Source organism: Xiphophorus couchianus, chromosome 5 (genome assembly GCF_001444195.1).
Source record: "Xiphophorus couchianus chromosome 5, X_couchianus-1.0, whole genome shotgun sequence".
In the NCBI taxonomy this organism is placed as follows: Eukaryota; Metazoa; Chordata; class Actinopteri; order Cyprinodontiformes; family Poeciliidae; genus Xiphophorus; species Xiphophorus couchianus.
The window spans coordinates 11,769,068-11,830,015 of NC_040232.1; the positions used below are offsets into that span (position 1 = coordinate 11,769,068).

Consider the following 60,948-nt stretch of genomic DNA (forward strand, 5'->3'; position numbering starts at 1 on the left):
TTTTAATATATCACTCATAGCTCATATATTCTGGAACATATATAAACACTGTGTTGTAAGACAGTATAATCTCTTATTATCACATAATAAAAAGAAAGCCAGGTAATCATATTATGTTGTAATAGGATGATACTTACAGGATTGTTTGGCTTCATGCATGTCATGGTCACAATGTTCCACCGGATCTGTTATTCACTATCAAGGACACCAGCTTGATAAATGAAAGTAATTAAGTTGTTCTGCAAGGTCTTTGTAACATCAAAACTGTAAAGAAACAGTGCCCTCTGCAGGATATTCATCAGAAACCCAGCATCTCAATAATGCATCATTTTACTCTGGGATGTGTAATGCATCTTAATTTCCTAGCCTTAACTGTGATTTTGAATAGTGCTCTCTTTAGAGTAGTTTGTCTTCTGAAACTTCTCCTATTAAACAGAATCATTTTTATAACAGCTTAATTCAATAACTGAAACACCAAAAATACCTTAAAATACAGTACTATATGTAGAAACCATCTTGCCTAACTGAAAAGTAACCACAATCTTCCTTATCTGCACTTTTGGGCCAATCGTCACCAAGGAAAAGGAATCCTTGTTTGGCTACGTCAAGTAGCCAGGTATTTTAGCTCCCCAAACTGCATTTTGCAATTATTTTAGATATGCACTACGAAAAAGTAACAATAATTGAATAGGTGAATTTTCCATGAATAGTTTGGAGGTACGTTCCACAGAAAAATCCACAAATACTGAACCGTGTGTAGGCAAGTATAGGACTAAGTTCTCAGTAAGTGTGGCACATTTACTGCAAAACCACAAAGAGGTTTATTTTTGTTTTAAAGATACAGCAAGAAATCGACTGATGACCAGAAACAACTTATGCTAACAATGACAATATTCTGTGTGGAAGTTGTTTGTATTAAAGAAAAGTAACTCAACGTTATGGAGAACAAAGGTGTGGAAGGCAGGTTGGTTAATGAATTGACACTGGCAGATAACAGGATTTATCATTTTGAGTTGTCTGTGATGAAAAAAAAATAGGATTTGCAAATATTGCCACTTTTGGAAATTAACATAAGGAGATTCTCTACGAAATGCACACATTTCGCATTTCTTTTAGCATTTAGCATTACTTTTAACCAGTGTTAAAAGTAAGGCTAACCATGCTAGTTGTACATAATATATGTGCTAAAGACTGCTGAAAATGTATTTTTTCTCTAATAATAGTAAACACTGTTTTAAACTAATGGCTATCACACACACATTGGTTAACATAAATAATTGATACTGACTCCTGGCCAGAAGACTAGAAAAATTGTTGAAAGAGAAAGAGTTACATATAGAAACTTTACAGAAACTGGTGATCGGAAGTTGGCTACAAAACTCTCATCAGTCCATTTCTAAATTCACTTATACTTCCTAGCAAATGCAACATATAGACTAATTTGTTAATGAATGTATCTTTAGAGTCATAGAGAAAAATACACAATTTACAGTAAACATTATGAAAAAGATAATAAAATCTCCATTTAATTTTATAGTCTTAGTAACAACAAACAAGAAGAAATAATCTCCTACACATAAATGAAAAAGGAAGAAATGTCCCCTTCATGTCATGCTGTGTAATGCCAACTACTGCTACATTGATAAACCATGATTAAACACACCCCCACGCACACACCCCTGCACACAGGTAGATATGAAATAAACATTTCTACTGCATTGGAGTTGTGAAAGTAGAGAGGGGGTTCCAGAGAGAAGATCTAGAGGGCGTCTCTGTTTCCCCACAGGCCCATTCCTGTAAAGAAACAAACATGTTAAGACAGCCTATCAAGGTGTGTATGTCACTTCCTGTGGCAGCGTTCATATCTCACCACTACTTTCGTAGCTAAATATGTTCGCTCATTTTCTGCAGCTAAGTTTGTGATGCTTTCAGAGTAACGAAGAACAACAGAAGTAAAACACTAAGATTCAACATATTTAAGTGTTAAAATATCAATGTCTGTTCAAAATGACTGTTTTATTCTCAGGCTGGAATGCTACATTTTAGTCCAACATCAAATCTAGTTTTGGTCTGGAAGGAAATTATCACTAAGATTTCCAGAAGTCAATAAGTAAGTACTAAAGAAAGCTTCATCCAATGCCGCCTTCTTTATTTTCATACTTCTAAAGGAAATCCACTGCTTCCAATCACCACTTAATCAGTAAACAGCCTGTCTGTTTGTAAAGTAATCTCAGTATCAGCATCAGCATCATGCAGACCAAGAAATATAGCAAACAGATAAGAGATAAAGTTGTGGAGAAGGTTAATGTAGGTTTAGGCTTTAAGTGTTTTAGAAGTGTTTTCAGCATCTCATGAGTTTGACACAACTACAAACCTACCAAGACATAGTCACCCTCCTAAACTCTCAGGCCAGGCATTGATTTCATGCAAAGATCCTCACCTGCACAACTATTCGCTTGAATGCCACACAATGGCCTTTATGGAGGAGTGGCAAGAAGACATGATTAAAAGGAAGTCTTATTTTAAGGTTTGTCGTGAGGCATGTAGGAAACCTAGCAGAATGTGTTGACTAATTCTGTACTGTGAACACAATATCCCCTCAGTGAAACATGAGAGTGGCTGCATCATGATGTGGGGAATTTTTTTTTGTCTTTGTTTTTTTTTTAAAGAATGGGCTTAGAATACAAAACCGGTAAATTTACTCTAAAAATATTGTATCTGTAATGGCAACCAAAGGAGATTCTATACAAAGTATTGACTCAGGGCAAGGCAAAGGCAATCAATTTCAGATTTTTAATTTAATAAAAAAATGAATTTGTAGTATAGTTTTTAGTTTTACTTCAACATGTAAATATTTAGTTTTCTTATCATTATTATTTATATTTATAGATGCTCACAGATGCTTTTTATCCAATCTGGCTGGGCTTAAACTACTTGTCAAAGCTGCTAAAGATGTAGTTCTTTGTTTTGTTTTGTTTTGTTTTATATATATTTTTCAAGCATGTGTAGTTTTGGTTTATTTTACAATTTTGTTCTGCTTTCTGTTGGTCTATAATAGAAAATGCCAGTAACATGAAAATTGAAGGAAATGTGAGGGACTTTGAAAGCCAGGACATGTCATCAAACATTTTAAAGTAATCAAATCATTTAATGTTCTTAAGGGAGCCTGTGTTCACGTAAATCACTCCAAATTATATTCCACAGTAAAAAACAGACAGTTTTACGGTCTGTGGGGCTTTTAAGGGAAAAATATTTAACTGTGTTTTGTTTACATTGAAAGAAACTTCTTTGTCATCCTGTCTCTGCTTTCATAGCAACAGCCCTGAGAATGACTATTCCTAATTAGTTTAATTAACATCATGGAAATCCAAACACATTTTTGGTTTATTCAACAACCCCACATTAATGCAAGACATAAAGTATACACCTACAGATAATTTTTGTTCGGCTGAAAACATTCCTGTTCTCTAGCATGAGGGAAACCCAGCTGGCGACTGCACTCAGTTGTTTATGATGCCTGATGAGGAGCTCTGTAAAGGGAGGCAGAGCCTTTAGTCTGATGAGAGCCTTTCATCAAGCTAATTACTGAAAATAATTGCACCTAATGAGAATAATGTGCTAACCGTGCACAACAGCACGAATGAAAAATGATGTGTGCCCAAGTTTGAGTTAAAATATGTTTTGGGAGGGCGATTGGTTGATTTGTAATGATTAATGTGTGTTTACAGCAAAGAGATTGGGAAAGTTTACTCTTGTTTGTATGGAAAATCTACAAATGGAGTCCACCAAAAATACCACAAATTCCAACTGAAGAAGTGGAGAAACTTCCTCTTTTCTGTTACAGTGAAAATGTGCTGAAATATTCTATTCCAAAGAAAATTCTCACAAATCACAAGATTCACCAGGTTTCCTGTAAATGAATTCTATTGAACATCAAAATCAGACACATTAATCTATTAAGTATTGCAATCATAAATGTTTTATTGTTTGTTTTTCTTCATATAGACCAAAATATATTATGATGTCAAAGGCTAAATACTATGGTTTTCAAAACTACAAAACAAAAAAATCTTAAATATCTGGTATGTATTTGTATTTAGTCTTCTGAGTCTCTATTTTACTGAATTTCCCTTTAAATCAATTTAAGCCTATTGAAGTACATCTCTACCAGCTTTGAAAAATAGTTTATGATCAGCCATGTTGGATGGAAAGCATCTGTGAGCATCTTTTCTCTTTGTGTCACTGTCTATAAAAACCTGATTTGTGTAGAACATGTAGTTGTCCTGTCATTTGATTCTCCAATCAAAGATGTGGATCGCTACAGTTAGAACCAACATGAGACTCCTCTTTGCTGCTGCTGCTGTGTTCATAAGCGTTCTATAGTAAACTATTTATTCTGAGAATAAATTAAAGTAGGTGGACTCTATTTAATAAATATGTAATGCCTGGAAGTAAATTGTTGCACTGAATTTTATTTAGGGGTGTAATGGTAATAAAGCTGAAAAACAAATCTGTGTTACACTATTCAGATTTTTATCTACTTCCTGTTTTAATTTAAAAGAAAGAAAAAATACCTGGGTATCAAAACTTGTACGCCTGAGAGTAAGATCTGAAAAACAACAACAGCAAAAAATAATCACATACATTTAAAAGAAATCCTTTTAGCATGTGTTGTTCACATGCAGTTGGGACTTTACGTTTTTATTCTTATACAAGCAAATGGACAGAAAAATGAGCAGAAACGCTCTGAGTCATGCATCGTAAAGGGGTATATGACATTCTGAAGAAGAGAACTTACCAACAACGTGGTCTCGAGCGTGCACTTTAGTCCAGAACTGTGCTTGTTGTCTGAAACAGAGCAATAAGGGCACTACTTAATATAAATACACCTATGAGCAATGAAAATATGAATTTATGTAACACATTTGCATTTGGTTTTCATTTTAAGATATACATAATAATGTACGTGTGAGGAACACAATTGTTCCTGTGGTGCAAAATGTACAATCATTTTGTGAAGAAACTACGTGCTCTTTGCAGCATCCATCAGAGCTGTGAATGCATTACCTTCTCTTCTTTTCCTTGGCAGCTGCTTTTACTTAGGAGAAGTGAAAATGAGAGAAAAAGAGACATTACGACTTCCGCAAATGAAGAAAAGCAAGTTTAAGTAAGGAAGAGGAGTTTCTTGTGGAATCTACCTTTCCTCTTAACCAGCACACCCACAAAAACCGCAGAGCAGAGGAATAATATGGCTGCAGAGAAGGAGCCCAGTACAAGAGGCCAGTCCACACCTGGAACACAAGCATTGTCCATTGTCCAAAAATTAAGGAGAAAAATAAAATGTTAAAGACAAGCACAATTATATATTCATATCTGGCTGCAATGATTCCCCCATCCTTTCCCATTTAATGATTTAACAAATGAGAAATTACCTTTTAATGTTGGAGGGGAATTTCCTGAAAAATGCAAGAAAAGAAACTGTCAAAAATTAAAGCATCTAAAACACTGCATATACAGTAGTAGCACAGAAGGTCTCTACCTGTAGCTAAAGCCAGAGGGAAGCTTCTCTCCGAGAGGCTCCATGTGCTTCCTAACGGAGTCCTGTACTGGCACTGATAAAAGGTCACTGGTGAATCCTGGACAGGCACAGCGAATGTGACTTGATGTTGTAAAGCTTTTGCACGGTAAGTTGCGACAAGACGTTCGCTGTCAGCAACGTAAAGTAAGAACACAGAGCCAGGATATGCAGGGGATCCTGTACAGAGCAAATGCCACACGTCTGTCTGCTGCTGGAGAACCAGGGAGGGCACAGGAAGCACACCTAGGAGCAACAAACAGCCAACCAACAATAAACCTGTAAAACTACATACCAGATAGACTTGAGGTTATTCATAAATTATGTTAACCTCATCCAGGTTTTTATAATTTTCTGTCATAGTTAGGAGTGAAAAGTAAGGTTTTTAAAAGTTTGAAATTCTACATTATAACTAAAACATGAAATGGCATAAAGAGACAATGCATTTTAGCATTTTCTAAATCTGTGTAAATAAAAATTTATTATCTTGTCCCTGAATTTTTAGCTTCAACTCTGTCAATATTTCTGTCTCTCTGTTATTCAAACCTTATATCTCGTCTCTTGAGACCATGATTTTGGCCCTCAGGGAAAACGTTTTGAGACCTCTTGTGAATTGGCTAGACATAGGTTACTGAAGTAATAAAATAAATTCTCACCTCTAATCGTGACCTGCACCACATTGCTGACAGATGAATTAACCAATCCCTTTTTACTGTTGATCTGGTAGAGGCAGGTATACTGTCCCTCCTCGCCTCCTCTTACTGGTCCCACATTGAAGACCCCTGGCTGTGGATCAGGGTTTGACACCTGACTGGCCTGATGCAGCGGGATGGCAGATGTTATCCCTGTTTGCTCCCTCAGCAAAAGAAACATTGCAGGTTTGCTAGACTGGGACTGTAACTGGTTTGAATGAATGGGGACGCTACATCGGAAGTGGAGCGTGTCTCCCAGTGTCACCACACCATCGGAGGGCTGTACGGATAAGACCGGAGAGGGACACGAAGAAATGGGAGGAGTTGGGGCATCAGCTGTTTGGACAAAAAAAAAAAAAAACAGAAACACTGAAATGTTATCTTGACCAGTCAAAGTGTATTTCTGAAGCACAGTGAAAACAACACCACTGTTGCACAATGTATAAATTAGCAAAACATGAGTCCTAAAATCTGAACTGCCATACTGTTGAAATGTGCTACACAAACAAAAAATGCATAAAACACAATATAAAATCTATCTATGCCTTTTGAAAGTAAAGGTTACCTTTTGAAAGTAGCATCTTTTGAGCAGGTGTAAGTTTATTATTAAGCCCACATTTCTGTATGAACAGAACCACTGAGCCTGTTTTTGGGATGCAGGAGCAGGGGAGGAGGGCACTATTAGCTTTTTCAAAAGAGGACCAGCATACAGAACATTGCTGTAATCCAAGTGAGACATAACAAAGCATATCCAAAGTTCATTGACGGAATATAGGACTTTGAAATGGAGCTTTAAGAATAAAAAGTTTGTTTTAATCATCGAGCAGAACTTTTAAAGTTTATGACAGAGTGTGTTGCCAATTGATGTCAAAATGAATTTAGTAGACTGATGGTACTATCTTTACCATATAGATTATCATTCTAATTATAATATCTCTTTGGCTTCTTAAGGGTAAGGAAGCTCTGTGCTGTGGCAAGACTTGATCAAAATTGTGACCCATTAAATTCTTATGAAATCACTGTAACTGCTTATTATAAAACTCTGTTCCCTACACTCTTAATAGAAATGGAGCTTAGAGACTGTCCGTTAAAAAAATCAAAATAATAGCAGAGTGATCAAGGTAGTGTTTAATTTTAAAAAAAAGTTGTACTACAGCATGTTGTAAGGTATCTGGGACACAATCAGACATCAGAGAATTGATTAGACCGTCAATACAATGGCAAGTTATTTGTGACATACTTGATTTTACATATCAGTATTTGGAACCAGCAGTCCAGGATGAGCACCACCTCTCATCCAGTCACTGCTGGAGATATAGGCACCAGCCCCCTCTGCAACTGAGACAATACATGGATGAAGTGTGTTATATCTACAATACTGCCATATTCCTAGTTCCTAACCAAACTTCCCTTTGTGAGTGGGAGTAGTTTAAACCAGTACCATTGTTTGATCTTTTTGTTTGTGTGTGTGCATGTATCTGTGGGTGTGTGTAGTTTCTATATGAAGCGCAGGATGTTACCACTGCTATCCACACCCACAGAGCTGAGGACAATAAGAGACCACAAACAGCAGCTGCATACAGAAGTGTGTTTTTGGGGTTACTGTAGAGCGGATGGGAGTGTTTATTTTATACCCTGTGTGAAATCTCAACCGGCTGCAGATTTAACCTGCAAACCATGTGACTCATTTGGATTTCTACTTAACAGTCAGTTTCATTCTCCATATAATTCATAGCTGACCAGGTAACAGTGATATTTTTAACGGCGCAGAAATAAACCATGTAGGTTGAAATAAAGAAGAGAAACATGTATTCTTTCTTAACTTGACACCAAAACATTTTCTCAAAAATGACAAAAGCTGAGTTAGAGCTTAATTCATTTTTAGGGCTGCTAGCATTTGATCAAATGGGGAAGTTGTAAAAACGTACCTATTTTTTCCTTTAGTTGCAAGTAGGGGCTGAACAGACTGTATTGTCTCTCTTGGTTCTTGTATAAGCAGCAGTAAAGATGCTGCTGGCCTGAATCTGGTTCATCCATCCTGACGGTGAAGTGAACCTGCTGAACTGGGTAGAGCAGTTCACGCGAGTCCATCTCAATAAAATGAGAAAATAGTACACTGAATATAATCACAGAATATGTCAAACGCGCTTTACATAATGAAACTGTTTAACTGTTTAATTTAATTTTTTTTAAAAACTCAATTTACTTTTTTGGTGTCACTGTACAACATGAACACAACGCCACTGTGGCCCCTAGGAGCTCGGCAGACCAGGACCACTGAGTCTCCTGACCTTGAGTAGATGTCCAAGGTAGGAGTCGGAAGAGTGGGAGAGGAAGTGGAGGCTGACACTCTTTCTGCATGAAGGAAAGATAAAATACAAGTTACCCAACTTCCCTAAGAAATAACATCATCTTCAAACATGGAAATAAAAGATTGCTTCATCAGATGTTCAAGTTGACTAAACAGACGATTTCAGTTGAAAATTAGAACACTAAAACATAGAATTGTTTTTTAACATAATATATTTTATTGTTAGTCGATAATGGATAAGTACTGACATAAGTTTTCTCCCACAAACAGAATTTTTCAATGAAAAATTGAAAGATAAAATTTCAAACAGATTTCTGTTCAAATGCTTACCCAAAAGTTGTAAGAAAGCGAGTATAGGGGGATAAAGCCAGAGTGAGCGACCACTGACACACGGCATCCTTGACCCAAAAAGAAGACTGACTGAAGTAAATAAGGCACCTCCAAACATATGCTTCATTCTTTCTCTCCCCTGTTTTCCTCTCTCTGTGTTTTCTTAATGCATCTGACATCCTCTTGAAGACAGAGCAACGGGGGAAGTCAAACCTGTAAGCACACTTCCTTTTTTGGAGATCACTGGGCGGATATGTGGTATGATGAGAATTAATAGCAGTCTTTACTTCAATCAGAACCAAACCAAATGTGAAAAGCTCTGTGTCAACATAAAGAAGTAGAGCACTGAGATTTACAATCCAGTCATCGAATGTCACAACTACTGTAAAAGTTGTGCTTATATCGCTCAAAAGACATAAATAACTGAAAAGTATTTTTTCCTCCTGCTGTAAATTTGCCCTTAGTGTAAAGTCTGTCATTCTTCCTTTCTGTTTTTATTTTTATCTGTTAACCTACGTACATACTTCAACTTGATGACCGGAATTTTCCCTGTGTATGACAATATAGGATATTTCTATTAAATTTTAAAATGTGTTGAGTACTCTACTATTTCAGGCATAAAGGCTTGTCTTACCACTAAGCTGCAGTAATGTAGTAAGACAAGGCCTTGTTTATACAAAAACGATTTTATCAGTGAAACAGTAACATCTTGTGGGATGTTTGAATGTCATCTATAAGAACAAGAGTGAGGAGAAAGAGTCAGGGAGCCCTTATGCCTTTTTAAAAAGTTTGAATATGCCAGAAAAACATATATTTATATCTTATTAAAATGAGAAATAGACTTTTTTAATGAGATACATTTGTCACTGAAACTTGTAATGAGAAATTGCACTTAGATTCGTTTCTTAGCTTAGTTTCAGGCCACTATTATCTTTTCTTTTAACATTTTGTGTACTTTTGACCAAAAGATATGCACTAGCTAATCAGTTCACTGGTTTTAGGAAAAAAATACAAATCTATTTCATCTGAAGAGATTTAAGGGATGTTAGTATTGTTGTCTGGACACATGAAGGGGTGTTATCACACACACACAAAACTGAGCTGACTGATCAGCTGACAGATCAGCTGTTTCCTGATGACCCAGATTGTTGTATTGTAATATGTAGTAATTTTTAAGATGATATTAGCATTTTGGAAGTGTTTTGCAGAGAAATTAAATTTTGGTGGTATTTTTAGACTATTATTAAAAGAATTATTTTCCTTTTGACTGTTTATCATAGCAGGAATCAACTATGAATATTGTCCTTCGTTGTTCCTTAGAACACAACAGCGTGAAACAATTGTAAACATATTTACTTGTAAATATTGTTGTTAGCCAGCCAGTAGAGAGAACAGCACTGCAGTATGTTACTCACCCCTCCTTGCAAATATTCATTTGCAGGGCAACATGAAGGTTTATTTACGTCTTTTAGCAGAGTTGTGGCATGTTTGTCTGCTTAACATAGATTTGATCGAATTAAAAGTAAATAAAAACTCAAAATAAAAATGTGTTTTTTGGCAATAATGTCCAAAGTTATAGAAATATTATGTGTTTATTTGGCTTGTTCCTGTTAATTTACATTTGTTCTGTTGTGGTAAAGACAATTATGACAATACCAAAGCTTTTGTGAAGGCACTAAGGGCCAAACTACATCTAAATAGTTTGGTTTGGTTCTTTAGTTTTTGTCATTAGTAATTGTTATTTTGTGTATCAACTTCAATTATTCAGAATAATGTTTCCTCCTAAAGTCTTGTGAATTCTATCACTGTTTTTCTTTCAGTGACGGCCATCTGACTCTTTATTTGCTCTGAAAACCCCACAATTTCACAAGTTCCCTGTTTCGCCATCAGTGTGTAGCATTTTTTTTTTTACATCAGAGTTTCTACAAATTTTAGTTCAAGAATTCAGTGTTCTAGAATCGAAGCTTGTACAGAATTATTAGATGCAGTTTTCTATAAAGTGAGGGCTCTGCTTGTCTTATTCCTACAATATCTACAATGTGATTCCTACGGTTTTTATCAGTGCATACGGACCTGATCTGTTACTGTGTGTTGCCATGGTTCTCAGCATGTCAGCATAATTGAACGGTTTCCCTGATTGGCTCCCTAGTGAGGTGGTGCTTTTCAGCAGGAACATTGTGGAGGCGCTGATTAGCTCCTCTGGGAAGTGTCTCACTGACCTCGGAAACGGAAAGTGAATGCAGATGATAACTCAAAGACATGTATCCTGGCAGATCCTGTAAAGTATAATGACACATTCTACATTTACACTGGACTGTGCAGGTTTTTTTGTATATCTTTCATCAGTTTTGACATAGACTGTTTAAAAGATTTATCTTGGCTTGGTAAGTTATGGTTTTTTGCATCTAGTGTAACGAGGTCACCTCTTTTATTGGCATTTCTGTGTTGGTTTTGTTAACTATTTTTCAAACATATTTGAAAAATATGGGTTTTTGTTTTTGGGGTAAATAAAAACCCTCCATGCTATACTACTTGCTCCCTGATACACACGCCTACACACCCCCGCCCACGCCTACACACACGCCTGTGTTTCTATTCCTACTTGGACATTGCACAGACTTCCAGTCAGCTGTGTAAAACTATTTACAGTGACTGCCCTATGACACACATGCTCCTACTATTAATAATTGTTGTCCTCTAAGAGAAGGACGGGTAGAAAAATGTATTTTAAAATTTGTTGCTTTTTTTAATCATATGGCTTTTAAGAAAAACAAATAGTAATATTTGCTGCTTAAACCATAAACGTGTTTTCATGAGCTTGTTTGGAGAATAAATAATAACTTTTGATAAATAAATTAAAGAACAGAAATTAGATTTTCCTTTTAAAAAATTAGACACTACTTCTAAGTAGTTTCTTTCTTTGTAATTATGGTGATATTAAAATACAAATAAGAAGAAGCAGACAGCCTATTGGATGGATGAGTAAATTTATTGTTCAGTCCCAATGTTAAGTAGGTTTTAGACAGAAATAACAAAATTAGAGTAATAGTTTAAGAAGTTTGAAAAAATAATAATCAAAAAGGAAAATTGAGGAATTAATAGAAAGTTATTACTTATTTTATTTGCAACTTACTGTCCAAATTCACTATTTTATAGCAGAAAATAATTATTTGCAAAGAAACCACTTCATTTAAACCAAAGTGTTGTCATTACTGGCTGCTCTCACATTAGTTAATTTTTTAAGTAACTTACTAACTACCATGGGATAGCATTTGTCATTATCTACTCCAGTTTGTTTGTGAATGAGTAAAGTTCTCCTGAATGAGTATAAGTTTATCCTTTTTTAAGTTTGTGCTTCATTGAGTTCTCCTCTTGGTGGCAGTGTTCAGCTGCAGACGCCAAACAGGCACACCAAGACATATTCACTTTGGCATCAGAGATCCACTGAAATATTTGCTGATGATTGAATGACAGATGAGTTTAACTCACGTTTACAGTAATTAAACACGAGTTTATCTGCAGGACTACATGTTTATCTGCAGGACTACATGCAGATGTTAATGTTTTCTACTGTTTTGCTAAACACAATTTCAAACTTTAGCATGGGTTGACAGAAATACTTATCACTGAGATAGAAAAATAGAAGGAAATGGGTTATACTTGATAGGTACTTTATATCAAGTCTATTCAGCACTGACAAAAAAAATAAGCTTATTAGACTTTAGCTAATTTAATTCACTTCTTGGTGTTTCTGTAAATTAACCTTGCTGTGAAATGACTTCTTATTCATGTGTTTGAAATGTATTTTGCACATTTTGATTTTCACTGCAAAAGAGGCAGTTAAAAGTTTCAATAGGTCAGCTGAGAAGCGCTCGTAAAATATTCACACTGTGAAATGCAATACTGTTGTTATCAAGTTGAAAATGCAGCACTTCCTTTTCTTAACCCTCCGTACTTCCCTGTCAGACCTGCTTAATCACATGATATTCTGTCGCAAACATCTAGTCCTGGACAGCAGGGGGAATTTCATTGACGATTGCTTTGCATTTCAGTTTGTCTGCTCAGTAAACGGTAGGTAAGACTTTCTGTTACAGGTTCAGTTCCTGCTTGCTCTTAAAGGTTTCAAACATCATCATACTAAGTAAGTAAATTCCATGGGATAACTATTATTAGTGGCACTTATTGATATTATTAAGTGCCAAAGTCAAATATTAACAAAATTTGTAATTTAGATCAATTTACCAACTAAAGCACCCCCTAATTATCAGGAAATCATACTCAAATAGCTTTCAGGCTCAATAATTGTTTCATGAATACCTGCTAGATGAGGTGTGGTAGTAAATAATGATAGGTTCAAGTTTATACACTCATTTTCTTAAATGGCAAGCCTGGAGTACAAACGGAATAAACACAAAGTTTCCAGAATTATTAAAGTAAGTACTTCAACCTGACCTTAATTAATAAACCTCTACATAGCTGGTAATGCTCAAGTAAACTGCTAAATAAAAGGAAAAACTGATGAACTTTGGAAATAAAATAGTAAAAAAGAAACATTTAAGAATAAAACCAATAAATAAAGTTATGCAGTAATATCAGTTTATACATTTATGCCAAAAACTAGGTTTATTTTCAGAAATTTGGATTGAGGCAAAATTAGCTTTAAACTGATTAAGAGTAGTGTAGGATTAAATTAATGAAAGATTAATTTCAATCATTAATCTTTAATTGATGGTTAAAGGCAACAATTGGTTACCGAGGCCATTTTCGGAAAGTTGTTCGGACAGTTCATTTTCGGAAACAGATTTCTCCTCCTGAGCTCTGCTGCTCCTCCAGAGTAACCATGGGACTCCTGGCTGCATAACGATTAAAAAAAATATATAATAACTTCACTTTACAACCATGTGCAACTTCTTCTTGGTCTATCTCCTTAAATTCCCTTGTAATACTTGCAGTTTGTGGTTCTGAAGTGATAAAATGTAAAACACGTTAATGTAGTATGAATACTTGTACAAGCTTTATGTAAATGTTTTGTCAGATTTTTACATTTGCATGGTTCCTTTGTTGAATCTTTGCAAAGTTGCATTCAAGTTTGTATGAGAGCAAGTGGTTTCATTTGTGAAAAGCAATTGTCTAAAGTGCCAAAGTGTTGCTGTAGCAAACAGACTGAGGTATGCCAGAGATCCCCTGGAGAGTTTAAAGAGGTGTGTTTGTGCATGTCAGGGTTAGGAAAAGAGGAGGAGGAAACATGAGAAGAGTCTCATTATTGTAAGAGGAGTTGTAGAAGAGGATTTATTACTCTGCTCTTCCATGCTATTTGTCTTCTTAAAACCATGAACTCCTACATGCACTGTTGTAGACAATGTAAAATATCACCCGTGGTGCTTATCCTCACTAGTATCGTCTATTTTTTATAGCAAACCTGAATTCACTCCATAACCTGCTGCTGAATCTTTCACCTGCACATTTTTGTACATCCCAGCTTAGATTAAAAAGCAGCACTATCAGGTCCAGATCAAAAAGGTGAACAAAATTTTAAAATAACATCCTAAAATCACATATAAAGCTCTGCCATGACAACCACAAGGGATCCTAAGTAGTCAAGTGATGTTGTCTAAACGTGTTACCTTTCCCCAACCAACATACATAACTTTACAAAAAACATGAATTTTTATTCATGTTTTTTGGCCATTTTCAGAACACACGGATGACAACACAAAAATGTTTTTTTTAACTCTTAGTGGTTGGGTGAAGCCGCATATTGTCAAACTACATTTAGTCTTTTTAAATTATAATGACAATGGAAACTACCCAAATGATCCTGGTTAAATGTTCATATACCCTGGTGACTTTGGTCACACAAGTTGACCCAAACATGTGTCAACTTGTGTGCATGCTAAAGGTAGCCACCCTCCCACGTGATCTGTTTGCCTATAATCACTTCTTATATGCTGTAATAAAACTGCAGTATAGAAACTTTTAAATCAGGTCATTTGTATAGATTCTTTTCCCCCAACAACTGACCATGAGTGGAAAAAGTTTTTTGTTGTTGTTCATATTCTCTGAAAAATGGTCAAAACAATAAAAATTTCCGCCATACTATGTACACTTATGAGCGCTTCTGTAGTTTTTAGTATATATGTTATTGACCAGCTGTATCAGACAAAGGTAAAATCCTCCAAACATAAGGCCATACCTTGGTGAGTTGCAGAATTTCCCAATCAGCAAGGGACCACAGAGAGATTAGACAGATAACAGATGTTTGTGGCCTGGATTTGCCAAGCAAATGCAGAAATATTATTAATAATTTATGCCTCTTTTTTCACATACTGTGTGGAGATTTGACATTATTCTCTCTTAGTTTCCAAGTTTGTCAGAAAACTGATTTCTCCAAGAATTTTTCATCTGTTCGACACTGAATCTTAAAGACTAAATCAGTTTCGGAAGTGTTGGATCAGCTGAGTTTAATCTGAATGTTATGTAACAGCCAGAGTGTTATTTATAATAAACTACACTGAAAAATATGCCTTTAAGACACCATGGAAATCTATTTTTCTGCTACTGTATGTTTCAAACACAACACAAACATGTTTAGAGCACATCTCATTCTTTAGCTTCTCTCATCCATTTCAGTTTGTTTTTTTTTTTTTTTCACTTTTGATTTTCTCACTGCATTTCTTTTATTCCCCTTGGCTCCCTTTGTAGATCTTTCTCTCCCTTTAATTGGTCCATATTATCCTTCTGTCTCCCTGCACATAAACTCCTCTGATATTTAATGAGGAAGAGATGGAGTTGTCTGCTCTACAGTCTTTTCAAGTTTAATGAAAAAAGTGAGTGAAGACAGGAAGCAAGACAGAGAAAAGAGAGCAAATATAAGCCTATAACATCAGACAAAACTGGAACAACAGTACAACAACAACAGAGTGGAAAAGGGAACCAGACAGAAAGAGAGAAGGAGTACAAAGGCCACATTTGTTGTTAATCATTGTGCTGCTGCCAATGTTGCAGAAGCAACACAAGGACTTCCTCTTTGACCTTCCTCAAAGTGTTTGCTCCTGTGTGACATTTGTCTAAAGTTCAACATCCCCTTAATTTCAACGTATTCATGTTTGCATTTGCCGATATCTAAAATAATTCTCACCCTTTGAAATTTGGAAAAATTGTTCACGTTACAACCACAAGCTTCAATCTATTTTATTGCAAATTGTATGTGACAGACCAAACACAAAGAAGTGTAATCTTATTGTGGAGTATGAGACGCTATGGTGAGGTTCCAATCCTGTTTTAAAATAAAAAGTGTGATGAATATTTTGTTTTTTGCCCACTGTACATTGAAATCTACAGCAGCTAACTGTGGAGGAACAGGAAATCCTCCACAGCAAACCATTTACGTCAGATATAATGCCTCATGGGGCAAAAGCTGCCTTCATAATCTAAAGTGAAAAAGGTTTTGTGTAATTCTTTGTAAGTTGGGCCATGGTGCCTTAGTGCAGCTCATATGCATCTGTGGGCATCAGATGTCTGAACAACCTGCGGTTGACTTGAAAAACCCTCTGACTGCTCAAAATAAAATCACACGGTTGACTGAGAGCATCACTGACAGTCATGGAAATCTTACATAATGTGATGCCACACTGGGAAGCATCTAATATGATATGATTTGATGGAACAAAACGGCAAGCTGTCCTTTACAGTTACCATCAATTTTGAGATCAAAGAAAAATTCTGGCAGTGCCATTTTGTGGCGTCAAGTAATGTCCAAGTTCTTTTTCAGATGTTTATTTATTTAATTTCAACCTTTTATTTAACTTAGCTCTTCTTTATAGAGAGCAAGCTATATTGTAAGAATCAATGCATCTTGTCATCAACCAGCTAACTGAAAAAGAAGGTAGGTGTGTTTTATATGTTTTTTTTAATGCAGCTGATAGGCTGTATCTTGTTGGATTCCATTGGTCTGTTTTTCCACTTCTTTAGCATTTATTAGGAATTTTTCATGTTAGTCTTTGTAATATTGCCAAAACTAAAAAATAATGCAATTATTTAAAAAAGCAAAGGGAAAAATAAGATATAAACTTATGTCAATGTCACTGCTGGAAACTTTAATTTATACTCGCCTTTTTAAGTGTCTCCCTTTTCATCTTTTCTCTGGATTTTTAATGTATTAAATAATTCGTAAGGAGATTTATTGCACCAGCATGTGGAGCTGATTTGGTAAACAGAAGCAAGCCTCTCATATACAGAACATAACACACACACACACACACCTACACACACACACTCAAAGTGAAATCAAAGCAAAGCTGTGCAGTCTCGTCAATGACAGTCAAGGACACAGTGGCATCCAGCTGACATGATTATTCTGGAGCTGCCCAACAGTAAAGGATGACTACTAATGAACTGAAAGATCTCTTACTCTCAGATCATCTCTCCCTGGGTTTTTATTTCCATTTTTGTCTGATGTGCATAAGTATTGCTTGTATATGGCTTGCACACAAATTCTACAGAGCATTTTCACAAATGTACCTGACATATATCATATATTTCATCATGTTTTTTTCCCCTTCCACCTTTTCTTTGCTGCTTCAACTGCCTCATATGCATGCATCTATGTTTTATCCCCTTAAACTGTAAGGGCCAATGTCTTGGCATCATGATATAGAATAACATAATTCACAATTCACTATCTACTACATCTGTTTTCCATTGCTTTTTGATTAATTTGCCCAGTTCCACATTGTGTTCTGGTTTATGTGGATCAGAACGTCACAAGGTTGTTTTTTTAACTGTTTTAGGGAAACATCTGATTGCTGATGTGAGATTATTGCATGTCACTACATCTGTAGCTTGAGGGAGTGTTTGGTTTGAGGACTGTTCTCAACAGGAGAACACAAATGGAGCCTGAGAGGAAGCTAAACATTATGGTCGCATGGCATTTATTACAGCTGTTCCTCTTCACCTAGTTTTTTTTTCTTTCTGGAAGTTACTATAACCTAATTCTGACTTTGAGCAGACTTTGAGTTTGTCTTTCTGTTCCCATGTTTATGTGGCCGCTGAAGCAGGCGGTCTGCCACTGGACAGAGGTCACCTCCTGCCAGGAACATCTGGACATGAAGCACGAGCCTTTAGACATTTATTTACAGAGCTGTAAAAGTCCACATTATTATTTATATATGTGCTAATTTACAAGCCCTGCTTTTAACTTTGTCCTTAGTGCACACAGTTATAGAGCCATGATTAATTCCTCTTTGTGAGAACATAGAGTACCGGCTGGAGATACACTGATCAGAGATTTTGTGGCCAATTTCAGATCTCAGATTTAGCATGATTAGAGCAGTTTGAGATTATAGAAAAGGCTGCCAACATTTCCAAATCCAGATGTCTGTACTTAACCTTGGTGTTATCAACTGATTTCATGGCAGGGTCAACCTTTCCATTTGTTAAATCAAAAAGATTTCCCCAAGGCAGGCACAAGTTGATGTCTTGTGACAGACAGGCTTTTTTTTGTACCCATAAGGTCAGCTGTAAATAAACCAATTGTTTGGAGGAAGATGAGTTAATAACACACTTAGTTAGCAGCACTTAATTTCACAGATTACCTAAACCTAATTCCTCTTCGAGGAGGAAGTTAAAGATTGTGTAAACAGTTTCAACAGGTGTTTCACCAAAACAGGATGAGACACAATAACATCCCAAACCCTCACAGATGGCACCAATTCTTTTTTTCACCATAAATGAGAAGTGTGAGTTTAAGAAAGAAAGAGTGTAAACTGTTGGTTGCAAACTTCCTGTGAAACCTCAGAGATGGTCTTTGAATTCGAATACTGCTGCAGTGCCTTTGGGGAGCTTAAATATTTGTGCTTTGCTTATCGTTTGTTGTTGTTTTGGTCTATGTTGGAACTCAATCCAGCTTTAAAATTTGATACAGGATATTTTATTGTGTCTTTGTGAAACTACACTGTGTTGAACTACATGCTTTGCTTAGCTGCAAGTTCTACAAATGTCTAAAAAAAGCAGGGTTTTTTTTAGATGTGCAGTTTTCTAATTGATGCAAGGGGCTATAATGTCTTTGAAAATATTTGAGGGATTAAAAACAGTCCACGTTACAATGTTCATAATCTTGTTGCTGACTGATGGTTGTCTCTGTTACTTGAATAAATGCTTGAAAAATTGTTACCTTTATTTTATATCATCCAAATTTTTATAAAAGTATTTATTCTGGGCCATTCATGCCTCATCAGCATGTTCTGAAAAGTGAATTATCCCCATGTGAGCAGAAATCGATACATCCATCATTGTGAGACTTTTCCCTACAGGCAGCACTGACCCAGTAGTTTGGTTTAACTCATATTACAGTCAAACAGATGCCAATAAATTGATATGCCATGCTGCAGGAAATGACCCATTATTTAACAAATGAGCTGTAGGACTTGGTCTGAATATATTCTGTGTAACTGGGTTCATTGCTACTTGTTTTTCAACACCAGAAAAAATTTGCAAGCTGACATATTTCATCAACTAGCAAGAGATTAAACTGCGCAGACCAATGCAACACTCTGTTCTGTTTTCCCACATTTGCCTTTGTTGCATTACAACTGCGGAAACAAGTTTGAGGAAGTTTGTACTACCCCCATTTTCAATTACAAGTTTGTTGTTATAGTCATTAAAAGCCCTATAAATAAGTATGCGCTGTCTGCTTTATCATGCTTTCTCTGTCTTATTATGAGTGATCTGCCCTTTTTCCTATAAGTGATCTGCCCTTATAGGAGTTCAGTAGCACCGTTTACCAGAAGTACCAATAATATAACAGTCATATTGTGAGGAAATACTGACTCGTGTAAAGTTTGATGTTTTCTCATTTCTTCCATTTCTCTAAATGTTTTACTAAAGTTGCTGGTCCTACTTCATCATGTATACCTGTTCTGATCTCAGATTTTCTATGAAGCTCAAAATTTACCCAAAGACATGCTCTTCCAGTTTCATCCTTTGCGTTTCACTTTCTATAACTTGTTGTGTGACTTGATCACTTTGCACTCTGACTTCCTTTTTAATGGCAGCTACATCATTTCATGTAGAGCTTCAGTGTTAAATCCAGCAGAATGAGCAGAGAAGGTGGGTTTTTGCTAGATTTCCTCGTGAATGTGTTTTTACATATAATTTTGACACTGCTTCAGAAGTGTGACAGATCAGGAACTTTAGAGTTTTTCATTATAAAACATGATGAATCTGAAAACTTAGTATGTCATGTTATACACTATAAAGTTTCACCAGTAGTCTCGCCCAGTGAAACGTTCTGATGATCTACAGGGTTTAAACTTAGCAACAAACTTTCCAAAAGGAGAGTGGAGTTGTTGCTTCATGCTCTATGCTATACTGATGACCTACAATATATGTGACTTTCAGCTCAATGGAGTTCCTAATACCTCAACGATGCTGCAAATAGTTCAATAACTTTGAGCCTTGTCCCACACCGAAGAGTGTTTTGGTTAACATGACCTAGTAGCTTTAAGGTTAGCTGTTTACTATGTTTATATGTTTACAAAAAGACTGTGGTAGGTGTCGCCTCAAAGAGGGCAAAGATATTCATCTCCTCTGCCAGTGAAGTGGTTCCCTCCGTGCATGGCTGGTTGCTGGGTCTGTAGCTTGTAATATGCTGAACACCCTGCCACACCTGCCTGGTGTTGTTGCTCCTGAGCTGCTTCTCTATTCTCCCTCTGTATGATGCCTTAGCTTGGCAGATGCCTCTTCTCAGGTTGGCTCTGGCAGAACTGTAGAGTGCTTTGTCCCCAGACCTGAAAGCAGCGTTCCTGGCTTTCAAGAGGCCCCGGACCTCCTTAGTCATCCAGGGTTTCCTATTCGGATAGATCCTCATGAGTCTGTTCCTGGTGACATTGTCCGTGCAGAACCTGATGTAGTCCAAGACTGCTGAGGTGTAGTTCTCCAGGTCCTGATGTGCAAAAACCTCCCAGTCAGTTCTCTGGAAGCAGCCCTGTAGTTGGTGAGAGGCATCCTCAGGCCAGATGGTGACAGTCCGGGTTGTACTGGGGACACGTTTCCGCAGGGGGGTGTAAGCAGGGATCAGTAGCAGGGACACGTGATCAGACTGGCCAAGGTGTGCTAATGGTTTAGCCCCGTATGCCTGTCTGATGTTTGTGTACAGCTTGTCCAGAGTTTTATCACCCCTGGTTGTGCACTTTACGTGTTGATGGAATTTGGGGAGAACTGATTTCAGATCAGCGTGATTAAAGTCCCCAGAGACGATGTGAACAGCCTCAGGGTACTTGTTCTGGTTGTTGCTGATAGTATCATGCAGGAGTCCCACGGCCGAGCTAGCGTTAGCATCCGGTGCTATGTAAACCGCAGTAACCCGGATGAGGTTGTCAGTTGCAATCAATCCACACGTTGGAGAGAAAGATGCTTGGTAGCGGCGTGTTAGCGTGGCTGTTTCCTGAGCCTCTCTAACACTGCGACACCCCCCTCTATGAAGTAATCAGTGTTACCAAAAACATAGAATTAAGTTTCTCACCAAACATCTTATTTGAAGGGATTTGCAAAACGAATGGAGAACTGCAGCAGCAGGACTGTCTCCTCTTATTGTACTTTCTGTCCACAGTGTTGACACTTTCTGAAAGCATGCGTCAAAACAAGCCGCCTCATCCAAAATTATGTATTCTCATCTGAATGAGACAGGTAGGCATGAACAGAATAGTAAACGGGTTCTTTGGGAAGGAGGAAAGGGGCCAACCCTCTTACAAATTGCAAGTAAACAAACAGAGACGACCAGTGACTGAGCCACAGCCAACATCTTTGAGACATGAGGACGAAAGAGCCCAACAGAGGAAGAAATGGGCAGTAGGAGGGGTGCATTCCTTTCCACATAATTAGGTTTCATTGCCTTTGCTAGTATCATATCGCTTTCCTATATCTTTCTTCTCAGCATGTTTTCCTCACCATTCTATTACCAAGAGATTTCTGGCATCAAGCTTCAGGGTTCTCTATCAAAGACAGGAGAAAAGTACGAGTCATGAAATTCACAGTTAAAACATCTCAGGGTGGAGATGGTGAGATAATAAGATCCCTGACATTTCCTTTTAACTTTTGCTGCTTTTAGCTCCTGCCACTGGTTGCTAAACCAGTGGCAGTAACTAAAATAATAATAATAATTTTTTTAAAAAACAAGCAGTAAAACTTTATCTAACCTTACATATAAACATTAACCCAAATGGATTCCAGATTTCCTTTTAAATAAATGAATAACTACAAAGCGCAAGTCAATCCTCTCACCTTTTCTACAACGCTCTCACTCTTGGGAAAGTTACAAGATTTTACACACAAAGGTCTAAAGTGTATTTTGCATTGTTGTTCTATACATTGTTAAACACAATCCCCTTTATTAATACTCTTAGATAAAATATCATCAGGGGTCACCTAATGTGTAAACATGGGGGCTTAAATATATGCACTCCACAATTATCAGATTTGTAACAAAATATGTATAATATATTTATCATTTGACCAACTGCACACAACTTTGTGTTTTCTTCCTGTAAAAAGAAAAAAAAAAACATGACAAAAGGGATATGACAACCTTTACAAGGCGCTCCACAAAATCAGTAATTATAAATAATTTTATTTAAGAGCTGGAATCCGGTATGACACAAATACTGTACACACCCATTTGTGTAAAATCCCAACAAAATACATTAAGGTTGCGTTGTTCTAACATGCCAAAACATTACAAAGTTCAGTTGATGCTACTTTTAAAAAGGCTGAGTTTTTTTGTTTTTTTTTCCTATTCCCTGTCTCCTTTTCTATCTTCTTCCCATTTTGTGTGATCGATGCTGAGGAACCTGCTGCATCACTTTAGACTCTGTGTTTCTTGCTCCCATCACCTCCAGCCCCCGCCAGCCGGCCCACACAGGCTCTGGCCTCTTCTCGGTCGGAGCCAGACAGAAAGCGGGGCAGGCAGTGCTTGCTATGCAAATATAGCCTGAGTAGGCGGCAGCCGCTGTGCAGAGTGTGCAGCAATGTGAGAACTCTCGCAAACCCCGCCTACATCGGTCAGTTGCTAAGCAACCACCTGCAAAGAGGGAGGGAGCGCAGGGGAGGGGCCATCAATTCAACAACTGTTGCCTGATCTGAGCTCTCTCACTGTGTGAATGCAAGTAAGCCGGCGAGCCAGTCAGCGACCGAGAGGAAGTGTGTGAGGGTGATAGGTGCAGAGTTTGTGTTTAATGTGTGTGTGTGTGTGTGTGTGTGAGAGAGAGAGAGAAAGAGAGGGAGAGATAGAGAAAGGCAGTTGCACTTTGTGTCGGTGCAGGAAAGAAAGCCAGGCAGCCGGTGCAGTGCTTTACATCCTGCACCCTCCTCTGCCTCTCCCAGGACTGAACCACTACCGGGGACTCACTCTGTGGACTATTCCGACGGCTTTCCTCTTCACTTGCTTTTGAAGGGAACACCTGTGTGTGTCGAGAGAGAGAGAGAGTGCGAGGAGACTCCGCGGACTTGGCCCCTGAGAGCAGGGCGGGTGGATGACTTCAGTGGATGAGGGTTTGGTCGGTGGAAAGAGGGAGACTGCTGAACATGGGCTCCCCTTCGTAGTTGACGGGGTAAGAGACCTGAATGCACCCAGCCTGCTGAAATGTGGGGGTGATGAAATATTACTTGACAGAATGAGAACAAAACATAGAATCAGGTCATTAGAGGGAGTTTTAGAGGAAACACGACCAAAGCAGTGACTGCTTGTGTTGGTGGGGGAGTTAAAGGGGAGCAGTGGGTCCATTGTGGCCCCGGTTTGTGTCTGAATGTGGTTGTTAAACATTGTTGACCCTGCCCCACAGCCTGCCACTCCTTCTTTCTCAGCTGTTGGGGTTTCATCCCTCTGACAACATGTCTCTTTAGTCCACTCACTTTTCATCAGTGTCTTCTTTCTCTAGTCTTGTGGTTTTCTCTTTTCCTTCCCAGTTCTGTTTCATTTGGTGGTCCAACATCTTTGCTGATGGTAATGGGATTAATTGGAAATCAGGGTTGCTGGGAAGAACAGGAAATAATGAGAAGTGAGTGAAAGAAATGTTGAAAGAAATGTGACAGGTCTGGGACTTCATATCCAGGTAGATTATTTGTGGAGGAAAGATTAGAGAGGAAATGGGATAACAGGTTTGTTGACTTTATAAACATCATGCTGCACATAAATGAGCATTTTGTAGTGAGTTTGGATTCCATGCATTTCGTTTTAATATGACACACTGGTTTAAAACCTTTGGCATTTATTTTCAAATGTATTTTAGCGTTTTTAGATGCATCCACTTGTCCATCCGTAAGAGTATCCCAATGATGCATTAATGCTGTTACTAAGCTCATACTGAAAGGATAGCATATCAGACCTCAAATATAATTTTGCATTTATATTTTCATGTGTTAAATGACCTGATTGTATATTTATTTGTGGCTGGACGGTCAGAGGTATTGAAAGTCTAATTGCAAAGAAGTAGCTCTGACCATATCATGTCTTGTTAAAGATATTGCTCTGTCGTGTATTTTGTCACCCACAATTGTCCACTAATGATGAAAACTCTGATTGGTCAGGACGTTCGAGATTTGTTCTGTGGGGTTTTGCCAAAGCACAGAGATTTTAACAAGTGCACTGAACGGTAAAACCCTGGCATTTCTGCTTTGTTTTATGTATTTAGCTTAAATTAGATCACAGAGTGCCCAAAAGCCATTATGTCAGAGCAGTAACAATTGATAGGCTTTAATATGGACAGTGCGGTATTTAAGATGAATTTTAGTATTTCAACTTTGTGTCTTCGTCAATTTGACTCTCATGAACTCCATCCATGGTGGATGGTGAAGCACACGGTGACAGTGAAAACAATTGTTGAACCTATTAATGTTCCCGTTTGAATTTTACCTCATTTGTTTCTTTGCATATTTGGCATTTGAGTAAATGTTTTTGTGCGACTTGGCTAATTATAAGACTCTGTCTGGGGATCATCAGAATATCACGTGGTGCTGAAGTTGTGCAGAAAACATTGTTAGTATCTGAAAATAATCTAAGGAATGACCTGATTGTATAGTTTTTATATTTACTTGATTTGAAATCATTCCAAAGATCTTAAGTTAGTCATTCAAGTGTTCTTAATCCTGAAATCCCTTTTAAATGGTTTGTTGTTGCCACATTTCCGGTGTTCTGGCTATTGCAAGCTTACATTTTGAAGTAGAACATTGATTAAAAATATGAGAATATGAACAAATAACAAGAAAAGTACAATTTGACATCTTTAACAGAACTCTCAAAAGTTTCCCCATGCCTTATGTGATGTTATCAGTGGCCCTGTGTGTGTGTTTTGTGTGGAAGCGTGTGTTTTGGAGGGTATGTTTTATAATAACTAACAACAAAACCGCAAAACAAATAAGCTGAAAATGTGTATCTGATTAAATTTGGTTGTTTGTACAGAAAATTCAGACTACTCGCTGTAAAAAAACAAAAAATGAAGTAAATCATATGAATAAGTAACAGTAAAAGCAACATATTATTCTCTCTTCAACAGCATTTAAACATTTTCCTTTCATATGTGAAGCCGAGCTTTATTTGTATTGTTAATAGCAACCTGTGACGTCAGACAGCGCCATCATTTTGAATACAGCAGGTCTGTGACTGGACATTACATAATGGGATTGGACTCCCTCACCAGAGCAGATTTGCTGGTGATTGTTTCAGGCTTGAAACTGTCCCGGACATCTTTCCTTCAAAATATATTTCCTATGCTTCCTTACTGTGATTGATTTGAAAATAATTTGATTTTGTCTTCCTAAACGGGACTGCTGCAGAGTCTGTTTTCTTTGTTAGTGTACAGTAGTTCCACAAGGACCAGAATAACTAGATTAAGTCGGTGCTAAGATGTACCGAGTGGAGGGAGGTTAATCTGCAGTAAGCAAAGCAAAACAAAGACTCAAATACAAAGTGTGCATTAGTTTCTAACACGTTGGAATTGAGGAAAAAGAAACTACAATCTGTAGACTAAACTAACACAGCTATGGGTTTTAACTTTGAGTTTATGGGGAACAACGGCAGACGTTCTTGCAGTTCTCTTAGTTCACAGGTAACAGCTGAAAAATGACAAGTGCTTCACTGTCTGCTGAGTCTGCCAAACCTACATAGTCCAGCCCTCCTAAATTCCTCCAATCAATGAAGACCGGAGGTGTGAGGGTGTGGGGTGCTGCTTGACACCCCCCCAAGAGAGTGTCAACGCGGTTTGTTAAAAGCTGTGATGACACAAAAAGAGACAACACCTTTCAGCTGTCTTGACAGATGGAATACAAATTCAGTCGGTACTGAGACAAGCAGTACAGAGCTGAATGTTGTTCACATGTCCAGTCATGCATTCAGGAATCAAGCCTCGGCATTGGATTTCACTCATTAACAAACACACAGCAAACAATACATCCGTGACACTTAAATCACTCATCAGGAGGATGTATTTCAAGTTCTCCTTGTTTAAAGCAACTACACTATAAGCAGATCAGAACGTGCATGTACGTACACTCTGGTACATCAGCTAACGTTGGGATTCAAACACGTTTGTTGACTTTAACTGTTGTAGTTTTGTCATCAACCTGATGGTGAAGTCATTTCCTTCTCATTAAGTCAAGTCAAAAGTGAAACATTAAATGTGGTCCATAGTCTTCCCCATGCTGGGGGTTTCACACTTGTAACTGAACTGGGTTTCGTTGACAATACCGCCACTCAGCCTTCATTGGGCCTCAGCAGTCCCTCCCTGCATTGTCCCTTTGTCCATTGCAGCATTCCTGGTAATCCAAGCAGCTACCTGGCTGCTCTTCCTGAAACAGATGTACACATGGTCTCTTACTGTAATGTACCATTCAGTCAGAATGTAAAAAAAAAAAAAGTTCTCTCAATTTTCCTAGTCGTGCATTTCTGTTCGGTTGTCATGTCGGACGTTTGCTGGAATTGAAGTTTCTTAGTATTTGGCATGATGGTAGTGAAATATGAGTCATTATTTCCCGTTTGTGTAATGTGTTGGTGTGCTCGTGCGTAGGAAGAGCGTTGCCTTGCAGAGGAGCATTATAATATGGATCCAAAGGGAGATAGATGCACAAAAACACAAGCTGTCCTGTATCAGCCTGTCTAGGAAAACTAGAGTGGAGATAATTGTCGAGGTACAATGACGGTTGTAGATGTGGAAAAAAAGGCTTCAAAGAAATTCATCTTTAAATGCTGTTGTGTAATCTTATATTTAAAATACCAGAAAATTCCAATCTTTAAATTAAAAAGTGGGGTATATACCTGTGGTTAAAAGGTAGAAGCTTTAATCAAAATCACCAGCGTCATAGCTATATTCCCTTATGTTAGTGTTTTGCTTAATTGCCTTTTACCAAACATGGCAGCCGTTTGCATTTCAATGCTGACCCATTTTCGGTTTTGTGGTACGGTTCCTCATGCTTTTATATTGGCATGTCCTGTTATTTCAAAAGGCCATGGAAGATTCAAAGGGCTCTTGGATGACAAACATGCCCACAGCATCACAGATCCTCCACCATACCCAGTACTGGGCATGAATTGCTTTTCCACATATTGATTTTTTGTTTCATGCCAAACCAACCTGGAGTGTTAGTTCAAGTCTCATCCAACTAAAGCATGTGAATACAGTTAGTCTTAGTATATCAACTTAAAAAAGTATACATTTATAAAATGTTTGAGTTGCTTTAATTTCAAAGGAATTGCTAAGGGGAACCAATAATTGTGATTATACAATACACCAAAAACTGGGATTTTTTTATCTACTGGATAATTGTAAAAACTGCATTTTTCAAACATTTTTCAGGGTAAGACTATGCAATGAATCTTATGTAATTAACTCGATATTAATATGATAGAAATATTAATGTGATTATTCTATATACCAATTGAAGGCCCACAAAACACTATTTGTTCATTTGATTTGAACTTGAGTGTTTAATTTTTTTACTGTAGCTTATTCAGTTTCTCTTATAGGCTTGCTTGTCATTTAAACATGTGACTAAATACTTAGAAACACAGTGGAATGTGTAAATGGCTTGCATATTTACTTGAAAAAAAAATCACTTGTGTAGATTTTGGATTTAAAGTGGGTTTAAATGTTCAGAAAAGCCTAACAGGCTTCTCTGTCCCGGCGCGTCTTATTATCATCTGACAGGATCCAGGACTTTGAGGCAGTCAGATTTAACACTGAGTATCAAAGCAGAAGTTAAACGCTGCACCTTTTAAGTTAGTTTTGTTGTGGCAGCAATTCAGGAGCTTAGAAGAATGGCAAAGAAGAGGGGATAAACGAACAAAGAGGGAGAGATGCAGGAAACGCCTCTGCAGAGAAATACCTCGTCTCTCTACTCTGCCTGACAAACACAAGCAGGGAGATACTGCTGCTATCAATCCGTCGTTTCCTCAATCCCTCCATCTTTTCTCTCTTTTATCCTACCCTTTTCAGTCTCTTTTTCCTGCTCAATCCTTTTCCTGCTGACTCAGACTAATTCGAAGCACCAGCACAGTGAGTATAAACCTATGCAAGTTTATTTGCCCATTCATTGATGTTTCACTGAGATGTTGCTCTCATCCTTTAAGTCCTTTCTGTTTTTCTTGCTAACCACTCTGTTCATTTGACCGGATGACAAAATGACTAGTTACCATCCCAACTACTTGCGCAACTGGTAGGCAACAGGAAAAACGCCTTTAAAAGCTCTGCAAGCTAAATAATTCCTTTTAATCTAGACATGCTCAGAAAACATGCCACAAAGATGTTCCAGAAATCTTCTCTGAGGGCAGCTTTCAGAACAGATCTCAGCTCTTTGAACATCTTCAGAGACTTCAGTATCTCCGGTGAAAAGCAAAACCTCTTATTTATGAGAGATCTGGTGTAAATCAACCTAAAACAAAATGGTTGAATCTTGTACTTTGCTGTTTTGTCCCCCTGCTTTTAAGTTATTTATGAGTAACAGAAAAACTGCAAATGTTCAATATGCATAACATTCTTAATAAACATATAAGTGAAATCTCAAAGTTGCAGTTATGGTCTGGAAAGTTTTGTGTTATTGTTTTCTAGAAAAGAAAACAGAGATTCTATTGATATAGACTCAATATGGATGCTACATATACATATACTGTGATATACAGTATATTAAAGTTATTGAGTTGTTCAGCTCTAAAATGATATTGATCCTCAGCACTCAGCATAGACTGAACTGGTGTGAGCAGAAGCAGAAGCAACTTTTGTGTCTGTATATTTAACAACAGATGCCATATGCGTTAAATTTGTTGTTTGGCTTGAAAAATACTTTTCTTTGCTGATTGAATAGTAAAATTAACTTGGGTAGCCTTCAGTAATTAACCTGTGTCACTCCAAGCAGACGTGCGTATGTGAGCTTTTATCAAAGCATATCAACAGATCAAAACGGGTAGTTTGAGTGAAGTAGACAGAAACATTTCTTTTAATATCTAACTTGAAATATTAGTTAAATATTACAAATAATGATTAGGTTTCCTGTTTGACTTTGTCTTGAGTCCCTCATATTGTTTTATGCTTTGATTGCTGTGCTGGAAAAATGCCTTTGCTGATTTTGTGTCCAGTTTCTAGCTACTTATGTTTAAAATATTAGCCCAAGTTGGAATCATAGACTTACTTTCACATCCTTTTATTTGCTGTAACAAACTTTACAATTCCAGTCACAGTTTGTCTAGTCTTGCTTTATACCTTAGCATATTTAGCATTAGTTTCAAGTGGGCCTATCATCTACGCGTATTGGCCATCTGGAACATGTTGGGATGAAACTTCAATCAGAGCCAAAGAAAATAAGTCAGTCTGCTGTCGGTGCTATTTGTTCCATTTGGTCAGCATGATGACTTTACAGAATCTTCATCAGTGCAGACAGGACATCTGCATAGCTCAACATTTAATTAAGTAAAGTTGCAGTGTGGTCATTGCTGCAACATTTGACGAGCACTTGTATAACATTTGTTGCATGAGCGTTATGTGGAGTCTCAGAAGTGTGATGCTCATTACCACAGAGCTTTTTCATATCGCTAAAATAAAATCACTCCGGCTTAGCTGGGGAATAAATTGTGTGTTTACAGTATGAGATGCATAAAAAGGCAATACTGGAGGGTTCTTTACTTTAAACTACATCTAATCTCATCTGAAACTCAAGGCAAATATCCTTTCTGAGAACTAAAAGGCCATAATTATACCTTTGACCCCTTGGGAGATTGGCTAAATATTTGGGTGTGAAACCACCACAGTACAGTGATGGCTGCACTGACTTCACATGAAGCAAATACCTCCATTCAAATAGCAGCTAAAGCTTTTCCTGGTAGCGTATGATTTTTACGGCTGCTGCAGCTTTCCCTGGAAATCTCTGCTTCCTGTAGACTTACAGTGAGCAATGTGTCTCAAAGTCATGTGACTTTGACATGCAGGGAAATTCTGCATGTCATTGATGGCTGGAAGGTTTTTCATTGCCCTCACTTCCTACACCTGATGTGTATTTTTAGTTTTTGAGATGCTGAACCTCACAAAGTGAAGTTGGAACATTCTGATGGAGGAAGGGAGAGAAAAAAGCCAAGGTTCATGTGGGTTAATCGCAAAAAAGATCACAGTTTTGAAGAAAAAATGTCAAAATCACACTTTTAGTTGCTATTGAACCATTCTAATTAGGCCGATAGAAGATTGTACTGTTGACCTTGTTACCACAAGATGATCTAGGATCTAATAGCTGTAGTATTTTATAGCATATCAGACTTTTGGGGGTTATCCTTTAAAGGCACATGGAATGCAGTGAAAAAAAAGATGAGTCCAGCCTGTTCAAAAATGTGCATGGTATTTTATCTGTTAATTACAAAGGGATGGTTCCTGGAAGCATGTGTTCCTGTACCAGAACATAAGCAGCATTGGTTGAGGAACAGATAAGAAAGAACAAAAGTTTACTAAAATTTAACTTGAACTCCTTTCTGGAGCAATTGTTTCTTGATTACTCTCTCTGAACCAAAGTAAACATACAAAAGGTTCAAGCACAAAAGTAGAATTCCTGCTTGAAAAACGCTTTATCATTCTGTTGAGCTGCAATCACTATCAATCAGCTGTCATCTTTATTTGCTTCTCTTCTTATCTGCTGCCAAAATTCCAAGAAAAGTTTCATCACCAAAACAGATTTATGGTTTATTAAAAAAACAAAAAAAAAAAAAAAAAAGGATTACCACCAGTTCTGTTTCATTGATCTGGTTCCTGGTTTTGCTTAAGTTTCCTTCTCTTTGTATTTATCCTATTGATGCCACACCATCAATGTTTGCAGCTCAACAGGTTTCTAAGCCCCCTAATTTTGTCAGGAAGCCAGTAAACGTCTCATGATGCTCTCTTTACGTTGTTTGTAATTTAGAAGAAGAGCTTGTGCGAGGTACATGCAGACCTGCAAGTGGATTCATACCCTTTGAACCGTTTCACATTTTGCTTTGTAACATTCACTAACTTGGTATTCAGTTTTTTCCACTCAAAACTGAAAAAGCCTGAGGTAGAACAAACCTTTGCTGTGATTAGAGCTACAGGTTCTTTGAGGTATTTTTCTACCATCTTTGTGGATCTAGAAGTTGCAATGCCCATTTTTCTTTACAAAATTAAGCTCATTCAGATTGGATGAATGGTTTCTGTGAACGTTACTTTTTACGTTTTTCTGCAGAGTTTGACTGGGTCATGATGAAATAAACATGCTTTGAACCAATGCACTAAAGGATTGTCAGACAGTTGTTTTGGATTGAGTTCCTTTGGTAAGGTGAACCAACACCCTAGTTTAAAGTTTTGCTATCTTTCAACACCGCCTTCCACTGTGGGGATAGTGTGTTCAGGCTCATGTTCAATGTTGGATTTCTATACCCTGTTGCATTGCAGACCAAGAAGTTGTCGTTTGACCAGAGCACCACATGTTTGCTGTGTCTCCTACGTTTTATGTTTTCTTTCAACTGTCTGTCTTCTTGCCAGTCTTTCAAAAAGGGATTTTTGAGCTGCTTGGCATTAGTTAACAGATTCTCCCACATGGGCTGTGAATCTCTGCAGCTATTTGATGCTTCTTTGATTAATGCTGTTCTTGCTTGGCCTTCGAGTTTAAGTGGATGGCCACATCTTTGTAGGTTTCAAGGTGTGCCAAGCAATGTTTTCAGGTGATAGATTGAACATTGCTCAGTGGGATGTTGAAACTTGGCATAATGGTGTGTAATCTAACCCTGGTTTAAGCTTTTCTAAACATTTCTTCCTGGCCTGTCTGCTGTGTTGTCTGGTTACTAATATTCTCTAACAAAGCTCTGACACATTTACAGGACAGCTGAATTTTTACTGAGATTAAATTACACACAGGTGGGCTCTATTTATTAGACCACTTCTTAATTTGGTTGTGTTAGATTTTACTTTGGCATTTTAGAGTTGATGGGACTATATGTAGATGGCAGGCTTTTCATATTTTTGTTAGTGAAACTAATGTGAAAACCAAATATTGTTTTTCTGTAACTGTACAATTATGCATTTTCTGTTGATTTGTCTCAAATCAGGGTTGATTTGGTTAAGATCAGGAATTAAACTGAATTAGATTATACAAATGAAAGCACAACCTTTGTTTTTTTCATTATTTTTTTTGTTGTTGTTTTACACACAGCGTAACTGTGGTGAAGACTGTTATGTATAGTGATGACTTGCAACACTGTCCGCAGCTGTTGCAAAATATTCCCTGTAAAACCCTGTTACTAAAAAGTTGCAGTTAGTGGACCCAGTCTGTCTAACTGCCATTTATTGACACTTGCCTGTATCTCTGCTAAACAGCCACATCCACTTGTTTTGAGAAAACTCTGTTTTGCTGACCTACCTGTTAACTAACCCTGTAGTAGCAGCTGTACAACAGCATCTACAGGTCAGTGTTTTCATTGCTCTAATCCTCCAGAATGTTGCTCAACTGTTGAGGCATAAAAATTTCATGACTCAACAAGATAAGTTTCAGGATGAGCTTTGCATGGTTTCATTGGCAGCCAAACATTCATGTTTTTACATTATTTAACTTATTCACAACTGAAAACAAACCAGAAAAACAAATTGAGCTTGTTGTCAATATTTCACATGTCCTGGGTCCTGAACTTTTTTTTTGACAACCGTCCCCTGAACATTGTTTTTGTGTCCTTTTCAGTCTTTTTCTGTCACTACGCTGCCTGCACTTGATGTGAATAATGCACGTTTTTGCATATCCTTCCTCCCAGTAAGCCGACCTTCTTCTTTCCTTTTTGCTTTGTTGTTTTTTTTAAATTATGTTTCTCATCTAAAACATCTGTGCAAAAAGGAAACCTCTAGAGGTGTTTGACCCCGCTGTCACTTGAATAATAGTTCTACATGTTTCATAACACATGTGGCATGTATCAGGAGGCATTTAATAGATCATGGCAAGTGAAGAAACTAGCTCGAATGTTTTGAGACAGACTGAAAATTACTGATATTATGCCTGAAAAATGTCAGTCTTATAAATGTATAATCTAATTTATAATTAAATTTTCCTCGGGGGTCAATAAAGTATTTTTGAGTTTGAATTGAGTTAGAATTTAATCAAGTACATCTACAGTACATATAAAATATATTCAATAGGTAGAATTAAAATAAAGGCAACTTGAATGTCTTTATATCTTTTTTTTCCTGTGGTATTAAGCTCACTTGGGGGACCAGGAAGAAGTGTTGGATAGAAATGATAGTTTGTATTTTAACTAGGTCAGACTCAGCAGCAACAGAGAACAATATTTTTATAGAGTAAATGGAGAAGGAAATGCATGCACTGAACCAAACATTCAGTGGAGAGTGCTTATGTTAAGATTCATTTGTTCAACAAAATTCTTTACAGAATTATCTTCAAAATAACTGCAGCCCAAAATCTCTGACCAGCTCATTGACTGTTTTTATTAGAAATTATATTCCTACCATGATAATTGACTGGTGAGGGTATCAAGTATCACAGGTATCCCTTTTTTTAAGAACAGCAGTCACTGGTTTTAGCTTTGAAAATCTGAGTAGAATAATTAATTCCAGACATTTTTCAGAAGAACGGTACTTTGATTTAAGCTGATTGGAGAAGTGCAGATAATAACAAGTTGCTTAGCTGGAAGAATTTCTGATATTCATAAAATCAAAAATCATAAAATCCAAAATGAAATCCGAATTGAAAAAGGCTGAAAAATGCTCTAAAACTAAGCCACCAATCAGCTCCAGTGTGATCAGAGGTCAACAGTAATCTGCGCAGATGGTAACAGAGGTGAAGCCTCTGTGGATAGCTGTGTTTCTGCTCAAGGATATTAAACAACTTGAAGCATCATGTAGACTCGTGGTGGCAGTTGAAGCGTCAGGCTGTCAAAACACATACTGAATGTACATTTGCTTTGCTTTTTCATAAGTCCGACCCAGTGCTGCTTGGAGAGTGCACATGTATGCATATGTCACAAACCATCAATTTCAGTTTACTTTAAAATTTTAATTGGCTGCTGTAACACTTTAGTATAGTATGCTTGAGCAAAGTTGCAGTCCCTACTAGATCATATTAATGCACATATGTTCTGCACACCTCAGCGATCAGCTGAAAGGTTCCGACATGAATGGGGAGTGTGATCCAGATAAAGTTAGTCATGAAAATGACCATAAGATAAGGTAAGCCAGGATCCTGGAACAACTGTGAGATAGTGATTTGATATAAAACAGCAGGACTGACTCAAATTCAGGTCGAAACCAGATTGGCTCCAGATGATCAACAGTTCTAATTATGTACGCTTAGTTCTTGCAGTCAGAAGATTCTGAGCTCTGCATGTGAATCATCTGCATGCTTTGGCGCAACTCTTCTGCTGCATGTTTGTTTATCTATTATTTCAAAGGCTTTACGTGATCAGATTAATTATTCATAGAATAATATTTGTGATTTAGATCTAGAATTTAGTGGGAAACTAAAGTTTGCTCTATACCATCTAATGCATTAAAATTATTACTAGAACTAATGTTGGTGCTTACAGTAGTATATGCAGCACATGTTGTTAAACTTGAACATTGCCTGACATCATTGAAGTCTGTGTTCAGTTCTCTGGTTTCTTCTTTACCTCATCACACAGTGTGTGTCCTTCTCAGCTACAGGGAAGGCACGGTAAAAGACTTTTCTTCTTCTTTTGTTGTGTTCGCTGTGACTCGCACTCAGAGCCCCGGCCAGCCCTTTGTTACAGAGCACAGCCCCCATTTGTGTTCAACCACTGACGGTTGCATGTAAAATGCTCTACAGGGACTGTTTGAGTTGCTTGGTAATGGCATGAGACTGCACACAGCTCTAAGCTAAACAAATGCTTCAAATGACTGTTTCAGAGTTCTGACTTCACATTATTTAAGAGTTTTCTTTTCTGTTTATTTTTAATTAAAAATACTTTCATAACTTTCGGGGACATACATTAAAATAGCTGCAGTTGTGAATGTCATGGGGTTCCTACAGAGTCCTGAATAATCTGAAAAAAATATGTAGTGTGGGCGGATGGGGATGGAATATGTACCTTACGTTGTTTCCCATTTCATTGTTTAATGTTATATTTATCAGTCTGGTCCTTCCAACATCAGCCTTCTCACCTTTGTGTCCATTATTCGTCAATTCATTCTCCAACAATGTGTCATTATGTCTATTTATTAGTTAATCTGTCCAGCCTTTCATTTGTCAGTCAGTTTATTTATATGTCCAACCAACCATTTTATCTCTCTATCCATTCACTCATTAGTCTCAAAGCCATTTATTCATCTGTCCGTCTATCAGCTTGTCTATCTGGTTGTCCCTCTCTTCATGCATCTGTTCATCTCATCTGTCCAGTAATTCAGCATCCTGACCATCCATTCATCTATTCATACATTTATCAGTTTGTTCATTGATCCTTTCTTCCATAAATAAATTTATCAATATTTCCATCTGTTTGTCTATCCACCCATCCGTAGAAATATCTGTCTGCAGTTCAGTTAGTTTGCATTTTTTAATTGGAACTGTTTGTTAACCGAAGCTTTTTTCTTTAGTTGGAAACTCATACTTATGTAAAATTGAAAGATAAACTCATCAATCTTGATCAGTTTTTTATCAGTGTATAATATAACCTAAGGTCAGATAGATAAATGTTTTCTTCACAGCCCATTTCCTTATACACACACAACCTGCTTTGGGTTTCTGATGTTCTACTCATTTTCTGAGTAATAACCTTCATTCCTGTCCATCAGATTCATCAACTTTCATGTATCTATTTCCTCTACTTTCTATTGCAGCTTCTGCCATCATGATCCCTACGCTCAGTGAGGCTTTTAACGGTTTTATATGTAGAGATGACTGATGTCCACTGATGCATTAGATCAGATTTTGGCAAGTTTACGTGACACAAATAAGACAAAGTGGGACTTCTGACCCAATGTCCTTACCATCCTAAATCTTTAAGGACCTGCTGTGTTAGTGAATAACTAATCAGTGGAGGAATGTTGGGAATCTACCTTCTAGCATTCAACCGTCCCAGAATAACCCCAACAGTGCCTTACCAGAACTACTGCAACATAATAATCAGTCTGCGAATGTCTCTATTTTTACCTTTTTCTCATTTCTCTCCAGGCTGGCGAGGAGGAACAGGTCCTCCCGGTCATCATGTGCTCTCGGACCTCTCTTGACCCCGTCCCCGAGTGCCAGTTGTTCCCTGACGAGTCGGAGGAGTCGGAGGAGGGGGTAACAGAAGAGGGCAAAGAGAGGGAGTCAGACAGAGACAGTGCTGTGGAAAGCTCCCAGGGGTCTGACTCTCCAGAGGGTCTCACCAGACACTTGGACAAGGAAGACACACTGGGAGAGCTCTATTTCTCTGGGGACAAGTAAGCACAGTTAGAGCCTTTTTAACCTTTGTCTTATCTCCTGTAATGTCACTGTAGTCGTCATTCTGGGAAATGTCTGAGTGATTCATTGAAACTTCTGGTTTGTTCTTACAAGCTTTGTTTCAGTTTTTACTTGTCTGTAATAGACATTGTCTTTTGGCCTTCTCTTATTGGCATGCTAGCTATGTAATCAGAGGGTAACATTCATGTTTTTTGCCTCTGTCAGGTGTGCTCAGGCTAGTATCTCTATAACCTCCGACCTTTCCACACGTTCTTCCGCCTCATTGAACGAAGAGCAATTTGAGGACTACGGTGAAGGGGAGGAACCAGAATATACTCCCAGCAGCCCCTCTCCAGACGACGAGACTCGGACTAACGGTTACTCCGACCTCGGCTCATCTGTACCCTCAAGGTAATGGAGGCCTGAATAAGAAAACGTTTAGTCATATGTTTTGATTTTAATTTTGAGATAATTCTTATATTGCAGTCTGCTGAGGCATAATGGCTTTTAGTCTAATTATGATATTCCCTTTTCACCTCTTTGCATAATTCATCAATTCATCAAAGGATAATAGTGGTAGAAAGTGCAAAGAAAAAGGCGGGGCTGAGAGGGTGAGGGAAAATAAAAAACAAAAACAATAAGTGTAGAAAATAATTTTTGAAAACTGCTTCACAAATCAATATTATCAATATGCGACCCCTTTGTGTTTTTTTCCAACAAAAGCCATATTTAACATGATCACCAAGTTGCCACAGTAACTTGCCCCCTCTTTTGTTTTTGTGTGTTGTGTAGTTTACAAAGGCTAATTTGTGATGAGGCAAAATATAAAGTGCTGTTTTGTTTTTGGGTCTTGAACTCCATTAATTTTGTTGCAGATTTTAATCTGCAGGCTGTTGATCTCCAGGATATGCACTGGAGTTATACTTTCTGAGTTTTGACTGAGGAACAGGAGTTGAGGCCCTGCAGGCAGTGTTAATATTCATCAATGTGGTTACTGGGACTAATCCTCTTAGTTGATTGACTGGCAGTACAACTCCACACTTGTTCCATACATACCAATCAGACAAAAGACTGCAGAACTGGGATTAAATTTCAAAATGGGGACCATGTTTTCACCAGAAAAACACAACCAAAAAGACACAGATCCTTCCTTGTGTCAGTCTCATTTATTTTCTTGTCACTCGTTCATTGTTATGCCTTTAGCTTGTTAAAACACCTGAATTAGGTTTTGCAGAAAAATCAATAGTTTGTGTTTGTGTTTGCAGTGCGGGTCAGACCCCTCGGAAGGTACGTCACCAGTACGCCGGCGAGCTCATGGACGTCTACTGCTCCCAGTGCAGCAAGAAGGTCAACCTACTCAATGACCTGGAGGCTCGGCTCAAAAACCTCAGGGCTCACAGGTAACACACAGTAGGTTGCATTACCAACCTCTGGAACCAGGAGGGCTTTTTTTGACCTCAAATGAATTCAGCAGACTATCAGGTCCAAGTTGTTGGAAATCGTAGTTGTAGTTCTGTACAAATGTATTGAGTACTTTAAAAAAAATAGTGTAATCATTAAAAAAATGTGTGTTTGATATGGAAAAACAAAGAGAAGTGTGGTCTTCTTGCAACTTTCACAAAGAGCTACCATAGCCCTCTTGACTGCTTCTCTGGATAAAAATTTCACTGCTCATTCTCTCAGTTTTGATTGACAGCTGTGTCCTGGTAGGTTTCCAGTTGGGCCATCCACTTTTCATTTTCAAACGGTGCTCTTTGAGATGTCGAAAGGCTGTGATATTGTTTTATAATCTGATTCTGCTCTAAACGCCCCCACAGCTTTCTCCCTCACCTGTCTGCTGTGTTCCTTGGTTTTCGTGATGCTGTTTGCTTTCTAATATTATCAAAGAATCTTCTGAAGCTTATATAAAAGTTTTCAAATGTATGTAATTAACTGACAGTTTTACTGTCAGGCCGCCCTGACAGATACTGATATTTTATGAAACATCTTGATGTGTTTCTTTGCCATTTGGAAAAATGACAGTGGTGTATAAAACACAATAATTTGATCATGCATGACAACAAACATCCACCTTAATGTCACCAAGTCAACAGGAACAGATGCTGCCAGCTATTTTAGGCACTCTACAGGTTTTTCTATGTCCAATTATCTTCCTCTCGTATTTCCACTGTTTGGTTTGAGTGCTTCTTTACCATAATATAATAAAAGTGATGCCATATTGTCACAAAGGTGTTCAAAGAGCAGCTGTTGCACGTGTACATAAACACACACAGACTAATTGATTATTCTGTAGAGCTGTCTCTCCGGTGCTTACCTCAACAACCATTGTTTACAGGGTAGCTATTTATGGAAATATAATCCATGGTCACTTATTTTATCTGTGCTGTTGACCTGAAAGCAGTAATGCACAGACTGACAGTTGACAAACTCGTTTAAATCATCAGAGAGTGTTAAATTAGCAGAATAATGGTTGTTAATGTCACTACTTCCTTATTTTGTGTTGTTTTTTTTTTCCCCTTTTTGAAATCCACAATGGCTGTCTTGATAATGCTACATTAATTTTGTGAATAATAAATCAGACACAGGAAAAAGTCTACATTTGAAGGGATGGAAGTGAAAGAATAAAGGAGAGATGTACAGTAACTGAAACTTAAAGGAAGATAACTGAGAAATATCTCAGTTATCCTCAGTTCTAAAGAGGTTAATTTAGCTCTAAAAGCATAATGAGATTACTTATATCAGTTTTTCCTGACACTGTATTATAATTCTTCTTTTTTATTCAGATTATGTATGACTTTTTTGTATTTTAAAAAATGTTTATTTTTTTGTTTTTGTTTTTCTTATCTTATAGTCCCAGTCGAAAAATCTCCAGCACTGCCTTTGGAAGGTAGGTCAATCTGCCGTATATGTTTGTCTGTGTGTTCATTGCTACGCATAGTATGTATGGCTGTTTGTCTGAACCAAAGGTCAGTCAGTGGTGTGTTTATGCTTTTTATGGTCCACATTGCTTGTGTTTGATCTGTTTGTTGACATAGCCACCAATAAATGGATGAAAAAGGCCACTCAATGCTTCCTTATCACTTATGTGTTTGCTAATAACAGTTAATCACTAACCAGGCTTCCAGACAAAAATACAAGCATAATCAAGGAGGTAAATGGATAGCGAGGTGCACTGTGCACAAAATTGCTGTCCGAGTGCTTTTCTGTGTAAAGAAACACGCCCATGAAATTATGACCAATCACACAATAGTTTTGCATGCAGACAGAGGCGAAAAGTTTGGCAGCAGGTTGTGACAAGATGGGGTGGAAATGATTCTGAACTTATTTTATTAGTGTGTTCTTGATTTTATCAGGCTTTAAAAAAAAATTGTGAAAAAGCTAACCTCAATTATTTGTGTCTTATATTTGTAATATATTTATGTTTCCTGGCTCTGAAATATTCCATCTTGCCTTTGGTTTCTGGGCAAGAGCATTTTTGGCCACCGCTAGGTAACCACTAGCACATGAGATGTCTTCTCTTGAAGCTATTGTCCCAACTGTAACGACACAAACTGAATTATGGTGACAGAATGAAAATGGCCTGTCAGACCTGATATATGTACTCAATAAGGCTTGGCCCCATCTCCCTGTTCTTTTTATTGTACATGTCTAGTTTGATTACATCCACTGTTTTACTGCTCTCTTCATCTATTCTCTTATTCCTTGTCGTCTGTTTTCCCTCTCTTCTTTCTCTCTTTTTCTTTCCTCCTCTCACCTATCTCTACATTACTCTTGCTAATGGAGCAGAACCTATTCCATCTCTTTTAAAAGGGCTTCGTTGTGTTAACATCATACAACAGAATGTCAGCCAGGCGAACTCAAATGCATATACTGAAGTATTCACCAGCCTTCTACATGTTCCCTAAGTGCATGTATTTGTGTCTGAGCAGGCAGCTGCTCCAGAACAGCAACCTCAGCAGCCGCAATGGCAGTACGGAAGACCTTTTCAGAGACAGCATCGACTCCTGTGACATTGACATCAACGAGAAGGTGAGAGTTCATTTGTTTCGTCTGTGTCCCCCGGCGATTTGCACATGTAGTGCTTGGGCATCTTAAAATGTAGCATTAAAATGCCAGAAAATGAAATGAAAGGATGTTGCTTATGGATGTATGGCCTAGTGGAAGGACAAGAATATCTCAAGTCTTTAATATATGGAAGGGGAGGCTTTTTAGATAGTTTGGCAACTTGCCCGTGAAGTGCCTCATCTTTGATAGATCCCGGGACCCATTAGAAAATCGAACTGAGTTGTTTATTGTGTATGTGTTGTTAAGTTAATTATAAACAGCATATCATATTTTTTGGGGAAAAAATAGCTTCATATTTGTGTCTTATTTGATTGTTTATTTTTTTTGCATAAGTTTTCTAATTTTTGTGTAAACATTGTTTTAAGTCATTCGCCTGAATATTTGAATCATGAATGTATATTTTCAAAATATACTGAACCTGTTTCTGCCAGGTGAGTTTTCTTGAGAAGAAGGTAGCTGAACTCGAGAATGAGATTCTGATGAATAGTGACCTGAAGTCCAAACTGAAGCAGGAGAACACACAACTTGTACACAGGTAAGGTCCACTTATTGTTTTCTAGGTTTTAGTTGTAATTTAAGGACCCTTCACTTCAAATGAAGACTCTGTTAAAGAATCTTATAGATTTTTTTGATCCAGTGGACTCCTGTCACTCGTGTTTGAACTCGCGTTCCCTGACTGTTTTAAGAACGGTCTAACCAAACATGACAGTCTAACCAAAAGTGAGACTGTCATGGTGGTGTGTGGGGAACCATGGTTACAGCAGTGGTTTTGTCTGTTCTGCGGTGCCCACATGCACCTTCATGTAGCTGACCTTATGCCCAAGCTATTATCTTCATACTCCTAGACAGCATTCCAAATAATGTATCACTTTTGCATCATGGCTGTTATGTGCATTGCATTGCTACCCTACTGTGATTATCACTTAAAAGGTGTCATGAAGTAGCTGGGGAGAAGTTGAAAACTGTGTCCAGGTCCAGTTGTGGTGGTTGCTGGGAGACTGAGGAATGCAACGTTTTTCTGTCAGAATGCAGTTCGGACTTGTCAGACGGAGAGTCCTGCAACCATATTTAGCTTATGTTTATATTTATTTATAGAAAAGCAGAAATAAGTCGGCTTAAGTGTCCAAAGAATTAAATAGTTTCAGAGTGTGTGGACATTGCAACTCCTGCGTGACCACAGTAATCATTTCAAAACACACAGATGATATTCTACCACATAGCAGGGTCTGAAGTTGGAAATGAGACGGTTCTTGTTAAATGGTGATAAAATTTTCCATGCCATTTTTTTATAGTATAGGGTGACTGTGGATCAGTCTTCATCTCATGAGAAGTGGACCTTAGTATTTAACAAAAAAAACACCCCTCTCAGTTCAAATTTTACTTTAAAGGTAATATTCTGTGACAAATTCTTCATGCCAGGGTAAATGAGCTAGAGGAACAGCTGAAGGACCAAGAGACTCGTGCGGAGCAAAATTTCCAGGAGGAGTTAAGAAGACACAGAGAAACCTACAGCAAAATGGAAAGAGACAAAAACACACAGATAGAGCTACTGACCAGCCGGTAAGAAACACACAGGCACTCTCACACTAAAGCAACCGTTAGACATTAACTTTATATGCAGTTTATATAACTGCATATAATGTTAAAGTTAGAAATTAACTTTACATGCAGTTTCTATTTCAGTTACAAAACCAGATGTGTCTTAAACCGGAAAAAGCATTGAAGTTAATTTCACTTGTAACAAAAACATGATACCATGCCTAGAAAATGATGACCAAATTTGACTATAATACCATTGTATTTGAAACCTTGAAACCTTCTCCAAAGTGATGTTTTGTCTGAAAAAATTGAGTGATAATTATAGTTAGGACCTATACAATGAAAGTTTTTGCTGCAGTTCAGAGAAGCTGCAGTAATAAGCTATGCTGAATGTTCTCGTCAAAGTTTTTCTATTATTGTCATGCTTCAGCTACTTGGATGTACATTCTATGTGGAATGAAGAATCTGATATGTGTTCTTTATCCTACCATTTGTAAGAAAAGCTTAAACATCCAGAAAGCTGACATTTTCACCTGCACCTATCCACTATGTGTGTTTGACACAGTAAGATGCTTGTTGGGTATTACAATTGCAAAATGTTGGAGTAAGAAAGCCTTTTTTCACTTGAGGTACTGTGCAGTCTGGGAAAAAATAACCACTGAGTGAATAAGAGTAGACCACATTGTACAAACATATGAGAATCTTTTTAAAACTGTATTTAAGGTTATTTTTCAGGCAATTTATTTGTATTTTGTACATATTTATCATTTTTAAACTGTATTTTTGCCAAACTGTGTTTTCAGTATTAAGCATCTGGAAGAGGAGAACACTGAGATGTCTGTTAGTATGTTTCGACTCAAATCTCAGACAGAGAAGCTTGATGAGGTGAGCCAAGTTTACTTTTCCTTGTTAGAAACTACCAAATAAAAAACAAATGCCATTAGATTTTTAGCACTTGCCACCTAGTGTCAAAACACTGTCACAACAGACGAATGATTGTTTTAAGAAAGTGTGATGTATGGCTTGTAGAGAACTGCTTAGTTAATATTTAAAAAATTATTTTTCTGTGTTTGCAGTGTGTCTGTTTGCACACAAATTCTGCCTTTTACTGTTAGACCGAACTGGGATTTAGGCATAGTGTTTACTTTTTAATTGCTGTTGTTAAATACATGAGCTAATGTAACAATGTTAAATTAAAAATAGGTTTTATTGCACATGTAAACAGACATTCCAAATATTATTATGAATTTAAAAAATAAATTTTAACTTTGTCTGTCTATCACCAGGAGAAGCAAAGGATGACAGACAAGCTGGAGGATACCAGTCTGCGGCTAAAGGATGAGATGGACCTGTACAGGAAAATGATGGAAAAACTGAAACAAAACAGAGAGCAGTTCCAGAAAGAAAAAGATGCCATGCAGGAGGTGGGAGGATTATCTAAACAGCCTTTAAAATTTCAGCATCTGATCGATCAGTTGTGTGTTATTTTTCTCTTCCTGCAGAATCTTGTGAGCTCAAAGGCCAACAAAAGCCTTTCCAACATCATATAATTTTGTTATTCAGACAATTCTGTGTTGTGTAGTTAATAGAGGATCTGCGTCGAGAGCTGGAGCATTTGCAACTGTACAAACTGGATGCGGAGAAGCCTGGTCGGAGCCGCAGCTCCTCGACTGGACTTTCAGACTTTAACAGCAGGACCAGAGAGGTGGAGCTCGAGCATGAAGTTAAGAGACTGAAGCAGGTGCAGATAAAATCATTTTTACAATCCTTTAATCCAGCTTCATTTCTACGTGCTTCAGCTGCTTGATGTGTGTTGGCGTGTAGGAATGAACTTTTTTTTTTTTTTTTTACAAATTTTCAAACCATTATTTGTGGGGGATTTTACAGCATGAGAATACTGTATGTACTTGTATCCAAACCCTCTGTTGTCCCTTCATCAAAAATGTTTTTATCCATTATCATAATATTTAATTAGTAGTCGTGTTCTACAGAGAATTTCCACACCGTTTATAGGTTTCAGTGTTTTTGCAAGCTCTCCACCAAATTAATGTGCTTTCTGGGCTCCCAGAGAAGTAAAATGTCAAACTTTTCATAAATCAGTGAAGGCCCTTGCAGCGCTTTTATGACTACAGAGACCACACTCCTCACTTCTCCTCTGTTAAATAGTACATTTCTGTTCCGTTTTACCAGCAGGAATGACAACAAATCATAATGACCCCTGTTAGCAGCTTTTAAAATCCCTTCTTTACTGCAGCCCTGCACTGCATGAATTACTGATATTTTGACTTGGGAGTAGAGAGTTAAGTCAGGCTGAACAATGTTGTATTGGCTCTTATGAGAATACAAGTCACAGTCTACATTTGAGAGTAGTATATTTTAATGAATGTACCTTTGTGTTTCTGCTTATTATATAGATGTGCACAGATATGTATATTGAATGTTGTTGTCTAACAATAGTCTTAAATTGTTGGAAACCTATTATTTCCAATAGGTTTCCAAACTTATATTGGAAACCTATTGGAAATAATAGGTTATGACCAAACTATAGGACTATAGGATATGACCAAACCAAAGTATTGATTTAGTCATATCCAAACAAAACCAATTGGTTTGGTTTGGAAAACTATTCCTCCTGCTACAAACTGAAAGTGGGTTAACGTAGTGCATTCTGGGATTCTCTTTGTTTTCTGTGTGTAGTTCAGTTCTGAGGGTCCCAACAGTGTTAAAGAGGTGGAGCTCTTTCTGGTGGTCAGGTGACACAATATTCAAACATTAGTGACTAAGACATAACCTGATCTTCAGCATTAATCTGTCCTTAAGATAACTTATTATTGATACTGTGAAAGACTCAAATGCTCCTTTGCACAGCGTGTCTGTGTATATTGAATCAGAATCAGTAACATCAGATAATGATGCTTGCCTCCACCTTATAGGAGACGTATATCACTGTCATCAAGTAACAATGGGACCTCGTCGAGGGTCATACGTTTATCTTGTTTTATTCTAAACAGATATCTTTATAGAGTATTGAGTCAGGCCCGCTGAACCTGAGTCCCCTATACACACATAATACATCAACCATAGGCTAGCAGATGCTAGCTTTATAAAAATCTTATAATAATGATCATTATCTTGTGTTTTATAGAATCTCAGGTTATCACTGTACAGCTCCACAAAAAAATCTAAAGTTACTAAACTGCCAGCTGGAAGTATGCAAGCTTAAATTCTCTTTTATTGCATTATAACCTCATAAACACTGGCTTTAGAGTCTAACGATTTTCCTACTCTTTCTTCATGTTTTTAGTGGCTGACACTTGGAACTGATGATTTAATAATAAACTCAAAGTAGAAAGTTAATTATTATTTTCTATCTCCATTGAGGAAAAATAATAAAACGTGGTCTGGTAAGGATATAAAACACTGCACAAAGATCCAGTAGAGCCTCATTATCTCATTCCTTTTTTATGGGAAACTAAAATATGCCTTGAGTAATGAGAATTAGATATTTAATAGCAGCAGAAAAAGAAATGACCAACAAAACACACTCAAAAAAAGTTAACAAGGTGGAGATAAAAATGAACAGAGTCCAGCAGTGTGATGGACAATCTGATGTAATGACTGTAATGTCTCATTCTTCATAAGAGACATAATGTTCTGCATTTTAAGAACCCAAAGCGCCCCCCAAATTCTTTTTTTTCTTATTTAAATAAACATTTAGGGATTTAACTTTTTAAACACCTGATGGGCCAGAGACTGAAACTTTGTACCAAATCAAACCCAATAATCCCCCTTCCTGTAATCCATGAGAAAGACCGACACTCACATTGAACTGTGCACCTCTGTAAATGTGTGTATGTGTGTGTCCAGCAATGTGCATCCCAGGACTTTCTTCCCCCTGACTTCCATCTCCTGGTGTTGTCTGGGGCTCAGCGCTGCCCCGGACTCACGGTAAAATTGCCTCTGTGACCTTTGACGTCCCAATTAACAACTAATAACACTGGAGTAGAGTAATCTCGGCCAAGTGTGATTGGGGTCAGCGCTGCAGCTCCCTTGTTTAATGGCTGAAGGTAAAACAAGGGAACAGCAAACTGGCTTCCTGTCAGCAGTTTTAAGCAAACTAAATCATAAAGCTGTGCAGGGAAACCGTTAACACAGATAACCTGTGCTATGTCCTGATTAGCTGTGTTTGCTGCCTGATGAGCAAGCAGGTGTTGTGTTCTTGGTGTATGTGTTAACATAGAGGAATTTCTGCTTTTAAAAGCTTATTCTACACGCTTATCTTTTCATCCTGTTTTTCTCTCCCTTACCTCCCACCCTGATTTGAAATTTTTAGGAAACCCAGAAGCTGAGGGAGCAGAATGAAGACCTGAATGGTCAGATTCTCAGCTTAAGCCTCCATGAAGCCAAGAACCTGTTTGCCACCCAGACCAAGGCTCAGTCTTTAGCTGCTGAGATAGACAGCGCCTCCAGAGATCAGGTGAAACTTCCATCCATCATTTTCTATTGTTTTAACTACTGACTTTCTTCTAGGTTGTTCTCGTGCTGTAGTCAGAACTCATGTATTTCTAGGACATATCACAGGATGACAGTGTGATAAAGGTTACATTAGTCATTAAGCTAGTGTAGACAGGTTCATTGGCTACATCTTATGTATTTTCTAACTGCATAGCAATAACAACAATGCATACCCATCCTAAAATGACTTAATGTAATCTTAAGGCAAGTTCTTTAGGGTTTTATTATTCAGTAAATTATAAAAAAAAACTTATGTTGTTTAATAATTTAATTTGATTTATTTGGAGATATGATAGTTATTTTTCATTTCAAAGTGAAGTACCATCTGAGACAGTTTTAATGCTTGATTTATGAGTCATTAACAATAGTCTTCTAAGATTAGAGGTTTACCTGTACAGAGTCCAAAGATCAGTAAAAACCTATTAGCTAAATGATGCACAGCATTTATACTTTGATCTGCTGATATGCATCAGGAGTGTAGTTTGGTCAGGAACACCTTTGGTTCTCTTCTTTTGGTCCTGTACTCGCATTTCAGGCATGTTGTATAGGTAACATTATTACATGAGACGGATTGTGACTAACATGAAACAAAAATGGTCACTAAACAAGCATACCAACCAAGAGCGGGTAGGGTGAAGGAGGTAAACAGCATGAACGACAACAATAGCAGAGACTGTTTAAGAAAGAAGACCTTATTTATGGTATTAAAGTGCAAAAATATACACTTGTGTACCTATGATAGTACCCCTGATGATGGTCAGGGGTACTATCATAGGTACACAAGTGATTTTCCAAATAAAATCAAGAGACCATTGGCCAGTAAACATCTTTGGGTAATATTTTAGATGGTATTGATAATAAAATGTGTTTGACGTTCATCTTTCTCCACAGTTGATGGAAGCCCTGAAGGAACAGGAGGACATCAATTTATGCCTGCGGCAGTACATGGACAAGGTTATTCTGTCCATCTTGGACCACAACCCTTCCATTTTGGAGATAAAGAACTAGCATACGCCTAGCTGGGATGGAAATCATCAGTCCTAATGTCAAATGGTTGCCAGTTATCTGTTCTGGGAATCTATACAGGAGGACGGCAAAGATGAGTGGACTTGGTTTATGTAAATGGACCTGCTTTGCCATCTGCTGTTTGCTCTGAGGACATTTTCTCCCCATGGACTAATATTCAGCGATACATTGTGAGGGACTTTTCTCAGTGAGCGAATGCTAAACAACTGATGGTTATGCAAATGTGACTGTTGGTCTCAGTCTGCACTGTTTTCTTACTCTGCTGCTCTGTTCTGTTCATATTGTTATGACTTTTTTTATGTTACAAGCTGGTAGCTTCTAAGCAGGAATAACCTGAGCCCAACCTGCTTTTAAAACTGACGCAGTCAGTCAGTGGAGTGCACTGGAATTAATCTAAAGGGCATAAATACTGGAACAGCCTAACACGTCTTACCTTCAAAAAGTAATTATTGAACGATAAATGACTGGTAGGGTCTATTTTTGGAAAAACAGTATGTCAGATTAAAAAAAGAAAAAAGATGGCAAGTAGATGGTTACCCTGTTCCAGACAGACATGAAGGCAGCCATGTTGCCTGACCTGTGTACAAGAGATGATGAATGCATGTAATCATTAATTTGGACAAGCATGTATTTTGAAAAGAATAAGAAATGAGCAAGCTCAAAGAAAGAACAGAAGGAATGTTTTTGGAAGTTGAAACAAATAACAATGAAATGCTTTGGAATGTTGGACTCTACATCCTGGAGAATAGTTTCTTTGTAAAATCAGTGAAAGGTACACTGAAGGGTTTTTTAATGTTTTTTTTTTATCTTAAGAATAGTCTTCCAAAAAACTTTGCATCTATGTCAATCAGAGCGGTCGTCCTTAGTTGGCTCAGAAGGGTTGAACTGATTGACAGAAGTTGTAGCCAAGGAATGTCTTTAAACTCTAAAGTGAAGCCTGAGCTGGAAGAGATTTGCAGCTGGTAGTAATATACCCAAACAATGTTGCACAGGAACGTTTTGATATGAATGTGTGGGGTAGCTACGTCTGAGTGATTGATGGTGTCTGTAACAGGCCATTTAGACGCATCTATAAACACAGAGAGATCAACTTACAAACCATTTGGATCAGCAATCTCATTGCCACCTTCTAACAACACATTTACATGAAGCCCTGATTTACTTTGTGTGACTAATAAACTGCTGTAAATATAATGAACTAAATGTTTTACTTCCTGTGTGGCCAAAAGGCATTTGTAATTTAATGTAATTGGTTAAAACATGTTTTAATACACATGTACAGTATTTAGTACTGCAATTGAGGGTTACTTTAAGTGGATAGGTTGACATTTTTGAGGTGAGATTCTGGCAAAAGCTTACAAATGGTTAATTTCTTACCTGCAGCAAATAGCTGTCTCTTGGTGTCTAGAGTGTCTACATTTAGTATAAACCCATATTAGATGGTCTCAGAGGATAATGCTAAATTGTAGTAGAGACTTCAGTTGCCATTGGGTGTTTTTTGTTTGTTTGTTTTTAATAAAAAGAAAAACATATAATTATTTACATGGACGATGGAGTTCAGACCCAGTGTGCCACCACAGAGCTTCCGTTGTGAAACATAGACTGACACCAGAATATGTACAGTAAAGCATTTCCATTCAAACTAAATCTCTAATAGAAACAATAAAAAAAATGCAATAGAAAAATATTTTGTTTTGATTTAAATTAGCCTGTTTTTTAATTTATTTTTACACACCCATACTATGCTATAATTTCCCAGTATGTTTCACACAGGACGATTTTTGGTGGTACACATCCTTCTATCTCTGTTTGTGTAAATAATTATTTTTTTCTGTAAATAACCACTTAAAGCAAATGTAACAACAGCTTAAAGATTTATAAAATACTATTGACATAAATTATTTTTGAGTTGGGCTTTGTTTTAAAGCCTCTGCAATCCACTATGGTCTTGGTCATCCTCAGGCTAGCCCTTAGCTGCAGCTGGAGGAACCATCTAATCTGGATATTTACCAAATGAAGATGCTAACAGAGTTACTACAGGTAAAATAATACTGCTTATAATCCTTTAACTCAGGAACTCAAGTCAAACTTCCTGAACTGTCCCATTAAAGGAGGAACAATCAAAATCTGCTGTATTATGTAATTCTCACAAACTTGAGTTTTGCTTCCTTGCACAAAAAATATCTTGTTTTCTTTTGCATGGCTTACATTTTTCTCTGTCTGTGCCTTCTGAGGACATTTTTTCAAGATGAACTTGCTCTAGACTTACACATTTTTCAAGGTACACTTTGTGTCTGTCAGACTTGTTTTCCTGACTTATAAATGTTGTACTGGAACAGTAATCATTTGTATTGATGTGCCACTTACCACTCTTTTTAAGACTGGTACTAAAAAAACTATTTTTACAGTTTTATCAAAGAGAAACCAGCTTGTTGCCTAGGTGCTTTGTTGGATGTATAGCACAATGCTTTGTATGGTACTTAGACTGGCTCCTGTTTTGTCTGTATAGTGACTAATTCTTTTTTCTTTAAAATTAGTTTCTATTTCTTTCGTTTGTTTTAACTTTTTGTTAGCTATGGTCAGATGAGTAATTTTCACATTGCTTAAAACTGACTTTTTGTATGGTTGTAAACCGTCTTCCTACTTCAACTGTGAGCATTATGAGCAATATTAACTTATACAAATACTGGCTCATCGGTTCTTTCAATAGCTGCTTGTGCCATCCTCAATTTGAATAAAATCCAACCCAACATCAAGTTGTAAATCTGAAGTCTTGTTGCTTTTAAATGGCTATTCATTGAAGTCTAGATAATTGATTTGGCAATAAAGATGTTTGGGCTGTAATAATGCCTCATCAGATTCTTATCACTTTGATAGCTCTCGATTCAAATCGCAAGAAAGGCTAGCTCAGGTTTGCTAATAACTAGATAAACATGCTTAAGATGTTTTTTGTATTCTGTTCCAAAGGTTGCTATGCATTTTCTCTTTCAATATTTCTATAGCTTTAAAAGAGTGCAGATGTTTTGGTCAACTGCCCAGTTTCAACACAAAAGTTTAATTTAAATTTGCACCAAATGTTTTAAGACTAAGTGAGTACATAAATAAGAGTTATAGCTGGTACCTATCCAGAGTCGGGATTTTGGCACAATTATTATTCCACTATACCTATTTTCAATGGCCATTGAGGGAAAGGAGAGGTTCATCCTGAATAGGTCACCAGTCTATTACAGCTGAGGCAAATAAATAAAGCATAGAATCAAAAATAGCAAAAATAAATAAGAAAAGTAAAAATGCTACAGAAATTCATAGATAAAAATGGGATGTGTTGAAGCTCAAGAAAAGAAAATGGTTACATTTAAGTTGAAACAGTCAAGCCGAGAAAAGGAAGTAAATGTATTTCTCCGTAGCTTGGCGCCACCTATCTGTCACTTCGTTTAAATAACTTTTTTGGGGGGTGGGAGGAGAGCGATTGGTTCTTCGCGGGGGTCAGGCCTGCCTGCAGCTTCACTACAGGTAAGAAATATATTCTGATGAAGCCCGATGTTAAGATAACTAATTCGTTTTTATTTTAAAATGATCATTTCTGCTTCCCGGCCGCTTAACCTACCGCTATAAAAGTTAACGCGGTAACTTTTATAGCGAGGAGCCAGTGAATCACAGCGCTACGGTTAGCTAATGGAGGCGTCCGGACACCAGGCGGTTACATTGAAGTCAGCTCAGGGGGGAGTTTATTACCTTCTGTGCACATTAAGACCATCCTGGTGCGGTCTGACTCCAGCTGAATCTGAGTGGGTTTTACCTTTTAAGCGCGATTTAACCCTGATCCGCATCCAAACATAAACTACGCAGAAAGTCTGAGGAACTCATATTGAAAACAGTAGCTAGTTCAGTTCACAAAAAAAAAGTAGGTTAAAGTTTGCTCTAAGATGTTAAATCTCAGTACCTAAGAAAAAGTGAATTTCAATAGTTTCAGTCTTTTTTTTTTCCTGCAAGTTTTAAGTTTAATTTAACAGAACATTAGAATACCATTAATCCATGGGTGCCCAGAGTCGGTCCTCGAGGTCCGGCAATCCTGCATGTTTTAGTTTTCTCCCTGGTTTAAAGCACCTGGATCAAATGATGGCTCGATAGGAGGCCTAAGAAGAACATTGAGTTGCTGAAAAGGTTGTTACTACCACCAGGGAGAGAACTAAAACGTGCAGGATGTTGTCCCACGCCTATTGAAAAATGACATTTTTAAAACACGAGTGTTAGGTTTCTGCAGTCAGTACTAGGTTGGGGCTCCTTTTGCATGATTTACTACATGGATGTCCAGTTCTCAAGGGAAAAGTGTCCTAACAGCTTTAGATGAGTGTCTGCCTCCTCAGAGTCCTGATAACGAGCAATCATTTGATGCAGGTGTGTTAGAACCAGGGAGGGACCTAAAACATCCAGGATACCTGCTCCTGAAGACTGACTTTGAATACTTATGACTTACTGCATCAGAACGGTGTGGCTCTGCTGAGGTGCAATGGAAAACCAGGTTGCTTTGGTATCTGTCTTCAGGTCAACTGCGTTGTTGGGTCTGGGTTTTCTCATCTTCATCTTGAATAGATTCCCTATGAGATTTAGGTCTGGTGAGTGTGCTGAAATGACTAAGCGACCAAAAATATTGAACTTTTTCAAAAGATGTTTTTGAGCAGAACTTATACTAGAGTCCTGTAAAAACTATTTGCCACTTCCAAATTTCTGCTGTTTTGCTACTCTAAATGTCAGATGATCAAACTCCTATATCAGAAAAAGATAACCAGATGAAACACAAAATGCAGTTTTCAAATGGGAAGCAAATGAAGGGAAGCAAGCCATCTAAACACTAGCCTCGACTACTGCCCATTCTGTAGAATCAAGAAACCACCTAAACAAAACTTGTTTCACAACATAAAGTAGATTAGGCTTTTAAAGAACAAAAAGAAGCCAAAAATGAAAAAATCTGACTCTTCAGCTGCTAAGTATGCACAAAAGGGTGATTCTGAGAGTTTTATGCATTGGAGCATTTTTACAGATATTCACAATAATTGATATGATCACTTTTTCTATCATTTTTTTTAATATATAGAAATGCACCAATATAAAAATTTGGGCTGATATCAATACTGCTCTTAAGGCTGATAACCGATATTTTCTACTATTTCTCTACTTCTTTGACACCATTAGAAAAACACAGCTGACATTGCCTCTCTGCTTTAGTTAAACATCCCACAATCCTGTGCTGCATTATTATCACACATCCAAACATTTGCCATGATCATATCCTTCTCCCGAAACACTAACAAGATTCAAATAAACTTTGTCTGTTAATATCAGAGCAGTTCTACTTATCAATACCGATATGTTAAGAAAATCCCAAACAGAAGCTGATTCTGATTTTAATGCAGATGTCCTGCATCTCTTTATTTTTAGGTTTTGTAATGAAGGAAATAAAAAGAATATGTATTATTTATGATGTGTAGTGGTGATGAACCCTTTAACCTTGTGTGACAGGTGACGTGATGCCTCAGTGTGAGTTCAGATTCGAGTCCGGACGAAAGGGAGTTCAGCACAACACCTGTAAGCCCAACGATCTGCCCAACGGTCACATTCCTGATGCACGTTGGGTTAACAGGGCAAGGCGCCGACATGGAGCCAGCGAGAGTACGAATGCTGGCTCTCTGGACCGCAGAGACTGGAGTACTAAAGTTGTGTTTCCGAAGAACCCCGGGAAACAAAAGGGTGCTTTTTCACCTGTCACTAATGATACGCCAGCTGGAAGAGGGAGAGTTGCAGATGTGCCTCGGTACACTGCAGCCAATGGCCACCAACGTGGAGCCAGCGAGAGTACGAATTCTGGCTCTCTGGACCGCAGCGACTGGAGTACTAAAGTTGTGTTTCCGAAGAACCCCGGGAAACAAAAGGGTGCTTTTTCACCTGTCACTAATGGTACGAGAGCTGGAAGATGGAGAGTTGCAGATGTTCCGCAGTATGCTACGGCCAATTGCGCCGCCAGTTTTGGTGTCACTCATTACTATAAGCCTGAACAAGCAGCACCAGACCCCAGATTTTCTGCATCCGAGGAGAAACGAAGAGGAAATAACCGCTTCAGAAACAAGAAGAAAAGGTATGCCAAGACTTCTTCTGTCAGCATTGTTAACTGAGGAACACATTTAGTCAGTTCTGCTGTCGTTTTTAGGCAAATCTCCACAACATAAGTGTTAGCTTTTGCATGGCAATTGTACAGCCTATTTTAATATGATACGCCACCTGTGTGTCTGGTGTGGGTAGACTACAACACAGTGTTAAAGTAGGGCTGAATGATATGGCTGAAAAATGTATCACAATATAATATTTTCATATCAGGCTATTGTTTCATATCAGTCTATTGATAATTGGTTTTTTTGTGTGTTTTAAATATCTGAAGTACAACCAAACTGATGACAGTTTTACATGTTTTATCCACTTTTCACCCCGTTCTATTTTTATTTTTAAGCAGTCATGAGGCACAGTGGCAAAATCTTAAACTGCTGTTCTGCATATTACACAGCAATTTGTTGCTAGGTAACCAAAGAGTGAGTGAGTGAGTTGCTAGGTAACCAAAGCATGAGTAAGTTACTAGGTAACCAAAGAGTGAGTGAGTGAGTGAGTGAGTGAGTGAGTGAGTGAGTGAGTGAGTGAGTGAGTGAGTGAGTTAGTTGATTCCAGCAACCTTGCTTAGCTGGCTATGCAGTTAGTCATTCCTCTGCCTACATCCCCCAGAATGCTGTTTGGTTCTAGATCAGAGTTCAGTGAAATTGTTGATTCTGTCAGACGTATTATCTATTGATATTGATCATGTGTTTATTATGATATATATTATTGATTCTTTTTTTGTCCAGGCTGTTTTTGTTGGATTTTTGATTTTGCGGTCTCTTTCAACCAAAGGACTCAGCCAGGTGTACTTTCTAATGGACAGAAAAACAACAGACATGGTCACTAGCAGCAGTAACTCAGAAATGAATTACAGCGAAACATCAAAGCATCGAGGGAATTTTACTTTCTATGGAATTTATAACGGTACACATTGGTAATGTCAACAATACATCCTTTACCGTATCCAGGAAAAAATGCAGGACCCGTAAGCACTGAGCCAGTTATATCATGTTGTGCTGTCGTCGTTTCCAGTTTTTTTTTTTTCTTCTGACAGATTTCTGTTCAATTGGCCTCAAGGATCAGCATCTTCCCCAAAATGTGAATTTCCTTTTCTTGCCTAAAGACATTTAGGTGTATGCTGTTCAAAACATCTACAAATACATTTAGACTTATGTGTTTACATACTCAGACCTCATAAGAGGACCTACAATTATATTGAATCCAACACCATGGGTCTTTTTTACAGAGGTATGGACATGACCTTTCCAGAAGGTTATAAGCCAATCCTGATGTCCTTGCAAGAGAAGGAAGACTGGGACAAAGAGATCCAAGATGTCACTCTCAAAAAGAGGGTGGAGTTGAATGTAGTGACCGTGCCTTATGGTAAAACAGACTTTTACTAACTCTAGAATCCATTTGTCCATCAATGTACAGTACAGTCTCTACAAACAGAGCAGTGATAATATTATGACGGTAACCGTGTATCAGATCTGAACAGATATGCCACAGGAAGTAGAAAACTCAGTTGAAATTACGAAACTAAATTTCTAATTAATTTCAGAGGAGTGCTATTTTTAGGCCCTGACTGGCTTCATGTGCCTTCTCTAGGTCCGGAGGACGTGCTCCACTTCTCTCTGCAGGATTTGTCACTTGGGCAAAACAACATGGCCGATGCACCGGTGGCGGCTAATTACAGTCCAGCTGTGCACCACGCACATCCGATACGATGGCGCCGCTACCGCTTTGCCATTCAATCAGAGCAGTTTGCAGACGCCGAGGAGTGAGGCAGGCGCTAGCCACATATCGTAACCCACATCTTATAAGACCTTGGTGCTTAGCGTTTTTTACAGTTGACCCTATGTGGGGATCCTGGAAAGTAGCTGTGAATAGAATATTTGTCATATGGTCTTGTTTCTCCCATGAATATGGCTTAGTTTTCATAAATTAAAAGGTAAATATTTACTTAAATTTCAACATCAAATATGTCGTCTTAAATTATAAGATAGCACAAGTTGCATGTAGTTTCTTCCATGTTATATTTTATCTGATCATTTGTTTTAGGATTTTAGTTTGTTTATTTGTTGTTGTTTTTAAATGAATCATTTAGCTTTTGCCTTTGTGGTCTTAAATGTTTTTAGTTGTTTTCCAGACTTTGTTGTTCTGCCATACTTGTGTTTTTATATTTTTCAATATAAATTTGATAGTTTTGTTTTAAATGGCCAAAAGACTGTTGAGGATGTTGATGGTGGATCATTTAAGAAAAAAATTCAAAGGATTGTTTATAAAATAGCACGTTCATCAACAACATGTAGTTTGTATTTTAATTTTTAATTTAATAGTCAAAAAAGTAAGCTTCGAAGTGGGAGTATGGTTTATGTAACACCAACTAATCAGCTTAATTTTCTTTGCCAGAATAAAAGATTTTCCTCAGACTTCTGTTCTAGTTTTTTTGCCTCCACATTATGCTTTTTGAGATGTACACAGTTGGAGTCACAAGTTTTGTGACAGAAATGTAGATTTTCCACAAACTTCAGTTTTTAGTTCTTTTTGCTGCAGTGTACAGAACTTAAATATTTTGAAATGCTTTTATTGAGAAACGCTTGTAGTTTATGGAAACCAGCAGTATGACAGCATTGACCTTTCTTTTTGATTTACTGGATATAAGATTCTGGTGCAAATCTTGATTGGTGACCCGGTCATGACTTAGCAGTGCTCGGAGGTCGGCTCATTCATTCAGAATGGCAGAGAAACACCAGCTAAGTAGGTCATATTGTGGCAGGGGTGGAACATAAATGAGTTTTTTGTTTTCATTTAAGCTACATTTTATTGAATTCGCAATTAAATTCATCTACTCGTCAGATACACCTAAACGTAGTTGAAGTTGCCATCAAAGAAACTGAAACTGTGATGTTTGCAAAAATTCTTTCCATTTCAAAGCTTGTAATTGAATAATAACTCCTGAGATTTTTCTCTGAAAAATGAGCACTTTATTTGCCAGCGATTGCATTTGCCAGCAGCTAGATGGTGCTGTCGGTGCATGACTAGATTTTTCTGAGAGCTTCCACACACCTTGGGGAGTTCAATGGGTTCACTCTTAAAGGCTTGAGAGGCACAGGCTCTTACTTGCATGCTGCTTCCCCCCTGTTCTTTAATTCACATCGCAGCTTACAGTGGGATTGCTCCTGAGCAGATCAAGGCAGTCTCATGATTGTTAATCAATAACCTTCACAGACGCCATGTCACGACTGGATTGAAACTGTGCTTTCTCTGCTTCACTCTGTTCAGACTCAGAATTTTAAGTAGCTGTGCTGTTTCAAGTATGAACAGATAGACTGCAGCATCAGATCTGTGATTATCAAAGAGTCTCAACTGCTTTTGATCTACTCCACCCTTTAACATAGCTTCCATTGTTGATGTCACAAGCAAGTGTGACTAGAGGAGTAGAAATGATATAAAAATGATACAGATGGATTTTATATTCTTTACATACTCCCACACAGAGGTGGCTGTAGGGATGGGGTCAAATTGTCACAGAGCTGCTCATGTCAGTGTCGTAGTGTAGGTACTGTGTAGCGAGTTTAGAGCCTATTGTTTGATGTCTCTGTGTTAGGGTATAGAGTCTTTTTCCTTGGGTTGCCTGCTGACTTGTGGCCTGATTGCTAGGGGATCTGACACTATTAACAGTTTTAGCATGCAGTAGACCCCTGTAGAGGGTGCTCTACAACCAGCACATTTTGGGATAGTCTTAGCATCTTAACTCCTCATCCATGCAGTACTTTTGAAGTATCCAAGTCGTTCTGTCAATTCTCTATTGAATTAATACTTGGTCATTCTAGCACAAGATTATGCTTGGATCTAAACCATAATACTGTTATTCAGGGTTTTCCATCCTGCTGTAAGGTGATCCTTTTCCCCAGTCTAAATTTTGTTTTGCTTTCTCTAACATGGAGTGTCCTCAAGGGTCGGTAGATGTTTTGGATGACTCTGATCCAACACAGCTGATTTAAATGGTTCCAACTTAGCATGTCGATGCTCTGCAGAGGCCTGCTAGCGAGCCATGAAGTGTGCTGAACCAGGGAGAAAACTAAAACATGCAGCATGCCTAGAAGACTGAATTGGACACACCTGTTTTAACAAGTTTACAAGAACAAGGATTGTTTTGTATTTAGCTCCATCCACCTTCCCATCAACACTGACTGGGTTGATTGGCTGGTTTCTGTTTTTATTTATTCCTCATATTTCTTATATTGGTAGGAATTGTTGGTTGATGATGACATACACTGTTGGTACTCTCATGCTCCATGGACTGCTATTGTTGTTTTGGCACATTGTACTGTCTCTTGTTTTCAGAGTTCCACCTGAGCTTTTCATTTTACTGTAGATGATCTACTTTGCAAATCTTTCACATCCTGAAATTAGAATCTCCTCTAAAGGAGAGTCTACGTTTGTAACTAATAAGATGGATCCATGTGATATAGATTAATGTGTAATCTACATCATACATTAAAAGTGCGACATAGATGTTCTTTCCTTTGATGTGAAGTTAGTTCCAGCTGTTTTCACATCCATGTGACAAGTTTTTATTTTATAGCTTCTCCTCATAAATGTCTCTCCTAACTTACCCCCCTCCAGGGACACTCAGGCTGTACACACCCCATCTGTTAGTGATTGTCACTCGAGTTCAGTTTTTGCTCTGCAAGACTATTCTAGGTTCATGAATCTTGATAAGTGGCATTCAGAATAAAAAACAAAAGTGCATCTCCTGGAGTTCGAAAGGATTTCCCTCGGAGTGCTGGAAGTAGCTGGAGCAGTTCTGCTTTCACATATTGTTGGGGGTGGTATCAGAACTCCAGAGTTGAGAAACACCACCTCTTGTACATGTTTTAATCTTGGCGTGTGAAAGCACCCCTGTATGATTCCAGTAGATCACGTTCGGTGTTTGAACAAATAAACGGATGCACCGGAGATCTGAAATTAGCAGGGTCACTCTGCATCCTCACTGCCACATTTTGCTTATGCAGCTTTTTATTACAACCCAACTACACTGACTGACTTGGGCAAGTTATTTATATAAAATGCTCTGACCTACCTGCACTGTGGTTATGTAGTAGTTGTAAAGTTTTCCCATGCGGTGATGGTAATCAGTTCCAGATTTTAAAGCCTCATTTCCCAAACGTGAGTCACCAATTTTGTCTGTTTCAACTGTGACTATTCATTTATTGTCCTGGCAACATAATGATCTGTTTGGTCCAGCACATTAAGAGATTCTGGAAACAGGAAGGAGGTTTGTGGTCAGCTCAAACTCCAGTCGCTAAGCAAATCACACATATTCCGCCTGTGCGCTTTGTTCTTAAAATTGTGGTTAGTTCACCTCTAGAGGCCCATAAACCTATACGGTGCTGTGAAACCTCTCTTATTGCATTTTTCAAAAAATACTCAAGTATTTCAGATCAAACAGATTTTAATATCAAAGACCCTGAGCAAAAACAAGGTGGGATTTTCAAATGATTTGGTTTAGTTTAATGGGAAAATTTGCAATGAGTGTTTTAAATCGCGGCAGAGGAATTTCAGCACATTATCTTTGATGAATAGTTCAAATTCAGCCACATCGAAGAGTCTGTAAGCATAAACAGCTTGTTTATAGTCATGCCTCTGAATCTCAGTCTTATTTTAAGTCTGGACTTTGACTAGACCGTTCATCAAAAACCATTTTGTGTGCTTCAGATTAATGTCCTGCAGCATAACCCAAGTGAGATTGATCTTATTGTCATGACCTGATGGCTTGACATTGTTCTTTAGGATTTTCTGCCAAAGCAGAATTTATGTTTCCGCCAATTACAGCAAAGCAGCCCCAGACCATCATACCAGCACCTACAGTATATGTTTTAGTTAGCATTATGTTCTTTTTCTTAAATGAAGACTGCTTTTCGAAAACCTCTGCCCTCTGACTGAGCATGAAAAAAATTGACATTTTTAGACACATGTGTAAAGCTGACAGAGGCTTCTCCAAAGAACCGACTAAGTAGACTGAATAGAAATGGAAGCTACACTTTTTATTTAATAAAAAAAGAGGTTTGATTTTTACTTCCATGCCACAGCTGTGGGATGGAAGAACAGATCAACACAACTACTTTGTGTTGATCTGTCCCTTTTGTTTATGTGATAAAATGCTTTTATAGGGAACTATGTCATCTAGCTTTTTACACAGCAATTTCTTAGCAGCCAATAAGTTACAAACCAGTTTGTTTTAATCCAGCACAATTTTCACATGAGAACTTTTCCAAATTCCTAGTTGTAGAGTGTCATTTTAATCTTTAGTTAATTATTAGCATGGTTTAGTTTCTATTTAAATCATGCCTAAACTAGAATCTTCAGATTTTTCTGAACGTAGATAATTGAAACATCTTTTCCCAAGTTCTTTGGAAAACTGTATTAACTGATAGTGGCCAGGCCTTGTGTCAGTCCAGTTGAAACAAATAGCCATTTTGATGCACGGTTCAGGAAACCTCTTTGTGCCCGCTCATTTGCCCATAAAGACTATCCAGTGTTCATCATAGCATCCCTGCCCTATTCCTTAAATGACCTCCCACAGTGCATGATAAATGGTACAACCAGTTCAGAAAAACAACTTTATGTTTTTCCTTTGCTCTGTGACTCACCTCTTGCCATTGCTTTTCCATTTGTCTTCGGCACAGTTATTCTTTGCCTTTTTTCTTTCTTTTTTAACTCATCTTGCAACAGCTTGTTGGCAAGTACAGAATAAATCTGTGGTGGGCTGCATATAGTCAGAACTAACCAGTACAAAAACCTAAATAAATGCCCTGTTTTGAAGTTTCTGGTAAATT

General features: G+C 37.7%; 3 protein-coding genes and 1 long non-coding RNA gene across 6 annotated transcripts; 2 read left to right on the forward strand and 2 right to left on the reverse strand.

Moving 5' to 3' along the window:
* Nucleotides 1–797: 797 nt before the first annotated feature.
* Nucleotides 798–9,093, reverse strand: LOC114143846 (uncharacterized). The gene is made up of 11 exons (XM_028016185.1): nt 8,909–9,093; nt 8,474–8,622; nt 8,196–8,358; nt 6,232–6,603; nt 5,540–5,821; nt 5,433–5,456; nt 5,199–5,291; nt 5,068–5,098; nt 4,799–4,848; nt 4,575–4,609; nt 798–1,794 (listed from the first exon to the last, which is right to left on the reverse strand). The coding sequence occupies exons 1-11, from the start codon at nt 9,033–9,035 to the stop codon at nt 1,711–1,713; spliced, it is 1,410 nt and encodes a 469-aa protein (XP_027871986.1). The 5' UTR covers nt 9,036–9,093; the 3' UTR covers nt 798–1,710.
* Nucleotides 9,094–23,040: 13,947 nt separating this feature from the next.
* On the forward strand, nt 23,041–50,718 carry LOC114144822 (rab11 family-interacting protein 4B). 2 transcript variants are annotated; one of them, XM_028018018.1, is made up of 14 exons: nt 23,041–23,511; nt 36,566–36,816; nt 37,043–37,228; nt 38,083–38,217; nt 39,669–39,704; nt 40,747–40,846; nt 41,314–41,417; nt 42,302–42,442; nt 43,225–43,306; nt 43,708–43,845; nt 44,004–44,162; nt 46,289–46,369; nt 46,755–46,898; nt 47,828–50,718. In XM_028018018.1, exons 1-14 carry the CDS (start codon nt 23,434–23,436, stop codon nt 47,942–47,944), a joined length of 1,752 nt encoding a protein of 583 aa, XP_027873819.1. In that variant the 5' UTR covers nt 23,041–23,433; the 3' UTR covers nt 47,945–50,718. The 2 variants fall into 2 exon arrangements, with proteins under 2 accessions (XP_027873819.1, XP_027873820.1); XM_028018019.1 differs by lacking the exon at nt 46,289–46,369 and having other exon boundaries at nt 23,043–23,511.
* Nucleotides 44,235–46,282, reverse strand: LOC114144824 (uncharacterized). The gene is made up of 2 exons (XR_003595548.1): nt 44,973–46,282; nt 44,235–44,935 (listed from the first exon to the last, which is right to left on the reverse strand). It is a non-coding gene; the product is annotated as an uncharacterized LOC114144824 (long non-coding RNA).
* Nucleotides 50,719–51,363: 645 nt separating the features above from the next.
* Nucleotides 51,364–56,535, forward strand: LOC114144114 (uncharacterized). 2 transcript variants are annotated; one of them, XM_028016614.1, is made up of 4 exons: nt 51,364–51,475; nt 53,483–54,095; nt 55,350–55,486; nt 55,712–56,535. In XM_028016614.1, exons 2-4 carry the CDS (start codon nt 53,491–53,493, stop codon nt 55,885–55,887), a joined length of 918 nt encoding a protein of 305 aa, XP_027872415.1. In that variant the 5' UTR covers nt 51,364–51,475; nt 53,483–53,490; the 3' UTR covers nt 55,888–56,535. The 2 variants fall into 2 exon arrangements, with proteins under 2 accessions (XP_027872415.1, XP_027872414.1); XM_028016613.1 differs by lacking the exon at nt 51,364–51,475 and adding an exon at nt 52,173–52,578.
* The last annotated feature ends 4,413 nt before the right edge of the window (nt 56,536–60,948 follow it).

What these genes read in the sequence shown, in the direction of transcription:
- LOC114143846 (XM_028016185.1), bottom strand. Translation starts at nt 9,035, where the DNA reads ATGAAGCATATGTTTGGAGGTGCCTTATTTACTTCAGTCAGTCTTCTT. An exon ending in CGCTTTCTTACAACTTTTGG is followed by an intron (nt 8,623 to 8,908) that starts GTAAGCATTTGA and finishes TCCTTCATGCAG; the next exon opens with AAAGAGTGTCAGCCTCCACT. An exon ending in TGTACAGTGACACCAAAAAA is followed by an intron (nt 8,359 to 8,473) that starts GTAAATTGAGTT and finishes CATTTTATTGAG; the next exon opens with ATGGACTCGCGTGAACTGCT.
- LOC114144822 (XM_028018018.1), top strand. Translation starts at nt 23,434, where the DNA reads ATGACTTCAGTGGATGAGGGTTTGGTCGGTGGAAAGAGGGAGACTGCT. An exon ending in TCCCCTTCGTAGTTGACGGG is followed by an intron (nt 23,512 to 36,565) that starts GTAAGAGACCTG and finishes ATTTCTCTCCAG; the next exon opens with GCTGGCGAGGAGGAACAGGT. An exon ending in GGCTCATCTGTACCCTCAAG is followed by an intron (nt 37,229 to 38,082) that starts GTAATGGAGGCC and finishes TTGTGTTTGCAG; the next exon opens with TGCGGGTCAGACCCCTCGGA.
- LOC114144114 (XM_028016613.1), top strand. Translation starts at nt 52,473, where the DNA reads ATGGAAAACCAGGTTGCTTTGGTATCTGTCTTCAGGTCAACTGCGTTG. An exon ending in CCCTATGAGATTTAGGTCTG is followed by an intron (nt 52,579 to 53,482) that starts GTGAGTGTGCTG and finishes CTTGTGTGACAG; the next exon opens with GTGACGTGATGCCTCAGTGT. An exon ending in TTCAGAAACAAGAAGAAAAG is followed by an intron (nt 54,096 to 55,349) that starts GTATGCCAAGAC and finishes TCTTTTTTACAG; the next exon opens with AGGTATGGACATGACCTTTC.